Genomic DNA, 71,475 nt, shown 5'->3' with positions numbered 1-71,475 from the left:
GAAAGCCCACAGTGGCCTGTCAGTGGTAACAACATTCATAGTGTGTTGTTTCAGGACAGTCCTCTAAGGCTCTCTGTACAAACCAAAATTGTCACATTTAGACATGAAAAATACTTTACAATATGTGTCCTCTTTTTCTTTTGTTTTACTGTTGTTTTGTCACTAGCAGTAACCAATCTAGAGAGACTATGTCTCGGTTGAACTTTTGTTTCTTTTAAGACAACCTTGATGACTTTACATCAGCAGCCAAAGAGCTTCCTTCTACTGAAAATGCTCTTCATTACCACCATTGCACAGTGGTGTTACACAACAACAAGCATGTACGAACACTGCCAGACAATTGTGAAACTGTTTCCTTGAGTCTTTCTCTGGGGAACTTGATCCAAGTAAGTGACGTAAGGCAGCTTTGCTTTATTAATTTTTAGTGCCGTCTGTCCCAGAGAAGACCTGTTCTCAGAGAAGGCGGCCAGTTTGGTGGTTTAACCACTATGAAGAAATCGATGAAATTAGATGCTTGTTTTGGGGTTTTCCTGTAATTTTGTAGGGAAATGCAGACGCAGCTGACAGGAATCATTCCCAGTTAATGGAAATTTGAATACACAATCCCATACTCCCCAGGATGAAGAGTCACCTCCAATGACCAGTCGCAGTGCAGTGGAAGACTAGGAGCAGAGTGAAAAGGTTCTGAGAGAAGCTGCCCTCCAAACATGACTCCTTCAAACAGCGTGTGCTCATGCTCAGAGGGTATGAGAGGCAGAACCAGCTCACAGCCCGCAAGTGCAATGGTTAGTGCTTGAGAAAAGCTGGTGTTACTGACTGCACTTGTCCTTTTGATGCTGAGGATCTAGAGTTCAGGGGGAGTTTAAGCTTTTTTTAAGATCCCTTTATTGGCCAAATACAATTTCTTGTATTAGGAATTTGTCTTTTTGCATACCCCAACTTGCTCTCCATGAAACACACGGATGCTGGAGAACCTGGTGTTAAGGGCCTTGCTTAGGGTCCTAACAGAAAAGGATTCCTCTGCCGGCCGCTAGATATGAACTGGCAACCTTCCAGCCACAGGTGCAGATCCTTAACCACAGAGCCATCGCACTGCCCATGGGGACCTAACTAAACTGTGAGTGTTAAATACACTGTGGTTGCCAAGCCCTCTGCAGCCAGAGGGCGCTCCTTCTCTGTCCTGTCTCTCATTTCCGGTTCTTGGCTGTCCTTCCGGTGTTTCTCTCTCTCTGGGGCTATATATTTCCGGGTCTTTCATTCTGCCTTCGCTCAGCATTGACGTTCGGTTGTCCTGAAACCCACCTAGCACCAGGTAGCCCTACGTCTGCTACCTGAGGGCATAGGTTTCTATATAGCATTTTCTGAACAGCTGAGCCCGGACTAACCCCCATCTCGCCGCTACGCATAGGGTCTTTTTTGCTCTCCTGTCACTCCACGGTTCGTCCTTTCCGACATCCGTGACAGTGGTGCTCTTAGAAGAAGCAAAGGGAAGGGGAACAAAGCTGTTCTGCTCAGATTTCTCCTCAGTCTGTCCTCCACACACATTCTGGGTTTTATCATTGTTCCATTGGTGCCTCTTTGGCTTACCTTAAACAAGAGGATGCCCTAACTGCACGGACCTCTGGTCACATTCCACAGGTCACACGGCATACATCCCGTGAGAATTACCCTGTCCATGCCAACTGACAGAACTGATCTCAGACAATGATTAACAATAATTTACATTTTAAGTATCTCTTTTAGCCTTTTTATACTGTATGTGTTTCTACCACTGTGGGATTCCCTGGGCACAAGCATACCTGTCTTGAACATGCACAAGGCACGAGCATGCCTCTCCATGAGCTCATTGTGAGCTCCTGCACAGCAGTACAGGTCTTCTGCAATCAGAAATAGGATAAAGAGTCTCAGGCCTGCTAGGATGAGCAGCAGATTAATGGGTTAATAGAAGACAAGATCACTAAACATACTGTATATGAGATGCTATAGTCAGACAGAAGTCATTCCAGGAAATAAACTATATCTTTGCCTGAGTGTGGACATTGGCTAACCATACTGAATGGCGAGGAGGCAGACAAGCCTGAGATGGTCTAAATGGCATCTGTGTACCCTTCACCATGACACACATTTATCAATCTAGTTATCACGTATACTGCAGGCAGAAAATGGCACTATGCTATCCAGTAAGATATACAGTAAGTGCTCCGACCTTGCTCAGACCCAGATGAATTAAGGTCTTTAGATCCTCCTAACCTGAAAATCTATGAACTGTATAAGCATGGCAGACACATGGCCCTTTTGGTTTTCAGTGGGATTCAACCAGCCCTCAAATGTCAAAGTCCTGCTAGTGTTTGCCATGACTGCAGCAGCAGGTCCTGGGACCTGGTACCATGGTTAAGGCTCTGGAGACAAGACTGGGGTTTTATCTGTGAGTTTAATTAATCCTGGGGTCACTTGGATGTGCTGCATACAGCTTTGTTTTTAATTAACCTTACACCTGCAAAAATAACAACACGGATAATAAGTGCATTTTAAAGCAATTATTTCAAAGTGCTTTGTTGTACATAGATACCACAAACACCTAGAAAACTAAGCATAAACAACTTGTTAAACAATCTGAAAATAAAGTTTAAAGAAAAACACTAAAGCCTAGAAAACTAAGCATATGCAACATAATCACTGCAATCACTTAAGGTCTTTCTGAAAAAAATAATAAATCCAAATCACCTAGTAAACAGATAAAATACTGACTAGATAAAGAAGAGCTAAACCATGCAGAGCCTTGAACACAAATACAAGGATTGTAAAATTGACTCATATCCTGGACAGGAAGCCATTGTAGGGACTCTAGGACAGGATTGATGTGATCCCTTGCATGTTACCTATGAAGCTGCTGAACTATAGTCAATCATTCATTCAATTAAACATTACAGTACCCTGTCAGCTCTTACAGTCTCCAGAAACTCTCATGTGGCAAGTGAAGAAGTAAAAGACAGAGCTGTTTCCATCACTATCATCATTCTCTCTCTGTATGTTTGTCATTAGATGAGATTCTGCCCACAAGCACTGTGACTTTACTTTGCAGTTTATTCGGGGTTGAGTTTTTCCTATGCTGGCTCTCTCCTGAAGAATGGGTTAATGAAATCCATTTCATCGCACCAAAGTCCTCGTCACACGCTCCGGTCCTTCTCCCTGTGTCTCCTCTGGCCCGCACAGTTTCCATTGTGAGTGGGTTGCAGGTGTGGGACATGCTTTGCTGATCATAATCCCTTTCCAGGCGGAGACTTTGAATGTGTTTGACATAACCAGCCTGCAGCCCCTGCCCGGCCCTTCCCTGCATTGGCTGTCTTCACGGCCCTTTCATGAGATCCGACAGGCGGAAAAATAATTAATAATACCTCAACCTAGCGGTGACCTGGCTCCGATTCACAAGCGCTGCATGGAGCATAAACTGACCACTTAATTGAGCCCCACAAGGGAAAATAATGTATCGGTTCCCCCCCGTGAGGAAAAGATTGCCAAGTGCCTGCTCTTTTTTCCTCCTCTTCTTCATTCTGTCTTTCTTTCCTGTTTCAATTTGACATTCTCAATACACACATGATTGCTACAAAAATATGAACTCAATCACGATGGGCAAAGACGGCATTATTCCCACCCCAGTGCTTGTTTCTGTTCTTCTGTTCATTCAGATTTGATTTCAAGGTCTCAAAAGTCCAAATCATGTATTTCTAAATGCCTAAAGGCCAATTATAACCCGTGTGGAGTTTCAGACAGCACTGAGGCTTTAGTTATAAGGCGAAAAGAAGAAATAACAAGAATTGTGGAACATTGGAAAATGTTACAAATCCCAAAAGGTTCAGGAGCCCCAGCCTGAATGTTGTTCCTCCTTCTCCTGTTGGGACAGCAGCACACGGGGACAGCATGAGCAGAAGGACAGAGGACAGGGAGAGGAGGCCGATCACCCTGGCTGGTTCACTGGGCTGTGGATAGATGGATTGCTAGTCTGAGAGATTTATTAGAACCTCTTCCTTAAAATCTCTCACCTGAATTAATTCAGCTGCCATTTCATAGAGCAAGAGCTGAGAATTAGACATTCAGATTTTCCTGTGCAAGACAGTTACACTTCGGCATGTATTACCCACTGAACTGCCGCCTGTGCAGTGGTGCTCCAGATAACTTTTGCTCTCTGAACCCCCAGTGGGCTTGATTCTTGTGATTTCCATTCTGGATTTTAACACACGTCCCCACCATGCCACACAAGCATTATGGTCTCTCCCTCCACACCCAGCCTGAATGGTAGAGGAATGTTTCGGGGGATCGGGCAGAGCAGGGGTCACGGCTGGGACGTGGGATCTGATGGGGGTATTTTTACCCTGGGAGCACTGCCTGTGGCCTGTGGGCCGGGGGCCAGCTCAGCCCAGCAGACAGTCCTAGATGTTGTGCTGGGGCGCTCTGTAATGTGCTCCTCTAAATAGCAAAGGCCCGGACTGCCACCTCTCTCAGCTGCAGCCCATTGAGGCACAACAAAGACGCTTTTTCAGTCACAATGTTTTCTACGGCACAAAATTAGAACGGGATGTTCCATGTTCCAGGGGCAAATGAAGCATGCCGAACTCATCTAACACTGAGGGTCTGGCCTGGCAGGGTTGGGGCTCTTAATTGAAATGCTAGCTCTTGGCAGGGGAGGCACACTGATAAATTATTGAGCTCAGGGCTGCAGGGAGAAGATTCTCCAGGTCCAAGTCAGAGGACTGCATCAGAAACACCAGCACTTTCCGCAAAGTCGATAACAGTGACTGTGATTTGTACTTTTTACCCATGTCTGTGTTTCTGCCATAAATTTGTTTCATTTTGCTTTGTTTCTTACTAAATAACTGATCTAAGGATCTCACTCAGCTACTTCTTGAAAAAGTCAGAATATAGGCTTCAACAACATGGCTCAGTAGCCTGTTCCAGACTCCCACAACCTCCAGGGTAAATAAGTGATTCTTGTTATCCATTTTAAAGGCACTTGTAAGTTTCCACTTGTATCTTCTTGTCCATGTTTCATTGTTGAGTCTGAAGAAGGTCACTGGGTTGACTGACTTTGTCAGTGCCTTTGAGGATTTTGAGAACTCAGATCAGATCCCCCTGTAGTCTCTATGTGCTCTATTACAGTTTTATTACACTTTATTCTGCTCTTTCCATTTTTAGCAGGCAAGACTGCGGGCACAGCACTCCTGTCATAAAGTTAATTTAATGAAGCCATTTAAAAACTGTTAGAATAGAAGGAGATGCTGGCAAACCCAATGAAGAGCTTAAAATCCTGTTTACATTATTTTGCTTCTGTCTTCCCTTTCTGATTTAATTTTTAGGTTCACTTGAAACTAACAAAAAGGGTGACGGTTGGCTAATTGGAGATTGTCCCTGCATGGGGAGCATCCCATGGTCAGAAAGGGGACCCGTCTTGGATGGGCGCTAACAAATAATTCCAGCCGCTTCTGTCTCATTATCTGTTTGTATACTGTCCCTAAGAATAACTGTCGCTGTTAGCTGCCTCTTGATCACTGATGCTGAATTGCTTTGTGTTTTTTAAGGCCCAAGCAGTGAAGTGTGAGTCTGTGAAGCCTGTGTCTCTCACCTAACTTCTGAATCTGTGTTTTCTTGCTCTGAGGAGCTCACCTGAACAGAGATGTTTATGTGCTCTCCCACATAATGACCAGGAATTCGGGTCTTACCAGTGAAGAGGGTTGAAGGGTGTACTGTAAATAAACCAAAATTGCTTTATTTGTTTTATAGAGATTCTCTGACTTAAAGTCAACTATCATACTTGGCCTGGACCCTTAGTGCCAGAGCCTTTACTGGTCAGTAAAGTCAAGAGTTTGTATTTTGGAAACACAGTACTGTGGAAAAAAAATAAAGCCCTGTAAAACCTGTGTATCACCACTGAAAGTTTTTATATTTATTGCAGAAGAACTCCAGTTTTTGTTTTTTGGTGAATTCAAAGCTTTGATGATGATGCTGTCCAGATACCAGTCTGGAGCAAGTTGAAAAAGTTATCTCCAGCTCAGTGCCCAGAGGTGGGAACTACTAGTCAACATACCATCATGTTTAATTATTTTTCTTGTTGAAACAAAAGGTTGGTCTATTTCTGTTCTTCTTCTCTATCTGGTAGTCTGATTCCACACTTACTTAAAGGTAAAGATGATTATATACAGATAATTTGAAAATAAAAGGCTGACAGCAGGGTCATTCAGTGGCTGTCTCTCACAGCTGAGATGGCTGTCTTCCGTGAACACAAAGGTGACTGAAAAGGTCAAATTCTCTGGCAGGTTGAATAGATGTTGTCTCAGGAAATATATGTGGTCATGCATTGTGCAGTCTGGTACTACTGAGCTTTCTCTTTACTGCTCTTTTTGCTTCCTCTTTCTGTCTTTAGGTCTAAAGGCTGGGCTCCTACCCAGATATTCTTCCTCCATATGGTTTGATCAAGATGCATGACTTGGCATGGGGTACGTTTTTCATTTCTTTTTTTATGTTTGTTTTCTATCACATCTTTGAAAAGCATTTGCGTTAGCTATGTACGCTGGGAGAAGAGAACCTTCTTTGAGAGCCAGGTGTCTGGTATCCAGATGAAATGACCAACCCATCTCCAGTCCATTTATGTATCTCCTACTGTATGTCCATGTTTCTGTGGCATTATATTACATGGCAGATTGTCAGTTTGGTGTCAGTTTTTGGTGTCAAACACACTCTTCCTCAGATGGGCAAAAACTACACCTATAGGTTTCAGGTGATGCTGGATGTTATGTTAATATTAGCCTTCTATGAAAGATAACTCCTATTGTAAGGAAAGTGTTGTGCATTCTTCAGACATTCACCAATGATCCAAATTGATGTTGATTGTAATTTAACAGCTAACAGTTACAGTTACATACTACACATATTGCCTCCTCCAGTGATGTGCTTTCTTTAGATGTAGATAAAATACAGAATGAATTTGAATGGGAATACTGATTGCTGATTCTGTTACTGGATTATATGGGCCTGAGATCAAGGTTTATTAATATTTTATAGAAATTTAGTGCACTAGCCCTTCAACAACACCACCAGGGATGTCCAGTTTCATCATTTTATCAAGACCTGGCATGTGATAAAAAAGAATCTCAAACTCATGGAGGATATAACATGCCCATTCTTCTATTTTTCACAATCAGAAACTACTTACAGGTAATTCTATTTTTTGTATTGCAGTGACAAAGGAATTTGTGTTCTAGAAGATATTTGGGAATATATGGGAATATTCGTGCTTGCTCCAGCTCTACCAGCGTCCAGGCTCTTCTTTCTTTTCATACTTACTGTACATATTATGTGTGTCTGCAGTTGCACCTAGGGTTTAAGTAGTCTATAGACCCAATACATAATCTGTTTGGCTGCAAGGACAAAACAAAAGGATTGGCCTCCTGAATGTCTTTATTTTGCTGGCTTCTTTAGGAACAGAGACTAAAGTCTATCAGAGACTAAAGGGACCAGATTTTTACAGATGAACATGGATCCTCCCTGTTTGCAGCTGGAGGTTCTGTCACTGTGACAGAAATGCCCCTGACTGGCAGGTGTGACTGCAGAGTGATCATGTTGGTTTCACTGTGCTGCGTGTTTTGATTGCTGCTGTCTTGGATTGCTGCTGCTGGCAAAGCCTTGATGCCTGGGCATTGTAGCTGTTTGACCATATTTCAGGTTCTCAAATTCCTCCAACTTTGTAAGTTAAAGAACTTCAACAAGGTCATCCTTAAGGTTGTGAGCTCTGACTTCCAGGTACTCAGATCCTTCCAGGGTGTCTTTATCTAAAAATTTATGCCAGACTTATTTGTACATTTGAGTACAATATTGTGATAACAACTGTTTTTAGATCTGTAAGTTTGAAAATGAGAGAAAAACATCATTCCAACATTGACAATAAGGCCTTTGATGATAAAAATGCAGCTCTGGTTCATCTAAAGCAGACCAGCTCTAATTCTCAATGTTCACCAGCCTTGAGACAAAAGGCAATAATGACCACACAACCCCAAGCCAGTTTACTCTCTGCTTTGCCACCTTTCTGACTGCATGAGATCAGCTGCAGTGTTCCCTGTGGCTCCATCTGTGTGCTTCTGCGTTTCACATTTTGCCATACTGTTGTTTGAATAAAAGCCAAGTAAATTTAGAAGATCCCCACACGTCTCTGTTCAGTTGAAACATATGTATATCTTTAATTAGCATGAAAAGAGAGTACCTTATTTGCACATGTTTTTGGCCTGTATATATATATATGTGATGGAGTGCTTATACAGTGTATATACATATGTACCATTTTCAGACATACAGTACACAGATTTCTATGTGTCATTACTTTTCTGTTCAGGATGGATCTGGCATGCGATTTTTTGCAGCGCCTTTCCCCCAAGCCAACAAGAAATAATGGTACATGATGGCAGGGAAGAAATACAGTATCTCCATTGCACACTAGTGTTGTGCAGCACTTACACAGCCAGTTCTTCAATTTCTTAAGGCAAGAATATATGTGCTGAAATTTAGCATTTTGCTCTGTAAAAAATGGTATTACCAGTGAATATTGCTGAGAATAACAGTAATGATTTTACTTATTAAAGGAATATTGGTTGAATTTACGCTTAATTAAGGAGATGAAAAAACAAAACCTGAAACAGCTCGAGCTGTTAAAACACAAGAGTCCTGCTGTGCATTGATGCCAGTCAGTGTGAACACCCTTGGTCTGGAGAGAGGGTGCACCCAGTTGCTCATGGTGGATACAGAGGTGATGAGTGACAAATTGATCCCAGCTCAGACCTCCAAGCACTCCCCAGCTTATAGTAGGTCTCTGTCACACACACCCCTCTCTGCCTGAACAGAATGTCAGCCTGACATCTGACTGCTTCTTTCTGCCTTCTTACCCCTGACTGGACAGCCATGTGGTAGAACTGGAATTTGTCTTTTATTCTTTGTGTAGTGCATAGTTCTAGCACTCAAAACAAGTGATTCACTCACATAAGAATGAAAGTGATTTCTGACCCCTCTTGTCTAACTGGTTTCTGGGTCCTGGGGGCAAGTGTTCCTGGCCATCTACTTGCTGTGCCTTGACCTGTCCACTAACACTGACTGAGTCAGGGCAGCTGCAGCTCTGATGGGTGAGATCAGTTGATCGGTTATCCTGCCCTCTGATAAGAGAGTGACAGAGAGAAGTGATGAGAGAAAAGGAGCTGAGTGATCTTTCCTATAAATTCTCTGGAAATTGTTTTTTTTTTACTATTTGCTGATTAATCTTCATGCAAAAAGCTAAATATTATAAATAAGATTTTTAAATGTTGCTTATAAGGGCCATGATTTAAACTTATAGGGAATCCAGACAGTGTTTAACTTAATTTGGGATTGTTAGTGATGTCTGTGCAGCATCATTCCTTACAAGAGATCTCAGATGAGGTCTCAGGTTTCATACGAGGTACCGGGGATCTTCACACATCACTCCTGTCGTATCCATCAGAACTTGTTGGGACTTGTGGCCGATATTTGAAAGTGTAATTTCCTTTTGTTTGCGTAGAGCCAGATGGCGCAACATGGCCGATGAGGCCCCGAATGAACGTTCTCGTGATGCTTAGGATTGGATTTTGCACATAAAGCACCTTTGAGTTTGAACTTGAGAAAGACAGACACAGGGAGAGATCATGAAAGGGAGGGACAGAGAGGCTGCCCAGACTTGAAACAGACTCTCTCAGGGAAATTTCCAGAGGACAATTGAGTTTTTGTGCAAAACAATAGAGAGAATAAAGTCTGATGAAGGGAAAGCATGCCTTTGTCCTCCTGGCACAGAGCTGTGGCAATGATTATCCAATAAAAGATAGCACACCTAAACTCTGCTAATCTACATCTTGGGTGGCTATGTGATTTGTCATGGGCATTTTTCTTTGGATGAACAGTGTCGTCAAACAATCGCAGTGCTTTAAAATCAACATTTGCCAGGACATCTGCTGTACTTATAGGTTTTGGGCAAACAATCACAAAAGAATAAGGGGAAAAATGTTTAATCCTTTCAAAATAACAGAGTATCCATCCTCACATTAACAGAATGATCTGTTATGATATACGATGCGTGGCTTTCGGAGAAGAGCACAACAGTGCTATTGTTACCTTCTTGTGTACTGGGAAGATGGGAGGATGTGATGTCACTATAAAATAAATTAGAAATCCTATTTTGAGATGTAAAAGAAGCATCATACTTCTCTCAAATCTCGATTTATGTTTTTTGGCTGCAAGAACACTGTTGTGCCAGCCTGGGAATAATGATGATTTACAAGTCTTCTCCAGAGAATTAGCTATCTTTAATGTGAAGCACTCTGAGATAATAAAAAAACACAAGTCTGAGCATTGGTTAGGTTTTCTAAGACTGGTTGCACAAGAGTCAAGGACCTTTTAACAGTCTAATCCTGGAGTGCGTCATTATCCAGGTGGAAATTGAGTAGCTCAGGTAACACCTTTGCCCCACCGTGCAGTCCAGTTAATCTTTCTCTGACCGATCTCAGGTGCAGCTGCTCTCTACAGAATGCTGCCTTCATTCCACTGTGACCTCTCAGGTGTCACTTGTGCCCGCCGTCTTTGAATCACTGAAGAGGTCTAGACCATGCTGGTGCTGTACCCTAACCAAGATCGGACAGGACAAGCTGTCTGATTCACTCTATACACATTGTGAGCCACTTAACCCCCCAGAATGTGCAAGAGGAATTACACAGAAAGATGCACACTGTGTGGACCAGCCTGAGTCCTGACAGTGACCACACTGTACTACCCCTGTAAACCTGTACTGTTGTCTCCTGTGGTGAAAGCCCAGGGAAGGCATGCAAAAGCATGATCGACACTGCCAGAAACCAGGGAATAGCAAGTCAGAGCATGGTAGACTTAAAGCAATGCAATATTGTGAAAATCCATTGTGATTAACTTTCATAAGAAAGTATCCTAGTCCACATTGCTCACTGTCATTGCTGCTCTGTCATTGCAGATGTCAGATGAGTGGATGTGGGTGGGTGGCTTCAGTGAAAGGAAACTGTTTACTACCTCCCCGGTAGCTTTCTGCAATTAAACACTGTGCATACTCATTAAGGAGCACTCAGACTGAGCCTCTTCACACAGACCCTCTCATTGTCAATAGCTGCCTTTATCCTCTTTTCCTCGAAGAGGCTGTCATTATATATAACTGCAAATTAGAAGTGTTGCGAGAGGAAACCAGGCTGGCACAGGAACAAGTGCTTGTCTGCAGCAAAGAAAGCACAATTAAAACAGCGTAAGTGCTGCAAATTAATTAATTTGTTAAATGCAAACCCAGTTAATCTGGGTAGGTGCTGAGAGCACATCTGAGGTGCCAGGACTGATACAAGTCTTTGCTCTTGTGAGAAGTAGGCTGTACTCAGACCTGGGAGAAGGTTAGGAGTTCCTGTCCAGCACACAGTTTGTTGTGTAAACAGTGAGCACCAGCTGCGTGTATTTACTCTTGACATTGACTTTTATTGGTTAATTAGATTAGTCAGGTTCACTTGCCTCTGCAGAGTTTTTTAAAGAAAGGATCTGTTTCAACAAGCAGCTACAGTCCTACTCAAAGTTAAAGAGCCCATATTGCATATGTATACTGTACATGCATTCATCCATCAATCCATTTTTTAACTGCTTCCTCCAATACAGGGTTACAGGGGACTATCCCAGCAAGTAACAGGCACCCTCTTCCTGGATGGGACACCAGTCCATTGCAGGGCACACAAAAACACAGCTACTAGGACCACATTTCCCAGAAACCAACTTAACTACCTAGCATTACTTCTTTGGACTGTGGGGGAAATCAGAGATATTGGAGGAAAACCACACAAACTTACAAACTCTACAGACAGCATGCCAGGTCCAGAACTGAACTCTGGTCTCCTGCACTGAAAGGCAGTAATGCTAACAACTGCACCACTGTGCTGCTCATACTGTATGTGAATGTGTAATTTCTAATTAATTGATTGTTGTGTTCAGTGTGTTTGTACAGTGCATGTAGAAAGTACAGCAGAATAAAACTTAAAAGGCTGTTGCAAGTATACTTTGGTAAAAACAAATTCTTTATTTTGCAGATTTCCTCTGGGTTCAATAGGTCTGTGTTGTTTTCTGCCTTTATTTTTTTTTTAAACATGCAGCTTCCAGGCCTGTGGTTCATCATTTCAGAAAGTCTATTAGATACAGAAATGTGAATCAGTGGTCATGGGTGTCTCCAGCAGACACCCCGCTCCTGGTCAGACAGACCTACAAGCATCACAGCTCTCTCCTGATCCCTGCACTATCTGCAACTGCAATTGACACATTTAGACACACCAGTCTAACCTACCTGGTCTATGAATTTTATACAGTAGGTGACGCATGCGTTGAAATTATTAGAACAGGGTATCTCAGATTTTGTTTCTTTACTATTATTGTATAACGCAGATGGATTTATGTCTTGAAAGAAGGCACAGATGGTTGTATTTTCTGGGTGAGATGGGGTGTTTCAAAGCGTGTGCCTGATGTTTAATAACACCCTATTAAAACAACAGCTGTCAGAAGAACCTCCACTAACCAGCAGTTTGTACACAGGGAGTGATTACAGGGAGGTGCAGGGAGGTGTAAGGCCCATCGCAGTTTGTATACTGGCTGTGATTACAGCTGTGAGCTCTATTCCTGGGTGCCAGTGCTTAGATACTCCTGTTTGTCAGCTCAATCCACCAATCAGGTGATCAAACCTGGCTGGAAAATGGAAGATCACGTGAGCACGCTCACTGACAGTGGACAAACGATTACAAAACATCTACCGTACATTACAATACAAACACATACTGCAATTGCCTTGGATAGAGATCTAGTTGAGACAGAAGATATTCTGAAACAGAATTGAATGAATATGTATGTTGCTCCAGTAGCCCACTCTGTGATAAAGGTCACAGAAGGCTATTTTCACAACACATTCACTTTATCAATCTGCCAAAGAGTCAAACCTCTCTGGGTGAAGATGTGCTTTCTCAGAGGATTATTTTCTTGTGTGATGTTTGGCCCTTGTCTCCCTGTAGAATTTGAAATGAGTGCTTGGAATGACCTTCTCCATAGCATTTAAGACATTCCTCTATGTTCCTGCTGCAGGACAGTCAGTTATTTTCTTTTCTAAGAAATGAGATGGCGTGCTGTAGGATGACTCAAGCCAATAAAGCATTTTGAATTTGCACGTAGCAATGCCTTCAGCTCTCCTTCGGCATTCCACCCTCCAGCTCCCGCCCTTGAACTCCCGCCTTTACACTATATATTCCCACACGCCCGGCCACGTATTTAAAACGGAATAATCACTGTTGTTAAAGGCATGATCGCTATCGTCAATCGGCCTCGGGTAGTCCTAACGGCCTGGGAGACAAGGACATCTCTCTTTAATCACTGAAGCAGCCCATGGCACCGGAGGAGAGTCGGGTTCCTCCTGCGGGCCCGCTTCCTGGGGATTTAAAACGCTTCTGCGAACGCGTGACGGAGGAGAAACTACTGTTTTGCGCTTTCTACTCCACTTTCCAATTAATGTCTTTGCCCCTCTGCTGCTCGCTCGTTACGTTTTGGACATGGAGACCTATCAATGCTAGATTCTCTCAGTCGAGTGTGTAGTCATCGAGGGGAAGTGATGAAGATGCTGTATTGTGTGAGTCCAAACACACCCTACTCTCACGTACACCTCGCTACTCTTTATTTTCAGTATGTTTTTTTCTTTTTTTTTTCAATGAAATACAAGTCTTCTAATTGCGCATATTTTATTCTTCTTTAGATGAAAAAGGTTACATTCTGAAAAAAAACATTATAATTCATTTCAATCAAAAATTACAATTTTAACAAGAATGGAATAATGGTTTTAATTAACGAAATTATTTTAGACCGAAATACTACGTGTGGTGAACAATCTATAGAAAATTCTTAATAGTTTGTAAAAAAATATCCCCTGTCAAACTCTGTGATAATGATTTGGACAGTGAAGACTTTAACGCATATGTCGGAAAAAACTGTATTATTTATTCATTTGCTTTTTGGATTATTAGTCTGGAAATCGAAATTAATTAGTCTAAAACAGGAATTCATAAAACAATAAAATTGATTAATTTTATGAGCACTCAACTTTTAAACAGCAGTATAGATTTGTATTTTTTAATGCAGAACAAATTAAATATACACGTCTTTTTTAATTTATATATATATTCTTATAAATTATGTATTTCTTAACTTTATTTGTTCATACAAAAAGGGAGGGTCGTAACTGTGGATTAAAAACGGATCAATTCTCAAATTAGAGAAGAAACTTTCTATTCTTTACTCTCATTGCGGGTTCAGCGGGGAATGTTTTGAGATTAATTTAGCAATCAATCATTGATTTAGCAATCTATGATTTAGGGTCTCAGATAGTCTAGCATTAATCTTGCGATCAAAATCTCCTTCAACGGGTCCTTTACAATCAACTGCAAACCAGCACAGACGTGTTCAGATATAGACTGGTCAATCAATAAACATTTTTAATCGTTTTCAGAATATTAACTTAGGATAACTTCCTCGTTGTGGGTTATTATTTTGTGGAAAAAAAACTGCTTAAAACGGTGAAAATCATAACCCCATATGAGACTGGATGAGATCCTAAAATCAATTAGCTGGATCATTTGTTGTCCTCGCGTTTGTAACTTCGTCGGCTCGTAGGATTTGTGATCTACGACTTCGACGACGTTCGCCGTTGTCTACACAAGCCTGGCTGAAGACACATTAGTGTCTAACAGACCCTAGCTCTTACAGTCCACACGCTCCCGGTGGCCTGTGTCCTGCTCCAGGCCCAGGTGTGCACCGCACTGCCCGAGTGAGACGAAAGCGCTCTCTCGCTCCCCTTATCACATGCTCTTGGAAGACGTCATTGGAACAGCAGAATGAAGCGTATTTTGTTTTCTGTATCAGGGTCTACATATTGAAATAAAAACTAAATCAGAATTTAGGCGTAAATAAATACATTGCTGTAATCTGCGTATTGATGAGTCTTATCCCAGCTGTTCCAAATCTCATTGAATGTCTGCCATTATAGTTTGGCACGGCGACTGTCTTTAGTTTATTGACCAATGTGAATTGTTTTATGTATAAGGGCCTCATTTTTTTCCTCTGGGTTTGTATTTATTTTATGTTTCTGCAGATTAAACCCCACAGCCCACAGGAGCTGCTCGGTGTTCGGCAGACAGGCCCAGCTGTCTCCCACGTATACTGTAGTCCTGTATTGTACTGTATGTCTAAATAGTCCTGACATGTACTGTATGTCTGGTCAGAAATGGATTTCCACACTTCATATGTACTGTACTAGACCACGACTCTGCAATCACCGTTGTACTTTACCCAATAAGCTTTTTCGAATTCTACTCAAATACTTCATGAGAAACCAAGCAAATAATTGGAAAGCGCTTCGTAACCGCTTTATAAATATAAGAGATTAGAACAACTATCATAACATTCCCATTATTTTATCTCTTTTAACATTTAGATTAACTTTCTTTTAGCCGTGTTCTTTATAACCGCTTATTTTTCTACAAATTGTCTTTGAACAGCCTTTGATCCACGTTCCTTAGAGGCGTTTCAGTGACGCCTCCTCCCCACCTTGGAGGTGGCGGATTTCTTCCATTATTGTGACGGATTTGTTTCCCGTTGAAACGTGCTCTGCCTTCACGCGTGTGCGGCGTTTTAGTGCAGCAAGTGCACCTCGCTTGAGGGCACAGCAGCAGCGCTCCACTGGGCTCCGAACCTGCAAACCCACAGCCGCCCAGGTTTGCCGCCTTTGCAAAACGTGCATGTAAGTGGAATATGGAACAAACTACGATATCATATTAAAACGATTAAATTCTCTCTTTTATAGAACATGTTGTCATTTTATGTAATGCTTCTCATGTCTTCACTTGACTGGCATTGTTCTCAACACCGGGTAGAGTGCCTGTTGCGTGAAATTATAGCGATCGTGCTTGTTATCTCTTCTTTTCTCCGTTATGTTATCCAGAGCCCACTGAAATGAACAGCACAGCCGTAAGAATCCCCTATTGTCTCTGTAAGGTTGTTCACTGTAAATTATTTTTAATTAAAAAAATACAACATGCACAGACATCCTTTGACTTGGCTTTTCTCATTCTGTTTACTAACCTCTTCAATTAGTCTGAGCAACCATAGATGACATTTATTTGGCTGAGACAATAAAAGATTTTATAATGAAGAGGTTTCAAGCAAACAGGCGTGCGCCGCTAGTTCAGGCTTCCTAAAGCTGTCAAAACGTCACCGCCGGTAAATCTCCGCCAGTTCTGGCGCCAGATCTGATCAGCAGCTCGGCTTTCACTCTGCAACGCGTTGGGTCTAGTTCAGCAACACTTCTCGGATACACTTTGTCACACAATTTGAGATGCTTGGCTACACAACTGAAAAAACAGTGCAATCGAGTTTCACGCTCTGTTCTTCCTTTATTACTACATCTTTAGATACGGAACTTTTTAAAACCATTTTGCCTATAAAACTACTTAGGAAAACCTTACATTTGTACACCGCTATACATTTTATATAAATAATACAAATTTAGAAGCATAATTTACAAAAATAAAAAATACAAAATATATATTTATATTTACACGAGTATCAAACTAGAAACAGGTGTAAAACGTGATATAAAACCCGTTTGCTGTACTACAAATACTTTAAAAAATACGTTGCAGGAAGACGGTGACGGGCTACTGTGTGTTTTGCTTTGGCAGACTGGAATTCAAGACTTGTCCACAGAAGTCAGAATTTAAAAGACCAGGCTTGAAAGGCACATCTCCCCCAGAACAGCCGTCCTGTCCGGGTCCCGCTAAGGGCACAGATCCCTCGGCCGACTGGAACACCGAAGTCCACCAAGCAGGCAGGACAGTTCACGTCTATGTGCATCAAGGTTTAATATTCCTTTACAATGTAAGGGTACGGACGCTACAAGTGCACCGTTTCCGACTGTTTTGCCTTGGTTCATCCATGTTGTAGGTCACAACACGACGGCTGAAGTAAAGGAGGTGCGGGGAAGTGGGGGAGGTGTGTGTGTGTGGGGGGGGGAATCGCTGCTTCACGGAATCGCGTCGAGTTCCTTGGAAGAGCTAACGCAAAAGAGCGGTTCTGGTGCACAGTTAGTACAGTCACGGTTCCACTCGTGCATGTTCTCTTTAAAGAAGGTAAAAGGGCGCTTAGGTCTCGCCTGTCAGTGCCTGATGATAGAGGAACCCGAACCCAGTCCCCGGCCCTGGTCCACCAGCGAACATCCCTGTCCAGGGGAGAACGACATTTTTGTAAGACACTCCACTCCGGCTTCAGCTGCCCTTACACCTCAGTGCCCTCCCTGGGGTATATGAGACTGTTCACGCTGAAACTGTTGTAGAAGTGGCCATTGAACTGGTTGCCCTGGCCGCTGCTGAATGAGTTGTAGTAGACGCTGCGGCCAAGCTGCAGGCTGTCTGTCAGCTCAGCGCTGCCGCTTTCTTGCTGGGAGTTGGCAGGGTACGGACTCAGAGCCGAGATGTTCCTGGCGGACAACTCGTTCACCAGTCCAAGGGACCCCTGCCTGTTCACAGAACCGGAGCCGAGGCCCGTCATGCTACTGAAGAAGCTGTTGAAGCAGGGGGCAGAGGGCAGGCCGGGAGGAGAGGAGCTCTTGTGATCCTCTGTGGCGGTGTCTAGCTCCGGGGAGGAAGGCTCCAGGAGCGTCGGGCTGTCGGCTGGCTTGACGGTTGGGTTCGATCGGCTCTCGTCAGGTTTGGCGTTAGCAGGAGCCCCACTACTCGAGTCCGACCTGCGCTTCCTCTTCCTGCGGAAGTTCCCGTTATCAAACATCTTTTCACAGTTGGGATCCAAGGTCCAGTAGTTACCTTTTCCTGTAAAGACACAGAAACGTCGTAATTCGACGTTTACATTTACATCTACAGTATACCAATTTCCATACGCAATTTCATTGTAATACACTGCTAAGCTCCATCTGACAGTTCCTAACAACTCACTTTCTACAGGACACATTAAAATAACACTAAGATGTACACTAGTTACAGTCATCATGTACATAAACATCACATTCCAAAATGCACCGTTTTCCAAACCAAGGTAACATAAAAGAGTAACCATTTAAATCATCATCCCAAATGTTAAACCACCAAAAACATTCAGATTTAAACTAGAGAATAATTGCCCCATTTTCGCCTCTTCAGCAAATCTCACAAAAGTATGTATTAAGTAAATGTTTAGTCAAGGGAGTGACAATGTGGAAGCCTTAATGACAAAATCTCCAGCGCTAAATAAAAAGTGCTGCTTCAGCACGGGTGGAGTGATTTAGTTCCGACGCTCAAAGAAGTTCGGCAACAACGGCAATTACGTTTTAAGTTTTAGATACGCACTATTAGATATGTTATCAATTAATCTACAAAATAGATTGTTACTGAAATCACAAAAACTCCCAAAATAAGACCCCTTCTGATTGTGCGGTGCGGTGTAAGACTGTCAAAGAAGCCCACATCAGAAGTCTGACATCAGGAAGAATTTGATCGCGAAACGCGATTTGAAATCACAAAACCTGTAAATACTATATAGAGTGCGCGTGATTAGGCCCGAACTGCTTCTGATCGGGCCAGGAACAGAACTGAACGCAGAATGGGTCTCTTCATGAATTTCTCTCCATGAGTTTTCCAGAGCCCGCAGTGCTTAGGCTATTTATCACACCTCTTGAAGGTCGGTGCTCTGACCCCTCGCGCTTTTCATTCTCACGCGTCAAGTGCGCAAATGGGGCGAGGAATCCAACTGTCTAAGACAGCAGTTCTATCTCACCGCCGCTTCCCCGCCTGCTCGCAGAAAACTGGTTTTCTTCGTTTCTGTGCAGGTCTGAAGTCACCGTTTGTCTTTTAGAAGGCTGATCAAAGGGTTGGGTTAGCACTTCAGTGAAGCTGTGTTTGGCTTTGGTTTAAGATATTGTAAAGAAGTAAAGGAAAGCAGTACTCTTTTTAGTTGAGCAAAATCAGCTCGTCGTCCTTGGAAAAGCCAATCCAAGCATTTTAAAGACAATGAAGTGAAGTAAAGTGAATGGAGCTTTCTCAGCTGATATGGCGTGTGAATAATATTGAGCCACACGAGGTGAATTGACATAGTATTTGTAAGAAACATACTAGGGATGCAATACGTAAGTATTGGGATCAATAACATTTATTCGGTTGTTAGTTTTGTCTCACTCTGTGTATTTTAATGGTGATTAAGTGTGTATTAATATTTAGAAGAATAATACATAAGTGGAGCCTGTAGTTGAAGTACCTTCGCATCTTTATATACTGCATATCTCTTCTTTATTTAAACACATGCCGACTTTTTCTTGTTATGCTTAACACCTGATGTTTACAAAAAGTGTTGCTAATATTGTTTAATGTTGTACATAGTTTTATTTTTAGAAAGGAAGTTTAAGACCTATTATGTAAAGTACACGGCATGTTTATTTGTATTGTATCAGATTGGGTTTTCTGGTTTGAATCTGTAGTCCTGAATATTCCACGGCGTGTCTTATGCGTTTATCAGTTGCGGCTTGTGGCTGGACAAAAATGTTATTTTGCTCTGATAAAATTAATTGTGATTAGTTGATATCGCTGATTAATAAACGTTATGCATCATGTAGCTGTCTATTGAAGGCCACTGTAAGGCGTGAGATTCTGTCTGAGATGACTCTTTTTTCACCTGTTGGATTGATATTTAATGTTAGGCTATGTTTGAAAAAAGGTGTTAACTGAAGAGTGTTGACTCTGACTGACAATAATATGGCCTATAATAATATGATATACATAACATGGACATATAATAATATGACACGACTGACAATAATATGGGCCATTCTCAGAACCGAACGTGTATAAGTGGACCGGACTTTGACCCACCTGGATCGTCCTCGTCGCGGGGGACCTTCTTGAAGCAGTCGTTCAGCGAGAGGTTGTGGCGGATGGAGTTCTGCCAGCCCGCTTTACTCTTCTTGTAGAAGGGGAAGTTGTCCGCCACGTACTGGTAGATCTGGCTAAGAGTCAACTTCTTCTCCGGAGCGTTCTGTATGGCCATCGCGATCAGGGCCGAGTAGGAGTAAGGGGGTCTCACCAGCTTCAGCAGCTCCTCCTGGCTGGCTATGGACAGCCAACCCAGATCGGCTCCCCCGAATCCCGACGAGTTCGGCAGGAACTGTCGCTGGGAGCCGTACGAAGGCGGCATGAAGGAAGCTGAGTTGTTCCCATGGAGGTATGAAGTGGACGAGTTCACCCCAGGCCCGTTGAGCCACAGGTAGGGGTTGGAAGACGGCGCGTAGTCCCCCAGTCCGTAGCCACCGGGTCTCTGCGTGCTGTGCAAGCTCTGCTGGTGGTACATGCTGAAATTGTCGCAGTACACAGCCATTTCAGGGGCTTCCTGGGTGCTCTTGAGGTGAGGATTGTGCGGGCTTGGTGCTGGTGAACTGTGGTGGGCTTGCGAGTCAATGGAGTTCATAATCCCCACAGGCAGCCCTGCTATGGCACAAAATGAACGTTTCCTCTCGGGCTGTGTTTACTCTTCAAGTTAGCAACAGCAACAATAAGTTCCAAGCGGACCGCGCAGGAATCCGGTTTTTATATCCCCTGCGAGCGCAGGAGGCTGACGGCCGGGTGCAAATAGTACGAAGCTGAGAGTCAACCAATCCGAAATTCGCATCCCCAGGACTGGGCGTGCTCAAAGATGCCTCACCACCAATGACAGACAAGGCAGGGGCGCTTCATTTCATTCATGATTCGGCACAGGGAGAGCGCAGGGGAGACGGAGGGCGGGACGCAGTAACAGAGAAGTCGCCAGGCAAAGAGCAACACCTTGCGCGTTCTCACTCAGGGATCCCTCTGATGAGTAACTTTAGCCGCACAGCTTTAGCTTTTCTGTCAGTGTGTCGAGTCGAGCGTATCAAGCGCTCCACAGGTATCCTCTTTCTATTTTTAAAGACATATTTTCGAAAAGGTGAATTGAAACGAGAATAACAACGAGATCCTATCACCCTGAGATTAAAATTCAAATGGTCATTTTTTTTCAAATATTCGGTTCTAAAATCCCCAAGATTGACATTAGAACGGATTTAATGTTACAATATCAAACGCAACGAACACACATTTAAAGTATAATGGGAGCTTTTTATTCATCAGAGTGTTCCTCAGAGTTTCCATCAGATCCATAATTGTGAGCGTATGAATTTAAATACGCTCAGGTATTTTTCAATTCGAAAAACTGTCATTTGAAGTTAGAGACCTCGACGGCGATGATGATGATGATGATGATGATGATGATTATTGCTGGAGGTTTTGTTCGGAGTAAGCAGCGCGTACTTGTATTTTGAGAGGAATCGTCGTCTCTGGTTGTCCCAGTTGTGCCGAACCTTCATGCTCAGAAATTCAGATTCAAAGAGTTTTAATACTACGACCGACAAATTATAGTAAAAACACAGTGGACACCCGGCGTCTCGCGCCTGTTGCTTGCCGGGATAGGCCCCGGCTCCCTGTGACCCCGAATTGGACGATGAATGGACATACTGGAAATTTACAGTACGGACATCGCATACAACATTGGCTACAGTATAACGAACTTCAGGTTGTCGGCGCTGTGGGCTACCGCATCTGCCCCCGAACGAGTGAAGGAGATCGCACTGAGCAGTTTTTCTTTTCCATCACAATCCCAAAAAATCTAAAAATACAAAACTATTACTTCGTTAACCACAATTATCCTGTGCGCAGTTAAAAAGCGCAGCTAAAACAAAAAATATTATAGAGAAAAATGATCTGCAAACCCTTGCCGAGAGCAATAATAAAATATTAATGTTTTTATTAGTGAATAGTTAATAGTTAAATGTATATGCTGCTTTTTAGACACACCTGTTACACATAATGAGAAAAAAAACGTTAACATTTAAACGCGAGTGTAAATTGCTACACAAAATTTTATATTTAACTTCATTCTGCAATTTCATTTTTAAAATACATTGTAAGACGGTTTTAAAATTAATGTTTAACACGAAAATGAAATAGTTTATTTTAATTAAGGTGTATAAGTTTGATTGTGCTTAAGGTCGCTATTTTGCTGTCATTATTTTCATTATTAATAGTGATAGATTTGTCTAAACAGCGAAAGCGAGTAACTATAAAGGTTGTCTGAAAGAGCATTTTAAAAAATATCTTAAAGATTAAAGATTTTAAAACCGATTAAATGTTTCGATTTCTTGTGTGATTTTATTAAATGTACATTATTCAGATATTTTAAACTATCAAAACGAATCTTCATTAATCTCAGCAACAATTCTTTCACATTGACAAAGATATGCAAAATGAGTGGTTTCTAGTTAATTTGTTTTCTTTTCCTTCTTGTCCTGTGATTAATTAAATGTATGTAACGTTAGAAAATAATGAAGCAAAGAATGTTTTCTTTAGTAACTAACACTAAACTACCAAGCGATTTTTGTCACACAGTCTTAAAAACATTTATTATTGTTTTTCAGCTAGCTGCGTCACTGTACACCAGTCATGTGTGGCTTTTTTACAGATAAAAATATTATTTACGGAAAACCTTTACTCTTCTAATTCTGCACCACCCTTGGTGCAATTCGCAACAGGAAATGAATTCTCTTTCGCTTAGCAAAGAGCGGGCAAAAGTCTGCACCTTAAATTACTTGATGGATAGATTTATATTAAAAAGAATGTTTATTAAAAAGTTTAACCACTCTGAAAAAAAAAAACAGTAATGAAGAAAATACATTACATGTAACAATACTTCAAAGGAAATCAAGATAAAAATATCAGAAATTAATTTCAATTCTACCAGCAAGAAATACATTATTTTAAATAAAAATATCCTCAGTTAAAGATTAACACCAGCGGCATCAGCTGCACAGAGAACATTTAAAAATAAATATCACATTGATAAACGTAATTTTCTAAAAATTAAAATCCACTTTATATATACAGTACAGTATAAAAAGCATTTTAAGAATAGGAAATAAACATTTAGAATCAGCATAATGATAGACTAGTCATTAATCATTTTAACACTTAACATAATTTAAACATTTTTACAAATTAGTCTTGGTCATTAGGTTGTAGATGTCAAAGTATGAATTATAATTGTAAATAAAACGTGATTAATGCCACGCAATGTCAGGTGTGATGAGTTATTATAATGTTAACCTTGATAAATATTTCCTTCTTTTCATACAGAAGCAACAAAAAAATTTCATTTCAGTACCACCTCCCCAGTAAGGACATCAATCTGAGTGTGTGTCTGAGCAGGTATGATGAAGATATTTTGTCTTTAGATCGGCATATGTTTGTTTGGGAGAAAGGACTGGTCTCTGTTGGAGAAGAGAGATGGGGCTGGTGTCCTGGAAGGGCTCTGCTGGGGGCAATTTTACCCTCTTACCCTGGGGGAGGACCAGTGTCCTTAAAGGGTACTTCTGGGGCACTTTTACACTCTTACCCCAGGGGAGGACCAGTGTCCTGGAAGGGCACTGCTGGGGCACTTTTACCCTCTTACCCCAGGGCCAGAGCAGCAGTGTGTTCACAGGAAATCTTGTCCATTCAGGAGTTCTTGTCCTTGTTCTTGCCCTGTTGTCTTTTTCTTACTGCCCACTGTATCATTTGTTTTAGAATGTTTTCATTCAGTTTCACCATGTTTTCTAAACGTAAAGAAAAAAAAACTCAGAGCGAGCGACTTACTTCTGCACACTGCTGTGAGATCCACAGTGGTAAACTGTGCAGCACTGGGTTCTGTCCCTACTTGTGTCGAGCCTCTGTCTTTCAGAAACACGTCTGGCTTGACAGGTTTCCTGTGAATCTGTACGATAAACCTGAAATTAATGCCTTTCTGCGAACTGTAAAAACTTAAGAGTTTCACTAAAATGCAAGCCAGTGGACACAAGGGTGAAACATCCAGCTCAGAGGAGGAGTGCACTGTGAGCTGCAGAGATAGAGGAATAGAGAGATGGAGGGATGGAGAGATAGAGTGGCCTGGTGCTGGAGTGAGGAAGTACACTGAAAGCTGGAGAGCTGGAGGGATGGAGAGATAGAGAGATGGTCTGTTGCTGGAGTGAGGCGGTGCACTGTGAGATGCAGAGATGAGAGATAGAGAGATGGCCTGGTGCTGGAAAGAGGGTGTGCTAGTGTTTCTGCAGAGTGAGTGACAAGCCTTTGATGTGAAGCTCTCATCTCCCAGGCAGATCCAGCAGGTGCACTCACCCAGACATCCAGACACCCAGCCTCAGCCGCCACCCACCCCTGTCTCGGACTCGTCTCAGACCCCCCTCCTCTGCCTGCTCCCTCCCAGGACCCAGGTCCTCTGAAACCTCAGAACGTCAATACCTGGCCATGTACAGATGTGAAACAGATGTATATTTTAATTGAAAATGAAATTCAAATACAAATTCTCATTTTAATTAAACATTGCAAGAGGTAGAGAAATCTGAAGTGGAGCTCCATGGTCTGTAACAGCCAATCTGGTGGGTTCAGTGCTATTCCTGGACCTCTGCAAGGACATCTGAGCCGAGACAAACAAACTGGGCAGCCTTGGTGTTTTAAATCACTGCAGATCTAAAGAGCTTCTTGAAGTTTCCAGAGTATCAATTTCATCTGTGGGGATGGAGAGGGTCTTTCAGACACCCACAAGCCATTGTATGAAGAAGTCCTTCCTATTGTCAGTTTGAAATGTGCATCCCTGTAGTGTTTTCTGGCTCTTATTTCACTGATGATCCTTATCTGATCCTTATCCACAGAATGTAGAGAAGCAGACAGGATATGAGTATATACACTTAAAGGAGAAGCATGCATCTCATGAGATATGTTAAAAGTTAAATGTTAAAACGATATTAAGAATATAGTGCTGAGAATTTCAGTCACCATGTTACAAAAAAGGCACTGTTGTTCTGGAATCAGTCCAGAGAAGAGCAGAGGGACTTGAGGAAATTACATTTTTCAGTCTTGAACAGAGAAGACTACGAGGGACCTGATACAAGAATTTACAATCCTCAAAGGCACCGACAAAGTAAGCCCAGCAGTCTTCAGAAGGAAAAGTGTTTCATGAACTAAAGGACACAAGTGGGGATGATGGATGATGGAAAGTGGATTCAGTGCTGAGTACGGGAGGCACTTCTTTACACAAAGATTTGTAGGGGTATATAACAACTTGACCAGCCATTTAGTTGAATGTTGTTGATGTTCTTTTTCAAAACACAGCAGGGTGAGATCCTGAGATCAACTAGCTACTAAGAACCAAAGGAGCTAAATGTGTCAAATTACCTTCTTTTGTTTATAATCTGATTTATTTTGTGAAGAATACCTCCGGATGATTTTGTAGCAGATTTTTAAAATCAATTTATTCCTGTTTTATATCCACACAATTTCCTGTTTTCAGCGGGAAATTGTGTGGATATAAATGACTGCAATCTAAATGGATCTGGGTGCACTTTAATTACAGTTAGTGATACGGTTAGTATGTGGGGTGTTAATGTATTCAGAAGAGTGTTACAAGGGATTCATCAGTTTTCTTCTTATATATTTTGTTATTCTGTGCATGTGAACAGATTTACTAGAAACGTCTAGGATTGTAGAAGAACTTCTTTACTGGGTACTGGTGTGACTGTCTCCTTGTGCTTGGCCTCCTCACAAAGTGCTGGTGCTCTGGTTTCCTCCCCCAGTCCAGAGAGTGGGTTTGTGTCTGTGTGTGCCCTGCCATAGACTGGCATCATGGGTGCATCCTGCCTTGCCAGCTCCCTCATGAATCCTCAAATGGACAAAGTGGTAAACAATGACTAAGAAGGAAAGGAAAAACGAGCATCATCATCTTCCAATTAGAGTTTATAAAAAGTACTTGTCAAGAAGAGGGGACCCTCTTCATTCTACAGTCAGGTGTAGTCCTCATCGGGGAAATACACAGTTGCCACTCTGCAGCAGCAATCCCCTGCACACAGATCTGGGGGAGGAGAGAGAAACTGCTTCCCCTACTGAGTTCAGGGGGAATTTTTTGGGGGGTCCAGCCAGGACGAGGATCATGCCAGTGCCTTTTACAAACCATGTCAGGGGGTTTTTACCTACCAGGCAGACAGCATCTGTGTTTTACAGCTCATCTGACTGATTAAAAAAAACAACTGAAAATGAAATTTGATGCTATGTTTATCCCTTGAAAATTTGCATTATAAAGCAGTTAGAAAATTCATGCTGGCCTGTGAAGTGTACTAGCAACCCAGAAGAGTCTCTGCGTGAGTCTCTGACTCTTGCCTAGGTTGCAGATGACCTCCTGATGTCCGTCAACCGTAAGTTCCACCAACAAAATGAGACATTAAGTTTTCGTCTGAGCAATACATTTGAAATAATATGCTTTAAAGATAATAAATGTTAGTCAGTTAGTTGCCTGAATTATGTTGGGGGACTGGAGGCTTCTGACAAAGAGAGGTATTCAGGTGTTAAAATGCTGATGATCTCAGGGTGGTTGTGAAACAGCTCTTCACTGACCTCAGCTCCAACCGTCTCTCAAGTTACTGTTGCAGCACTTCTGCCACCCTGTGGTTATGCTTTATAGTTGCATGCAAGCCTTAAAGGAAGATGTGCTATACACTAGTTTCCTATTTCCTTTTTTAGTCTTTATTGACCAGGAAAGAAGGCAGCATAGTGGTGCAATGGCTAGCCTTGCTACCCTGCAGAGCTGGGGTCCTGGGTTAAATTCTGGACCTTGCACCCATTGCTTGCTGGGATAGATGTCTGCTGCCTTTTGACCCCTTGAATTGGATAAAGTGGTTAGAAAATGAATAGATGACTAGAAAAGTAAATGTCCATTACCATTGCTACGGCTTTATATTAGGTGTTGTGCAAAACATATTAATTTAATGGCTGATCTCAAAAACTGTCATAATCCTTTATTGAACCAGAAGAATGACTTAATGACGAGCTGGTTAAGATCAGTCCTGCAATGGACAGGCGTCCCATCCAGCATGCACCCTGCCTCTGGCTCCCTGACACCCAGAACTGGAAGAAGGTTTTTAGATTTAAGGTTAGAAGATGGATGGATGGACCTGGCCAAGAGGCTTCGTACCGCAGTAGCACAGTGAGACGAGCAGTGAGATAAAGAAAAGATCAATCAATACAAGGTTAATAACAGACAAGGAGAAAATACAGCAGGACAGGGCTGGGTTAACAAGCGCAGGGGTCAGGTGGAAAATATTTAACCACACAACTGAAACTCCCTCAAATACACAAGTGGTCCTGGCTTGTTCTCGAGGTTGCTCTAGTCATAAGTGGACTGAAATTACTTGCACCCAGAGTTTGTGGTTGCACATAGAACTGGGAATTATTCTTAATTATTATAATCAACACCTCTACTATTCTAGAGAAACCTCCTGGTCTTTGTCAATTCTTGTCCAAAGGATGGTATCTTTTTTTACAACATAGTGTCCCCATCACTATACTGGGGCATTAGGACCCACACAGATCCTAGCTGTGCACCCCCTGCTGGTCCCACCTACTAACACCAACCTTAGCTTTCCCCGGAGGTCTCGCATTCCAATACTGCCCAGCCTCACACCTCCTTATCTTCAGGGTGTTGCCAGTTGTCAGTTGCAAGTTGCAGGATGATATAACTGTTGGCACCATGTACTACGTGGACATTGTCACATTGGCTGAAATCGAACCCTAATGCATGGCAGGTGAGAATTATGTGTGGTGAGCTTTCTGGTGCATTATACCTGCCATCGCATCATCCAGGTGGATGCTGCACATTGGTGGTGGTGGAGGGGAGTCCCCATTACCTGTAAAGCACTTTGAGTGGAGTGTCCAGAAAAGCGCTAAATAAGTGTAAGCAATTATTATTATTATATTTATTCTACCACTGAACCACTAATACTTATAATTCTTAATATTACCAAGGCATTTTTGCAGTTAAAGATGCACATAAAACCAGTTTTTAGTCTGTAGAGAGGATCATATCAGTGATCAGTAACAGCCTTGTGCCGGTTGCTTACCTAGATAACCTCTGGCTTTCCACTGATGGGTGGATCAGTGATGTGGAGGGTGGCTGTGCTCCAACTCACAGCAGAGCTATTTAATACATTATGTTTTTTGTAAACATCACTACACTCCAAGATGGGGAATACAGACATTTGAAATGATACGACCTAAAGGAACAGGTAAAACACAATTTGGGTTGATAAAGGACACTCAGACATGACTTTAGCTTTAGCTTTCCTCCTAGGAATGGCAAATATTAAAACACTGTTCAAGCAGATCCTTAGATATTTCTAAAGCATTTCTTGTTCCAAGTTTAGCTTAAAGTAAAAAAAAAACAGTGATAGTTACTAAATGAGCTCAATTTAGTTTTCATTGAAAAGCAAACATTTAGTTTTATAAGTGTTTAGTAGAAAACACAGTTCACAAGCCAGCAGAATGGTATTGGAACTGAAGGTACCGATGATATAGTCAGTGCAGTGGAGTATAAAATGTTATTGGAGTTGTTGGTGTGGAGGTGGATGTGCGAGTTGCCTGTAGTTGGAACAGTAGAGAAAAAGGAGGATTTGGTTTTGCTGCTAAATTTGGAATCATGCTAGCTTTAATTCAGAGTTGCCATCTTAAATTATATTTAAATAATCAATCTTCGTGAACTGCTTAGGGTCCTTAAGGAAGGAATAAAAACATCTGAACCTCACAATGTGTGTACTCTTGAAGGAAATATCATTAAGCAATCTTTAAAACGGGTATTCGAGAGGTTACAAATATTTTGCAGCACTTCATTAGGTTATTTTGACAAAAAACATAAACTTTAAAAACATTTATAATAAGAATTTAAGGAAGATTAAAGCAGCTTCTAATATATGCTATGAAATAGTGATCGCTATGATCCTTACTGAATACAGCTGGATAATATGGTTGATATTTTTTGGAGTGCTGTAACTATACTGTCAAGAGAGGCTGACTTAAAATATTTTATGACTTTGGGTTAATAATAATTGGGTTGATTATAATCTCAAAAGCTCTGCTTAGTAGGAGATTGCACATCTTTTTGCTTTATTTTAAAATTAATAATTGAACCTCCTTTGATCACCCATGTACTTGCACTCCGAACTCTTCATGTATTATATGGGCCTATTTAGCTCCTCTAATGAGGCAAAGCCGACGTCCATTCCTTGACTGTGACTTTAAGACCAAGAACGGCAGGAAATTAAAAACCGCCCCTTTGCTTCCTTCAACCAATCAAACAGTTCAGCAGACAGGAAACAGGGACTCAATCCAGGAATGATGAAACAATAGCAGAACATTAGGATCTATCTGTATATCCACGACACTGGATGGGCTCGGCAATGATTATGTTTGTCTTCGAGTGATTGTTATTTTTCCTTTTTTGTTTTCAGAAGTGATAATTACAACATGGCTGTAGGGACGCAGAGCGTTTCCTCTGAATAGGATTGCCACGAAGAAGCGGGGGTTTGTAGAGCACACAAACAGTACCGCACGCTAAAAGAGAGACGGTCCAGAAGGACCGACTGTTGCGGTAGTTTCGGTGCTAACAAACCGCTGCTTTAGTAAATACATCGGGTGCTGGGTGCTTTACGAGAAACTGAAGATCCAGCCATGTCGGAAACTGACAAATTTAACTACGTGTACAGCTGCGATCTTGACATCAACGTGCAGCTAAAAATGTAAGTGTTTTTACTGTTATTACGGGACAAAGTTTATCTTTCGTATTGCAGTTCGTATTAATTAATGACGAGGATATTATTAATTCCGGCAGACTCGCTTGTAATATTAATGAAGATGTTGTCTTTCACAAACAATAATAACCTCGCAGGGCTGGCGGTCACGCTCTCTCCTGTATAGAACTTCTATTAGAAGGAAAACAAATCCCTTGCACAAGGCATTTATCGGCCCTTTAAAGATGCAAGAAAAGTAAGGTAGATGTAACTTGCACAACACTGTGAGTTCTCCAAAGGTTTTTTTTACACAAGACGCAACTGCTTGACTTCCATACTCAATGAGAAATTCAATGAGCTTTTCCCATAATATTGTTTAAGGTCAAAAAAGTTATAAACATGATACTGCAAAGTGATTGTATTTCTTTTCTTTTCTGTGGCTGTGTGTGTGAGAGGAGTATTGCAGTATTAACCCCACAGTCCCCGTCTCGATGCAGTGTGTCAGTATTGACCCCACAGTCCCTGTCTCGGTGCACTGTGTCAGTATTGACCCCACAGTCCCCGTCTCGGTGCACTGTGTCTGTATACAGTGTTAATGAGGTTTTATTTCTGTACAGTAAATATACCTTGGTTATCTCTCCGTCAGAGGCAGTCTTGAGGGGAAGAGGGAGCAAAAGAGCTACAAGGCTCTGCTGCAGGACCCCATGCTGCGTTTCTCGGGGCTGTACCAGGAGAGCTGCTCTGATCTGTATGTCACCTGCCAGGTGTTTGCTGAGGGCAAGCCCTTGGCCCTGCCTGTCCGCACGGCTTACAAGGCCTTCAGCACGCGGTGGAAGTGAGTATGCACTGGTAGGAAGGGGTGTGCGTTGGGCTTTCAGATCCTGACTTGCCCCGGTGGGCACAGGAATCCCATGAGACTGAAGAGCAGAGGTTTTCAGCAGCTCTGAGCGTGCTGCGTGCGGTATCCAGCCCAGGCTGGGCCGTGGGTGAGCGCGAGTGAGCCCCTGTGTGTCTCTGCAGCTGGAACGAGTGGCTGCGCCTGCCGGTGAAGTACCCCGACCTCCCCCAGAGCGCGCAGGTGGCCCTGACCGTGTGGGACGTCTACGGGCCGGGTCGAGCCGTGCCTGTTGGGGGCACCACCGTCGCCCTGTTCGGGAAGTACGGGTGAGTGCTCCGGAACCCCTGGGCCCGCTGTACGACGCCCTGCACGGCGAGGAATAAAACACGCCTCCTCACGTCGCAGACAAGGCCGTTTTTATCCTGTGTCTTTCACTGTCTGGAAAGGCAGGTGCCATTTTTCTGCTGAAGCTGTAGTAATTTACAGCCAAAGCTAGAGCTGGTCAGTGAAGAGCTATCTGAAAAGATAGGTTGCATTAAATGCTGTGATTAAATGTAATAATAATCATCATCATAATTTAATAATAATAAAATAATATTTTCCATTAATAATAATTCAAAAATAATAATATTGAAAATACTAATAATACTTGCTGTTTAATGGCATTGTGAGAATAATTTGGTAGATTTTAACCAAAGTTGAAAACCTCCCATTCTATATGGTTTATTTTATTTTTAATTAACAAAATAAACGTGATTCCACAATGTATATCAATCTTACAGTGAGTACACTCTCTAACATTGCATAGGATTATTACGTAAAGTTGTAAAAAGTTCTTAAATAGTTATAAAATATTCACAATTCACCGTACATGTGGGCTGGATTTGCACAATAAACAGCTACCAATTGCTGTCGTCCATGCCTTTTCCCTGTCCCGGCTCTGAAACTGTGGTCGTCCAGTCCTCTGCAGGAGCTCAAAAGAACAGGTTTTCCCTCCCTGGTCCCTGTACAGGGCCCACAGTCCTTTCCAGTGCTCCCTCATTGTGGACAAGCCCCATTTGGCGACGTCGCCCTGAGGTTTGCAGGAATCCTCTCCTCCAGGTCCTTCGCTCCCTGCTCTGTACTGCAGTTTATGTGCAAATAAGGGTTTTGTGTGTTTGGTTGCTGCTACACTTGTGACGTAGATGCTCAATGCTTTTTCACAGGATGGGCAATCATGGTTTCGAGGATAGTTTTGTGTGGCTATCAGAGCACAAAAGTTTAAACTGTTTAGCAGTAGCGGTATGAAGGAAACATGTTTGGTGCATGTTTAGTGAAATTAGAAGCACTGATTTTAATCTTTTATCAATCGGATGTTTTTCTTCCCTCTCCCTTTCCCTTAGGATGTTTCGTCAGGGGATGCACGATCTGAAAGTGTGGCCAGGAGTCGAGGGGGATGGCTCTGACCCCACAACGACCCCGGGGCGCACTAGTAGCAGTCTCTCGGAGGACCAGATGGGACGATTGGCCAAGGTGGGGCCCATACATAGTGATTGATGGCATGGGAGGAAGTTATTCATAACATCAGAGTGAGTTGTGCCTGACTGAAGCAAATTGATGGGTTTAAAAGAGTTGAGGGGCAGGACTGTGTGGTGGGTGGGGCCAGTTCATCTTCAGGCAGTGTGGTGGGTGGGGCTGGTTCATCTACAGGCTGCGTGGTGGGTGGGGCCGGTTCATCTTCAGGCAGTGTGGTGGGTGGGGCTGGTTCATCTACAGGCTGCGTGGTGGGTGGGGCCGGTTCATCTACAGGCAGCGTGGTGGGTGGGGCCAGTTCATCTTCAGGCAGTGTGGTGGGTGGGGCCGGTTCATCTACAGGCAGCGTGGTGGGTGGGGCCGGTTCATCTACAGGCAGCGTGGTGGGTGGGGCCAGTTCATCTTCAGGCAGTGTGGTGGGTGGGGCCGGTTCATCTACAGGCAGCGTGGTGGGTGGGGCCGGTTCATTTTAAAAGGCTAAGATGTGAGTGGGGCTATTTCATTGACGAAGGATGTGTGGTGCGTATGGTAGTTCCAAAAGGTGTGTGGATGAATAAAACTAAAACCCGTGTGTTTTAAATGTGATGTATAAACTTTAAACCTTTTGTCTTTAGGATTATTTTTTTGGAAAGGGCATGTAGACTTTATTTCAGCAATGTACTTGTAAAGTAATTGGAACTGTTTTTGGTTTCTGAATTTATGAACCATTCAAGCGTTTCAGTCCTGCAGTAGCATTCAGCAAGTCCTCCTCTCCCTGGCCCGTGTGTAGTGGGGCAGGTGCCTCTCAGTGGGGGGTGTTTGTGTTTAGCCCCCATCAGGCTAAAGTGAGGGTGTTCTGGAGACTGACTAGCTTCTCTTCTCACAGCTCCCTGATCTGGAGGTGCTCAGTGATGTGAGTAAGAGCAGGGGAGGTCTCTAGGCTAAGCCCTTTCCTTGCTGTGCATGGGCTCTTTGTGACGGGGTGTGGATGGATAGTGTGTGTATAACAGCAATCTTCACGTAGCTTCTTTGAAAACACTGCACAGAAACGCAAAAAGATTTATAGAAAAAATGTATGTAAACTAAAGCAGGAAACAGTAACAATAAGAAAAGAGGGACCAGAAATTACATTTGACCTGGCATGTCTGTGCATTGCAACCTGAATGTCCTAACACCCACAGAGCATGGGCGTACAGAGCTAACCAGAGCCCATAGCAGAGCAGACGTGTCAAGTTCCTCTGTCAGAGAAGCTGGAACATTTTGATGGATGCTCGACATTTATGCTATCAGAACATAACAGAGGTTTCGCAAACAGGAAAGTCTGAAAGTCACGAAAGAAAGGTAGTTGACTTGACTGGCAACACATCTTTTGCAGGAGTACACAGGTCTCTTGCAAATGCATGAACATAGTCCTGAGGGACAGTCAAACAAATCTGTCATATAACAGATGTTAAGTTACCCTCATGACCTTAACAGGTTTTGATATAAGCTGGGACTGTTCTTGAGGTGCCTGTACAACACTCCAGGCACTTCACCCTTGCCTGGCTGAGGCAGAAGGAGAAATGTGCTCACATAGGTAATCTCCCACATGCTGCTCTGAGGTACAGGAAAGAGATGGGTGAGGAACACCTACCAGTGTTTACCTCACTTTCCACTTCTTGTTAAATTTTAAAAGGTTGTTAGCGTTCGTCTGAAAGCTAAAACTGGGTTAGTTTCTAACAAGAAAAAATGTCAATAATTTAACCAAAAACAAAAAAGAGATTATACCCATAAGTGTATTGGATCTTGAAAATTATGGGTCTGTAAACAAAATTGACACTGTAACAGCTGACCGTTTGTGTCTTAAATTTGCATCCAATGTTAATTTTGATTTACTACTACTGTAGCAGAAATGACCTAATCAGAATTAATGCAAATGACCGCCCTTACTGGGAGAAAGGGGGAATGTTGCCAAGGTAGGAAAAGAGATAAAGAATCTACACTGTGTTAGAGATGAAGGGGATAATTTACTTTGAGCTGTTAAATTCTAGTCCATTTCACTCCTTTTAATTCAGATATATCATTGTTGATCTAGCCTGGGTAATTTTGCCTCTGGTTGCTGAATTCAAACCTGACCAGTTCAGTCTAATCTAATCACATCTGATCAGTCCCATTCCAGTAGGTGAGCCAGGATATGAAATACCTCCATCTGAGTGACACAATCAGATCGGTTTGTACATCCTCAGCTAATAGTCTGTTAGAAACCCAGCAAGCCAGTTCAGCTGAGTGGCTGCTTTTAATCTGTGACTTTCTCAGAGTTATTGTAATCCAGCACAGGGGTTCAATGCTTTAGATGAGTCATTACTTGGGGATGTGTGTATTAACACTGTGGCGTTTAAAGATATGTTTGTCCTTCCTGGTAGAGCAGATCTGGGGGTAGGGCTTTGCTCATCAGTGCTGTGCAGGGGGAACCTAACACACCCATCGAACAGCAGTTTGATCAATTTCAGGTTTTACCAACCACAAGCTCTTTCCAAGTCAAAACCGGGTACTGGCTATGCAGACTTATTTTATTTTGACAACATTTTTGAATATTGATGTTGATTTAGAAAGTTTGAAATAAACTGATATGTGGGTGTACTATATAAGTATATTATGTTAAAGGGTGCACAGCTGGTAAAGCTGAGATGGATCAGACTGCTGTGTTTATAGGAGTCTTGTGTCAGGCCCTGCGGTGCTGGTTTGCTGCTGTGGCATGCTCAGAGTAAGTACTGGGACAGCTGTGCTGCACAATCTGCTCTTGCACACGTCAACCACCACTCACGCTCTCTTTCCTGCCGTCCTGCCCTTGCCCGAGCCTCCTCTGCCTCTACCCTTTATAACCTCCGTCCTGCTCTGCCCCTCTCCAGCTGACGAAGGCTCACCGGCAGGGTCACATGGTGAAGGTGGACTGGCTGGACCGCTTGACCTTCCGGGAGATTGAGATGATCAATGAGGTGAGCTGCCCATTGGTGCTGTCTGTCCATATGTCCCTCTGTGGGAATGGGAATCCTCCTCAATGCCCCCCAGTAACTCCCCGTTGGAAGTATTTCGGTTAGTATTGGCGTATCGCATGTTACTACAGCTTAGTTACTAAATTGTTAAACGGAACTTCTTCAAGAGATGATCCATTCCTCAAGGTGCTGGAGTGCAGGTGTGATTTCGGACACATGTCCTTCCCTTTGCAGCAGTGTCATTCACTGGTTGAAGAGTAAAATATGTTGTAGAAGTCTAAACTGGGATTATCACTTTGAACTTAACAATAATCATGATAAAAATATATTTTATTTCTGTAAAAACAGTATTTTATTTTTAGTCAATACAGTTTTCCCCCCTTGGGACAATTGAACAAACCAAAAGAGAGTAGAACCTCTATTTTGAAAGAGCAAAAGCATTGGGACAGGTGTCTCTTGTTAGTTCAGGTGTTTGTTGTTGGACAACACACTTTGACTTCAGTGTCACAATGGAAACCAAAGAACTTTCTGTTTAAGAAATTACCAGCATTTAAGTGAGAATATCTGAAAAACTCGTTACAACTACAGAATAGAAACCAGGCAGAAGAAACATCGGCAATATACTGAAGAAGAAAGACACCACAGGTATAATTCCCGGAACAGTTTACAGAAGACAGAGGCAGCAGGATTACAAACACAGCACCACAAGATCAGCACCAAGAACACAAGATATTAATTTTATTCTAATAAAACGTATGATTATTCTAATTTTATTCAGCAATACAAAGATGGGGCAGTGCAGTTTTGGTAGAAAGTTTATGGGCCAATGACACCAAGATAAACCTTTTCCAAAGTGATGGGAAGGTAAAGTGTGGAGAAAGAAAGGGACTGCAGAATGATGGTGACCCAAAACATACAGCCGCAACCAAGGAGTTAATGAGGAGAAAAAAGTGGAAAATCGTAGACTGACCATGTTAGTTTCCAGATTTAAATAAAATTGATAATGCCTTTTACAATCTGAGGAAAACACTGAAGTCCCAGCAGCCCTGTTATTGTCTCAAAGGGAAAAGCAGCTATATATTACATTTTACAAATCAGCTTGAAGTGAATGTGCCCCAGTACTTATGGTCACTTGGAATTACTGGGTAGAACACAAAGTTTTTTTGTTTTAATGTGATCAAATGTATACAACAGATTACCCAAAACCAATTATGTATTGTGTTTTTTATTTTTTGTTTTAATTTCATGATAACAAATAGAAATTGCTTGACTGGGAAGCAGAAATAAGTTTTGATTTTGGTCTCCCAATACCTTTAACACTTATAGCTCTTCTAAATTCTGTAGTTTTGTGCCCTTTACAAACAAGACGCACTTAACTTGAGCAACTTCAGAGCCCTGCTGAAGCAAACAGAATGACATGTTCATAGAAATAGGGTGCTGTTGGTGGTCATGTGTTACCAGAATTATATCCTCATAAAACAGTGATGATTGCAAAATAACGCAATGTTATCTTGTAACAGCACAATAATAATTGTGAAATAATCAGGCACACCAATTGCATGAACACTGACGAAAAGTACACAAGAATCCATGTTGAAATACTGTTTAATATAGTGTACCTCAAGATCAGTTGCCAGCCAGCAGCCATGATGCTACACAATCACATAGCATGTATTGGGACCACATGTCGCAGTCTCACTGTTTGGTCTGGAAATCTCACCTATTTGCAGTCTAGGTTGATTTTCAAAAACTTAAAAGTAATGAACATAAAAATTGAAATTGTTGTATAAACTTGCAATTCCATTAATTAACCAACGTACATGAATAAGAGTAACCATCAATACAGATAGTATGCAATCACAGTTCTTGACGGAAAATCTCTTGCATTAGGACTATAAACCCTTGAGAGCTGTTATACAGGGTTTCCTAACAGCTGAATGTCGTCTCCTTACATCACTTGCCACTTAAATTTCAAAGTGGAAAAAAGACTTATTGCCTCAATGAGCACAAAATAATAAACGGCACGTCAATAGCAAAAGGAACACTCTGATGGCTTGATACTGACAGAAAAGAGTAAATAGCAACGTGTTTCAAGCACAAAGTTCTTCTTACATATTCTTCTTCTTTGTTGGTTGGCATCATGTGTAGCCTACATCTTTGATGAATCTTATGTAATCAAACTAGTTCTTGTGGTCAGATAAGGTCCTGCTCAGGATAATATTGTGTAGTTACAATAATAAGATTGCTTGTTAGTTCGTAAACTAGTACATTAATCTTGCCTTTGTAGTTAGATAGTAGCTAGCTACTGTAGATGGGGGGTGGAATTCACCACATGGCCTTAGTTTTTTCCCCATGACATTGAAAAACTTCTGTAGTAATGAATAGAGGAAGTGTGAATAATTATCAAGTCAAAATCAGGTCATGACACCCACTTGCTAACAAGCTAATTATAAGGATGAATAATTCCACCCTCTACTGACGGGGAAAATAACACACAGTTTGTGCTTGTCATAGTTTACGATTTCTTAATTCTCTGGGACAGCTTGGAAAAAGGCCCTTTCTTAAATGTTCATTACTCTTCCAGTGCTCAGATTACTGGGGCAGTTTCTGGCTCTCTCTGCCACATGAGGGAGGTGTCTTATGGTCCAATCAAAGCTGCTCATCTGAGATCTCTTCTCCTTTTCATTGTGTCCTGTTTATTATGACCTGAGGCCACCTTTATCCTACTTGTCTCTGTCTGCAGAGCGAGAAGAGGAGTTCCAACTTCATGTACCTGATGGTGGAGTTTCCCCGTGTGAAGAACGGAGAGAGAGAGTACAGCATCGTCTACTACGAGAAGGTCAGGGGTCTACAGCATTGCCTACTGCTCTGCTTGTCTGTGTCACATGAGCTTGTTGAGTGGTTTATGCCTTCTGACGTGCTGCTTACCACTTATTACACTGTTACTCCATCAGGCCTCACTGTTACTTATCTCGCTGTTATTTATTTTATTACTGCCGTGTGTTTAGGATGTCTTTATGGCTTTACGTTGTATATTTTTATTGTATATCTTTAATTGAAAGAGCTAACCAAAGCAAATTCCATGCAACTAGTTGTTATGGTTATAATGTATTGAATTGAATTATGTGCTGTAAAGTTTCTAGATTGTTTCATTCTGTTAGCCATTTTGAGCAATCTGCCCAAACACTCTGTATAGAGCAACATGTAGGCATTTGGAAGGGTCCTTCAACTGAAAAAAAATATATATTATGGATAACACCGGCTTCAGTGATGCTAATAATGCTTTCAGTGCTCTGTTGTGGAAAAGATAACTCTCAGGACACAGGGTTAACAGAACTCATCTCCTGTTTTGAAACTTCTGTTTTCTTGTCATGTTGTTTTTATTTGGTGGTGGTTTAAGAATATTACACAGTGAAAGCGCTGCTCAGTATGCAGTATGGCTTTGACTAGAGCTAACAGATTGTGATTGAGACGGCTGAGACTCTGTGTGTAGGATGATAATGAGGCCCTGTGACCTACTGTGTTAAAAAGCAGTTTTATTTGGATGACCCGTGTGTGCTCTTGTGTGTTTTTTTTTGCAGTTTTGGACAAGTAGTTTGTTTTGATGTGATTCTTCTATCTGTGTGTGTCTGCTCACAATGATACGGTTATACAGTTGAATGCAGAAGTTTGGGGACCCCTGGTCAAGTGTCATGTTTCACTGACTCTCTAAGTGAAAAGAAGTTAACACAACCTCTGCCGGGTACAAACTTAAACATTACGTATTTTTTTGCATTTTGATGCACAATTACTGTTTATTTACTTAATTTTAACAGATTTTAAAAAATAAAACAGTGAATGTGGCATGTGCAAAAATTTGATTTATTAATACTTTTTTTTAAGGCCTCAAAACTTGATTGAGTCCTTAGGCCTTAAGTTAAGCTTGGTGAAGACAACTCTAGAGTTGAATAAATACTCTGACCCTTCTAACTTCTCAGGATGTTGAGATATCATTAAGAAATGGAAATTAACTGTAGAAGTCCAGGCAAGATCTGGAAGACCCAGAGAAATCTCTGATAGAACTGCTTGTAGACTGGTCAGGAATGCAAAGAAGAACCCCAATATCACAGCAAAGGACCTGCAGAAAGGATTAGCTGACAACACAATAGTGGTCCACAGCCTGTTGCACAAAAATTATCTGCATTATAGAGTCATCAGAAGGAAACCTTTCCTGCGACTTCATCACAAAAGGCAATGTCTTAAGCCAGAAACATTTTGGAACAAAGTGCTGTGGACTGATGAAACAAAAAATGAACTTTTTGGCCACAAGTACAAAAGATACATTTGGAGAAAAACAGGTGAACCTTTTGAAGAAAACAACACCTTGCAAACGGTTTAAGCATTTTTTTTAGATTATTACATTTTGGTGTTGTGTGGCAGCCATTGGCACAGGAAATATTGTGCAGGTGGAAGAAAGAATTGATTCAACCAAATATAAAAAAAAATCCTAGACGATAATGTCCCAGAACCAGTGAGAAATTGCAGCTGAAAAGAGTTTGGATATTTCAGCAAGACAATGATCCAAAACTTACCTCAAAATCAATCATGAAGTACAAACAGGAGGGAAAGATTACGGTTTTGGAATGGCCGTGACAGTCCCCAGACTTTAATATTATTGAAAGTCTGTGGGGAAATGTCCAATATGCAGTGTGTGCAAGAAGACCTAAGAATATTTCTGAGGTAGAGGAGTTCTGCAGGGAAGAGTGCGGAAACAAATCCTAAATCAAGAGTAGAGACTCTTAACTGGCTACAAGAAATATTTAGAAGCTATGATTTCTACCAAAGGATGTGTTCTTCAGTACTGAGTGGCAGGGCACCTGAACTTTTGCACATACCATATTCACTGTTTTATTTTTTCAATCTGTTTAATTCAGTAAATAGGAGTTGTGCATTAAAATGTGCAGAAATATGTCATGTTTAGGTTTGTGCCCTGCAGAGCTTGTGTTAGCGTCTTTTTATTTAGATAGTCAATGAAACTTGCAGTTTGACCAGGATTGCCCGAGCTTTTACTTACAATTTTAAGCGCTGAATGGTCAGTTATGGTACCAACTTGATGGCTCTCTTCCAACAGGACGGCGATGAGTCTGCTCCTCTCCTCACCAGTTCTGAAATTGTTAAGGTGCCTGACCCTCAGATGTCCATGGTAAGTGTTTGTGCATCTCATGTGACATTTTATGTCACTCTGTGTCACTCTTTTAGTTCATTTTCCACTTCCTTTTATATTTTGCTCTTTTCAGGAGTGGAAGCAGTTTGAAAGGTCTTGTAAAGTTTGGTCATCATTTTCGAACAGCAATGCACAGGGTCTTGCTGTGTGTGAATTTCTTTAGTGGGAGCTAATATAGATGCCCACTGTTTCTGTCATCAGTCTGTGGCTGTGGTGCTCAGTCTAGGCCCTGCTGTTGCTCTTCTCTGTTCGCAAGCAGCACACTACAAAGTACAAATGACAAAAATTGCTGATGGTTGTACCAAGTTGTATTTACAGTGTATGTCTGGCCCTGTGGCAGAATACTTCAAAATCTGTAGCTACTCCCTTCCTACTGTCTTTCTGCAAACCTGCAGTTTCTCCATCAGGAGCCAAAAGCTTTTCTCAAGTGTTGAGTATAGAGTAAAAAGTGTGGGATTTAAAACCAGGGCAGTTATGCTCAAGCTTTGAAATCGACTAGTCAGATCTTAAAATACCATGTTCAGTTTTGGTCACTGCACCACAGAAAGTATATTATAGCCTTGGAATAAAAAAAACAACAAGAATGATTCCTGATCTCAGGGGACTGTCATATGCAAACAGTTTAATGGAGGTAAAACTCTTCTGTGTAGAGTAAAGGAGATTGAGAGGAGATTTGATCCAAGTATATAAGATCCTAAGGGGTATAGATAAAGTTAACTCAAGTAATGATTTCTCATCCAATAGTGAAACATAGACCTGGGCTCACAAATGCAAATTCATTTAGGAGAGAGTGAGATACGGCAGGTGGCGGAGGACCAGCCGTTGAGCTCTTTTTAGAACTTGCTGGATAAAGTATTACTTCCACTTGTCTGTGAAACAGTCAAACAGCCAGTGACGGGTTGAATATCCTCCTTTTGTTTGCATACTCTCTTACATTCTTATGCATCAGAGTGCCAGATTTGTGTTTTTAGTAGAAAGAAACCAGGTGTGAGTTATCAAAGCACCCTGAGGTAAATGTAACTCCTTGTTCATTCATTTATACTGTATGTCTGTTTCCAGCCTGTAAAAATCAGTAACTCATTGATGCTGGAATGAAAAAGTAACACAATGCTAGAAGGTTCGTGTATTCATGTTGTTCTCATGATTCTGCCACTATGAGATCTGTCGTGGTTGGGTGTTTCTCTGACATGCTGTCACTTTCTTTCACCTTGTCTCTCTAATTTTGCTTTCTTCCAATCGCCAACTTGCTGTCGCTCTCTTCCTGCTCCTCCCTGCTCACTCCCTCTCCCTGGCTGTCTGCAGGAGAACCTGGTGGAGAGTAAGCACCACAAGCTGGCTCGCAGTCTGCGCAGTGGCCCGTCTGACCATGACCTGAAGCCCAACGCTGCCACCCGCGACCAGCTCAATGTGAGTCTGTGCAGCGTATCTGAGGGAGAGGTCCCTCTGGGTGTGGACCTTCGGAGACAGTGTGTGCCTGTGACGCTGCAGAGTGAGTTGTGTGTTTGTGTCTATGGTGTCTCCCATCATCAATGTGTCTCTGGTTTTAGATCATCGTCAGCTACCCCCCCACCAAGCAGCTGAGCTCAGAGGAGCAGGACCTGGTCTGGAAGTTCCGATACTACCTCACCACTCAGGAGAAGGTCAGGACCTGGAGACAGACTTGACTATCCCTGTCTGTCTCGCAGTGGACATACTCGCACCTGTCCTCTCCTTGTCTCTCAGTGGACATACTCACGCTTGTCCTCTCCTTGTCTCTCAGTGGACATACTCACGCTTGTCCTCTCCTTGTCTCTCAGTGGACATACTCTCGCTTGTCCTCTCCTTGTCTCCCAGTGAACACACTTGCTCTTGTCTTCTCTCTGTCTTTCAGTGGATATACTCACTCTTGTCCTCTCTCTGTCTCTCTCTTAGTGGACATAATCTCTGGACTCTGGCGCTCTTTGTTAATATCCCGTCTCGGCTCTCTTCCCCCAGGCTCTGACGAAGTTCCTGAAATGTGTGAATTGGGCACTGCCTCAGGAAGCCAAGCAGGCTCTGGAGCTGCTGGGCAAGTGGAAGCCCATGGATGTGGAGGACTCCCTGGAGCTGCTGTCCTCGCAGTTCACCAATCCGACTGTCCGCAGATACGCTGTGGCCCGGCTGCAGCAGGCTGACGACGAGGTCAGGGGTGGGCCCGGGCTGTCGAGGTTCATGTCTCAGCCAACAAGCATGCAAGCGAATGAGTGTGTCTCTATATATATCTACAACCTTTGCAAGTGGCAGTAAGCAGAAAGTCTCCTGAGCTCTCCTGGGATCATCAGAAATAAACCAGTTGTGTGGCAGGGGTGATGCTTTCTGGTGTCCAGATTTAATTGCCCGATATTTTTCGAAATATTTACAAACTAGTATATTTCAGAGTTTTGAATCGGATCCCAGCAGCAATAGGGAGCCAGGTGGGAGGAAGAAAAATGTTGGTGAACTACTGAATTTTATATTTGGAGTTGGAAATGACATCTCTTGGTCTTCTTCTCCCAGGATCTGCTGATGTACCTGCTGCAGCTTGTCCAGGCCCTGAAGTACGAGAACTTCAATGACATCCTCAGCGGGCTGGAGCCTGGGAGCAGGAAAGACAGCCAAGGGGGCCTGGAGGAGAGTGGGACACTAGGAAACATCGACAGGTAAGCCTGGCAACAGGAGAATCAACCATGGGGGCTCAGGAGAGCGGGACACTGGGAGATATGAACAGGTGATAATATTTACCCAGCAGTGAGGGCATTGAAGAAGGTACACAGGGATTTCTACACCATGAGCGGAATGCTCTGCATTATCAACCCCACTGATATTGTAACTCCATCGAAAACGATCACTTTTGTCACTTTTGAGAAGGAATTAGACAGCAGGCAAGCTGCTGTCAGGAATGCCAAACAATGTGTATAGGGCTGTGCCCATTAGACCCTTACCATTGCTAATTAATATAGAGAAGAGAATAATATAATATTGGGTACAACTGAAAAGCAGAACTCCTACTACCACAAGGATCTGCTGAAAAAAGAGCTGAAGACAGAGGAGAGCCCCCTCAGCCATTTGGGTTTGAAGCTCTCTGGCCTGAGCCAGGTGGAGACCTGCACATAGAAACTGAACGACACAGGCAGATTTGGCTGCTCGGAGAGGCAAGCTGTGTTCCCACTCCCAGGAGGGAGAAGCAGAGACACAGATGCACTGCAGGAAGTGCAGAAGAGAACTCATGGATTTGAGAACCCTTTTTCCTTATAGCAAGTCAAATTCCTGAGTTCACACACTTGCCAAAATCAGAAAGCTATAAATGACTGGGGAAGGGAGAAGGAAACACAGCTGGCAGCCCACTATGTGATCTCCTGTCACAGCCTGAGGAACAGTGAGCGATCCTCTGTGATAAACACATGTCACTGTTCTAAATGTTTACTAATTGCTACTGCTGTAATTCACCAGTTATGCCAGTAAAGCTCTTTAAATTTGAGAGTGGAGCAGAGGGGTAGAGTCCCCAGTGAAAGGTGAGCCTGGAGAGAAGGAGAGAGAGGAAGGAGTGTTGATGGAATAGACGAGGATCCTAGGGGAGTATAGGACATGGGGCATTTATCTGCCAGGCAGAACAAGACGTTAAGCAAGAACACGGTAATGCAGTTCTACATGTGCTACTTGTCAGTATCTTCCAGCTGTATGGCAGGATCACCATACACCTTTCCCTTACTTGCCACCTCAAGAAGTATTTTTGAGTATTTTATTTCTGCTATTCGAGATGTAGCAGGCACAGGGCTGCATACTGTACGTCCTGAGTTCTTGGCTCATGTGTTTTTCTATGTTGGAGATCCTTTATCCACGGCTTCTGTTTCTCAGCTCTCAGATCCTGTCTGGTCCTGCCCCCATTGGCACTAGCGCTCCCACCCAGAAAGGAAAGGAGGCTCAGGACAGTGAGAGTCTGGAGGTGAGGAGGGTGAGGGTGACTTCCAACAACAGCTTCTGTGTCTCTGTTTGACAGGGACTGTTTAAACAGCCATATGTACTGTATCTCATAGATATTAAGCGTCCAGTATTGGCCTAATGTAGGGATCTCTAACCCTGGTCCTAGAGAGCCCCAGTCCAGTGAGTCTTACAGGTCACCCTAAATCTGGGATCTCCAACCCTGATACAAGAGAGGCCCATTCTGTGGAGTTTTATAGCTCACCCTAAATCGGGGTTCTCCAATCCTGGTTATGGAAAGCCCCAATCTAGCGAGTCTTGCAGGTCACCCTAAATCTGGGATCTCCAACCGTGGAGAGCCTCTGTAGGTCACCTATAAGCTATTGATCAGTCAGTCGAGACATTCAAGAGAATGCTGGTCCTTGAGGGTTGAAGAGTACTTAGATTTTAGTTCTAAATAATCTTGACTTAATAGAGTTGTTCCATATCTTTAGAAATTGGATATCTGATGGTATTCAGACCCTGCTATATTGGGGCTGTCTGGGAACAGGGCTGGAAATCCATGTTCTGGCAGGTTTTAAAATGCAGATATGGGATCTCAGGTCTGAACTCCTCAGCACTGAAAGCAAGCTGGATTTTTGATTTTTCTCAGATTTAGACAATACAGTATCAAAGTTGTATATTAGGTATGAAAGACTTGATATAAGCATTAACAAATGAAGTACATGTACGAAATGAATGAGAATAATATTTTCACATCCCTTCCTGTATAATGATACTGAATTTTCTTGTCAATCTGTTCCTTGATGTTGCATTTGGTTGCACTGCAGACCTTATACAGTGGTGTGAAAAAGTGTTTGCCCCCTTACTGATTTCTTATTTTTTTGCATGTCTGTCACACTGAAATGTTTCAGATCATCATACAAATTGAAATATTAGACAAAGATAACACAAGTAAACACAAAATGCAGTTTTTAAATGAAGGTTTTTATTATTAAGGAAAAAAAAAATCCAAACCTACATGGCCCTGTGTGAAAAAGTGATTGCCCCCTAAACCTAATAACTGGTTGGGCCACTCTTAGCAGCAACAACTGCAATCAAGCGTTTGCGATAACTGGCAATGAGTCTTTTACAGCGCTGTGGAGGAATTTTGGCCCACTCATCTTTGCAGAATTGTTGTAATTCAGCCACATTGGAGGGTTTTCGAGCCTTAACCGTTTTTTTAAGGTCATGCCACAACATCTCAATCGGATTCAGGTCAGGACTTTGACTAGGCCACTCCAAAGTCTTCATTTTGTTTTTCTTAAGCCATTCAGAGGTGGACTTGCTGGTTTGTTTTGGATCATTGTCCTGCTGCAGAACCCAAATGCGCTTCAGCTTGAGGTCATGAACAGATGGCCGGACATTCTCCTTCAGGATTTTTTGGTAGACGGCAGAATTCATGGTTCCATTTACCACAGCAAGTCTTCCAGGTCCTGAAGCAGCAAAACAGCCCCAGACCATCACACTACCACCACCATATTTTAGTGTTGGTATGATGTTCCTTTTCTGAAATGCTGTGTTACTTTACGCCAGATGTAATAGGACACACACCTTCCAAAACGTTCAACTTTTGTCTCGGCAGTCCACAGAGTATTTTCCGAAAAGTCTTGGGGATCATCAAGATGTTTTCTGGCAAAACTGAGACGAGCCTTTATGTTCTTTTTGCTCCGCAGTGGTTTTCGTCTTGGAACTCTGCCATGCAGGCCATTTTTGCCCAGTCTCTTTCTTATGGTGGAGTCATGAACACTGACCTTAACTGAGGCAAGTGAAGCCTGCAGTTCTTTGGATGTTGTTGTGGGGTTTTTTGTGACCTCTTGGATGAGTCGTCGCTGCGCACTTGGGTAATTTTGGTTGGCCGGCCACTTCTGGGAAGGTTCACCACTGTTCCATGTTTTCACCATTTGTGGATAATAGCTCTCACTGTGGTTTGCTGGAGTCCCAAAGCTTAAGAAATGGCTTTATAACCTTTTCCAGACTGATAAATCTCAATTACTCTGTTTCTCATTTGTTCCTGAATTTGTTTGGATCGCAGCATGATGTCTAGCTTTTGAGGATCTTTTGGTCTACTTCACTTTGTCAGGCAGGTCCTATTTTAGTGATTTCTTGATTGAGAACAGGTGTGGCAGTAATCAGGCCTGGGTGTGGCTAGAGCAATTGAACTCGCTTTCCAAAGATGTGATCAACCACAGATGATTTATGTTTTAACAGGGGGGGCAATCTCTTTTTCACACAGGGCCATGTAGGTTTGGATTTTTTTTTTCCTAATAATAAAAACCTGAAACATTTCAGTGTGACAAACATGCAAAAAAATAAGAAATCAGGAAGGGGGCAAACACTTTTTCACACCACTGTATGTATCACAGAGTTAAAGGACTCAAGCGTTACTTCTGTTTCTTATTGTCTAAGATCTGATTATATCATTTAGCAGCTGATTGTAGAAGAGATAGAGTAACTGGTGCAGTTTCTGTTTTTAGGTGGAACAATGATGTAATTAATACTCTGCGAGTGTTTAATTGATGCATAGTGTCTAACAAACATTACGTTGTGTGTTACAGCAGGATCTGTGTACTTTCCTCATCTCCCGTGCCTGCAAGAATTCCACATTGGCCAACTACCTGTACTGGTGAGAGCAGAGCACTGTGCTGTGTGGTGTTGCTGTGTGTTTTACAGTGACAGCAGCGCACTGTGCTATGTGATGTTACAGTGACAGAAGAGCACTGTGCTGTGTGATGTTGTAGTGTGTGTGTATTATAGTGATAGCAGTGCACTGTGCTGTGTGATTCCAGTGCAGGGAAGTGTGTGTGTGTGTGTGTGTTGGTGAGAGCAGCAGTATCAGGTGGCATCAGGAGAGCAGTGTGAACCAGTTTGCATGAAATTGCATTTTGGGTAGGCTGCAGTGTGCTAACTGTCTGTGTCCACAGGTATGTAATTGTGGAGTGTGAGGACCAGGACACTCAGCAGAGGGACCCCAAGACCCACGAAATGTACATCAACGTCATGAGGCGCTTCAGCCAGGCACTTCTCAAGGTCTGTCTCTCCTTGGTCCCTGTCTCTCTGTGCAGACGTGTCTGCAGCTCAGACTGAACCCCAGACATTACAGTAATACCATCACAGCACGCTCATGCTTTTCTTTCTCTGTCCCTCTCTGGTGCTCTTGCCTTCCTCTTCTCCGTCTGCCTGACCCACTTGCCTCTTCTCTCTCAGGGTGATAAGAGTGTCAGAGTGATGCGGTCACTCCTGGCAGCCCAGCAGACATTTGTGGACCGGCTCGTTCAGCTGATGAAAGCCGTGCAGAGGGAGAGTGGCAACAGGAAGAAGAAGGTGAGCGTGGTGGTGCCCTCTGGTGCCCATGTGGATGGTTGGTGTTGCACACTGGGAATGGTTGGGCAAGGAATGATCTTGACAACTTGGAACAAGTTCATAGTTGAAGAGTGAGGACACATGGTAAAAATCACAGTCATTGTGATGTACTTTCCCAGTGGCACAATGATAATTACTTTTACACCCGAGCTTGTGTATTGAATCTGTGTCTAAGCGAGAGTCGTGTATTCCAGACGGAGCGTCTGCAGGCCCTGCTGGCAGATAATGAGAAGGTCAACTTGTCTGAAATTGAACCCATCCCTCTCCCTTTGGAGCCGGGGGTGCGCATCCGGGGCATCATCCCTGACACCGCCACGCTCTTCAAGGTACGAACAGTGAGCCCGTTTCCCGTGGCCCGCCTGTCTCGGGCAGTGTCGTGCTCGTGAGAATCATTCGCTTCCTCTCTGGTGTTGTCGCGGTGGCAGTCCCAGGCTGTCCTGACTCTCTTTCTGCTTGTCCACGCTCAGAGCGCCTTGATGCCAGCCAAGCTGATTTTCAAAACGGAAGACGGGGGTCGCTATCCCGTCATCTTCAAACATGGCGACGACCTGCGTCAGGACCAGCTCATCCTGCAGATCATCTCGCTCATGGACAAGGTCAGGACAGGACAGAGCCTGCTGCTGGAGCGGAGAGTATAGTTAAGGGGGGCATTCTCCAGCTGCGATGATGTAATTAGTGAAATACAACAGGGATAGTATTAGGACCACGACTCTTCTAATTTCTAGAAATGATCTAGGTTCTGCATTTTCCCCCCCACAATAAAGTGCATATTAATATCCAACTGCTGAATTTGCAATCTGCAGTTATAAAAACCTAACCTTATCCAGCTCTCATGTGTTTGAGCTATTTTTGTACTGCTGCTGATGCTGCCTTTGTGAGTTGGTAGCTAAAATGAAATCTATTGCTTGTATCTTGTACCCCATCCCTTCATCCGTGCTCAAAGCTCATAGCTTCCCAATTGTTGTTCTGTTAATAAATCTCATCACTGAGTTGCTGAACTTTACCCTTGTTCCTGTAGGTTTAAAACTTGATGTTATCATCTCATTTTTTAAAAAGCACACATAAACCACACCAAGCCTCAAATACTTAACTACTGTCTCAATTACAGTTTATAGTTTCTTTTATTGAACAAATTCTGGAACAAAAAATTGGCAGCTCAATTACGTCAATGGCTTTTTTGAGCCTTTGCAGTCAGGGTTTAGCCAGAGAGACAGCACTAAAACAGACCTTGTTAGCTGTTGACTTCTGACTCCAGGACACCAAATATCCTTCATGCAGCTTTCTAAACAGTCAGTCATGGCATCTTACTGGAGCTCATGGAAGAAATCACTGAGATTTCTCTTCACTGGGTGTGTATTGTTTAACTGCCAAGAACCAATTTATTAGTCTTGGGTGTTATAAATCTGATGTTGCACCAGGGGCTCTCTGCATAGATCTTTAATAAAAATATTTACATTTAGCTTTTTGGCCAGATTATTCTTCCTTATGGGCTTGGGTTCTTGAGTTTCACTTGGGGAAAAGCGTAGAAACTGCATTTTTTCTGCAAATAAATCTCTCTGAAGTTAAGATCAGCAGCACTTTCCTAACTAAAACTTCTGACACCTGAAGAAGGCTCCATGGCCGAAACCTTGTTTTCTTTCTTCTCTTTTCAGCATGGAATAAACCTATTACCTGTTCCTTTGCTAACTAAAACTACTCTGCATAGCACGTTCCTCCTGTCCTGGGTAGTTTTCACTGATTCCCTTTGCTCCTTAAGGTTTTCATGTTCACATCTATGGCACTGAACAGTATAGCTTGCAATAAAGGTGCAATAATATAATCAAAGCAAATCAAATTGTAGTCCTCAACCTCACCCTTCTCTCTTCTAGCTGCTGAGGAAGGAGAATCTGGACTTGAAGCTGACACCATACAAGGTCCTAGCCACCAGCACCAAACATGGTGAGACCTGTGACACATTTACACCACGTGGTTCAAAGTGTTATCAGACTTGCAGTCCAGGACCACCCTTTGATTTAGCTCCCAGTCTACAGCTGAAGCCATATTGTTGAAGTCTATACCCTGTCTTCTCTGAAGGAACCATAGATACTAAGTGTATCAAATGGGCTAGATGGGCCAAATGGTTGCTACTCATTTGTAACCTTTCATATGTGCTCCTTTAAATTGGTATTCCAAGCCTGTGACCCTTCAGAGACGTTTATGAATTTCTGGAACATTAAACTTAATCCTCTTACAGCATGCATGCTTTTAGGAACAGTGCTGCAAACATAGTTTAACATGAGAAGAGTACTTCCCTTTGGTCAGTGTGGGTTTTTATTGGGAATTACCTTTAGAACTAAAGGCTCCTGAGATAAACGGAGACTCTAAGTAGCCAGTGCTACCAATGTCTGTTTCAAGAGAAGAGCATCAGGATGTAGGGTTGTTTTGGGCTTGACTGATCTAAGTTCAGTTTCTCATCCAGAGAATTGCACAGTATTCGATTGGTGCTGTTTCCTCTTTGTGAGTTGATGTTTTTGCTCCTGTTCCCAGGGTTCATGCAGTTTATTCAGTCAGTCCCTGTTGCTGAGGTCCTGGCTACTGAAGGAAGCATACAGGTACAGTTTCAAACTATCTGTATGGCTCTTTGTCTGTCAGTTCCTGCTTTTCCTCACTGCTTGCTGACCCCTGTTGTTACCTACAGTCTTCCACTCTCTGCTCCTGCCTAACCTGCCAGCCCTCATGTTAATACATCTTCTTCCAGTTTAATCATTTTCTAATGCCTCCAGTCTAACCAGTCACAGCCTGTCTCTCGTCCCACTCTGATCACCCCCCTCTGTCTCTGCAGAATTTCTTCCGGAAGCATGCTCCTAGTGACAAGGGGCCATATGGAATCAGCGCAGAGGTCATGGACACGTACGTCAAGAGCTGCGGTGAGTCTCCCTAGTGAGCCTGCACTCACACATCCCTCCTCTTTATCCCTCTTGAGACCAGCCTGCCACAGCCTGGGCCCAGAGGCATGTTATTTATCACCTCTGTTCTCAACGACACATTTGTGCACATGCAGAGAGACCAGTATTCACATTGTCCCCACCTGTACAGCTGAGCCACTGTTTCCCCTGTTAATGTGTCTCTGGTGTTTTATCTGTGCCTCAGTATAGCATGACTGTGCTTGTCAACATCTATTCTTGAAGTCAGAAGTGTCTCTTGTCCCATCTCTGTTGTAAGCCTTGCTGGTGCCCAAGCACAGTGTTGCCACCCTGTAACCTGGTCTCATCTGAACACTGGGCCTGGATAGGGATCCGCTAAGGAAAAATTGGTTGCTCCTGTAAATTATGTTTTTGGACTCACAGGTGGTGCTCTGTCCAGAATCTGGACTAAACTTTCTAAAACAAAGCCCCCAATATGATGACCAGTGTGCTGTAGGAGGTACAGTTGCTTTGATGAGCCTTTAAGCCAAGGTCCAGACTACTTGGTCATTAAAGATCCCATCACACTTTTTGAAAGAGTGGAGTGGTAACAGTGGTGTCCTGGTGGAATTCTGCTCTGGGTTTATTCAATCTGGCCTTTGTAAAGTTCCCCTTTAATTGAACAGTTTATCACTCCTCCCCATAATCTTCTGTGCGGTGAGGCTACTGGTGAAGAATGACTTTTGTCTGTTGCTCAGGTAGGACTGCTGGTGCAGAATTGCTGCTGTGGTTTGTCCAGGTGGAGCTGCTGTATTTTGCCCAAGTGGGTCTGCACTTCAGTACTGGATAGTGGGTCCCCTGGTATAAGTAATGCTTTTTGAGATCCTTTGGGTTTAAAACAGCTATATAAATACAAGGCATCAGTATTATTAATGAGGACATACATAATATATTATGTATGTATTCAATATTTGAACTGTTCTGTCTCTAACTCTCCTGCTAATGCACTTTGTCCTACAGCTGGATATTGTGTAATCACCTACATCCTAGGAGTGGGAGACAGGCATCTTGACAACCTACTGCTCACCAAGACAGGTTTGTCCATGATCGTCTTCACACAGCATCACACTAGTATATTCGTAGACAACCTCCTCACGCTAACAGACCTATGTAATCACTGACACACCTATCCCCACACAGACAGACCTGTGATAGTTACTGATAGTTGATCAATGATAGTTACTGAAAGACCTGCACACATGTTCATACCTGTCCTCACACTGACAGACCTGTACATCATCACACTTGTGTACTCACTGACAGTCCTCTATACAAACTGTCAAACCTGAATGCACATTGATGCTATATTGAGTGTAGAGGGACAGACTTGAGTTTGTTTATTGCTTAGGAATTATGTTTGACAGATGCTGTCTCACTGTTCAGAGGAACAAAGTCAGTAATTAGAGTAGTACAGAACCAATTTGTGAGGAAGAGTTTATCAGTTCTGGAGAACAAAGATCATGACCCACCTAATCTCTCTCTCTTTCTGTGTTTTTGTTTTGTTTTCTTAATATGCAGGCAAGCTGTTCCACATTGATTTCGGATACATCCTGGGACGGGACCCCAAGCCGCTACCGCCCCCCATGAAGCTGAGTAAGGAGATGGTGGAAGGGATGGGTGGCATGCAGAGTGAGCAGTACCAGGAGTTCAGGAAACAGTGCTACACTGCCTTCCTGCACCTGCGCAGGTACACACACAGCCGTCTGCTGACAAGGAAGGAGCTGTCTTACAGCAAACTCTACCGTACCTCTACAGTAGATGCACACAGAAGGTCACAGACACTGCTTCACACACACCGCCCTGACAATACTGGCCTTATAGTCAGACTCCGTATGCGTCAGAGGTGGTGTCCAGGTGTGATTGAGCTCGATTCCCTCCCCTGTGTCTCTCAGGTACTCCAATCTCATCCTCAATCTCTTCTCTCTCATGGTGGATGCCAACATCCCTGACATCGCCCTTGAGCCCGACAAGACTGTTAAAAAGGTGAGCTGGCAAGAAACTCTCCTGTTTTAAGATCATAAGAACGGTTCCGAAAGTGAGGAGGCCAATAAGCCCTTATACTCATTTTTGTCATTAGTTGCTGATTGATCCAAGGATCTCATCATGCTGTTTCTTGAAAGAAGCCAAGATATTAACGTCATGGCTGGGTAGCATGTTTCCAACTCCCACAATCCCACCCACATTCATGGATGGGTTTTATAATACAAATTTGCAACTGTTTGAATTGGAATGAGCGAGGGATGGTTTTATTAGCAGATGCCAATGGTGAGTGATCTATGTTATTGGAGGATATGAATGAGAAATGAGCTAATCTAACTGATTTGTGCTTTTGGCCTTACACAGGTGCAGGACAAGTTCCGACTGGACCTGTCCGATGAGGAGGCGGTGCACTACATGCAGAGCCTAATAGACGAGAGTGTGGGGGCGCTGTTTGCTGCCGTGGTGGAACAGATCCACAAATTCGCCCAGGTCAGCACTCTGCGTCTCTCTCCTGCAGTTGTGTTCCACTGTCTGCATCTCTGTGTGGGCCTGCATGTACCTGAGGGTCTGCGTGGGTACTGCTGTGTATTTCTGCGTTAATAACTTTGATCTAGGCAAAACGAAAGCTTCCGCCCAGCCGCCAGTCTTGAAATCCAGAAGCATCATTGGATGGTCCTGCCAGTGTCTGTTATTAGGGGTGCTATTGGTTATCCATTAGCATCTGTTAATTAACACAGGTACATAATTAAAATGTAAGGCTTTTCCAGAAGATAGAAATGTATCAAATTTAAAGTTGCTTGTTCTTGAGTAGCGTGAACACACTAATTGCTAGTACAGTGCTTATCAGGGAATCATCTTCTCACCATTTGTCTGTCTGTTGCGTTTTCTTTTCATAGTGTCACCTTTCCACACATGTTGTTCAAAATGCCATTAGAGGTGCCCAGCGTCTTTCACTATAGCATATTAATTAATAATAATAATAATAATTGCTTACACTTATATAGCGCTTTTCTGGACACTCCACTCAAAGCGCTTTACAGGTAATGGGGACTCCCCTCCACCACCACCAATGTGCAGCATCCACCTGGATGATGCGACGGCAGCCATAGTGCGCCAGAACGCTCACCACACATCAGCTATCAGTGGGGAGGAGAGCAGAGTAATGTAGCCAATTCATAGAGGGGGATTATTAGGAGGCCATGATTAGTAAGGGCCAATTGGAAATTTTGGCCAGGACACCGGGGTACACCCCTACTCTTTTCGAGAAGCGCCCTGGGATTTTTAATGACCACAGAGAGTCAGGACCTCGGTTTTACGTCTCATCCGAAGGACGGCGCCTGTTTACAGTATAGTGTCCCCATCACTATACTGGGGCATTAGGACCCACATGGACCACAGGGTGAGCACCCCCTGCTGGCCCCACTAACACCTCTTCCAGCAGCAACCTTAGTCTTTCCCAGGAGGTCTCCCATCCAGGTACTGACCAGGCTCACACCTGCTTAGCTTCAGTGGGTTGCCAGTTGTGAGTTGCAGGGTGATATGGCTGCTGGCTTTGAAGCATTCAGACAGGTACAAAGGAACTGGGAATGTGAAAATGTGCTATTCAATACTCTGCCTCAAGCTGATAACAGATGCTTTTCCCTGCTGCTACTCTTCTCCCCTTGGCCTGACCTGCTCACAGACTGCAGATGTCCACCCAGCTTATGTGCTGCAGAGCTCAACCAAACCCCAGTGGCCAGTTTTCAGATGAGTAGCTGCTAAGTAGAAATTTCAAGCTGAAAAGTAAACAGAAAATAAACCATTTTAGCTGCAGAAGCCCTTGTGGTGACAGGTGTGTTAACTGTAATAATACTTGTGAGCAGGTCATCCTGGGTTTACATCCCTGGGTTAAACGCACGTCATTTTCACCATTTCTGTGAAAAGCCAAAAAGACGCCTTCACAAACATTTATTCCTGTTGTGAAACTGCAGAAACATGTAGGTAGGCTGTTTCCTTGTCTTTAACTGTTGAAGAGAATACATTTATGATGACTTAGCAGTAAGTCTTATACATATTGTTGGTTTGCTTTTACTGTTGGTTGATCTCTGAATATTTAAACATTAAAACCCCAAATGCTTTCAGCCTGTGCTTACATTTGAATTTGAATTTACACAGTAATTACTCAGTTATGTGTTTCTTGTTCCTATTTCTTATGTGATATTAATTCATTTTGACCTGACAGTGTTTACTGAGCGACATCCAAATACAATCCATTGGACCCAATGCCATTTATTGTATTTTTAATGCCTCTCAGTATAGTGTAGCTAGACTTCTGGCCCTTTAAAAGCAATCCGTATTCTGCCGATTACTATTAGATTGTAATCTTGCTTTGTTTCAATGCAATAATTCGCAGTTTGGAAAATAGAAAATTATAGTCAGTTTTAACTGATTTTTCATTATTAAGCATTTGTTCTGGCCAAACTCCAAAAAACAATTATAATTTAAAATACTGCATTTTTCAATAAGTGTTCCCCACATCTTTGATATAAGAATATTTGTTTTCTTGTGGGTGGGATTTCCACTTTCCTCTAGAATAGCAGGCCATGTATGAAGTACACATGAAATATCAAATGACATCAACAGTGTCAGAAATCATGGCAATATTTATGTGTGTATATTTCTGATCTGGACAGCATTGTACAGTATTAAAAAAAAAACTGAGACTCAATGGTTTTAAGCAGCAAGAGCAAAGGCAAATGTCCAGAATCCAGAATTATCAAGATCCTTACTCATTGAAACCCCAATACCTTACCTGTTCCCAAATGTGTGGGGGAAGGCTGTCTCATCCTCCCCCTGGAGGTGGCTGATGGCACTGCATTACTTTTTTGTTGCAGTACTGGCGCAGGTGATGAGTTGCTTCAAGAAACAGACTACACTGAGGGACAGAAAGCTTTGCTGGACTGGCTGAGACTGCCCAAGATGACCAAGATTCTCACCTGGTTGTCTGGGATGATCAGAGAGGAGCACAGAGGCATCCCCTTAAACTCTTAAAGGGAGGACAGATGAGCACAGCATCCTCTCCAGACATTCGCTGTCCTGCTCTGAAGAGTTCTAGTGCTATCGTGTGCAAAATACTGCACTGTTATTATAGGCATGATTGTATCATTATGTACCTATTTTTTAACAGGAGGGTTCGAGTGTTTACTTCGCCACATTGCCAAATAAATCAAAGGTGATTCACTAGCCTATTTACTAGCAGGTGGGTCTTTTGTTTAAATGTCAGTGTGTTTTGTCAGAGATGTTAATCGACGGAGCTGTGAAGCTGATGTCCTGGTTTCTTTCAAGAAATGGCTGGATCGTGCGATCATCCAATGCTAACTACCCAATGGGCTAGATCGGGCAAATGGCCTCCTCTTGTTTGTAACTGTTATTATGTTCTGCATCAGCAACCACACTACAGAGCAGGTCAAGTGGAGAAGTGAGAATGAAAGGAGAACTTTTGATAGGCCAGACTGGATGAATCCAGAACAAGAGTTTTGCCAGGACACCAGGCTTCACACCCATATTCTTACGCTATGTCCCTGGTCATCATAGCAATACAGAACAGTGCCCTTACTGGTCTGACAATGCCACTTACAATATCATCCTGATTATTATTTGGAGATCCCCATCCAAGTATTGACCAGTCTCAGCCTAGCTCAGCTTCTGAGATCTGAGGAGATCAGGCTCCAGGGTAGTAAATGATTCATGATTAGGGGTCGTGCAGTGAGCCTTGCACACTAAAGAAACGGGTCATGAAATATGCACAGTTCTACTCACAGGAGATGAAACACTAAAAAAGCTGCAAATAAATATTATGAATATGAAGAAAATTGCCTTTGTATTTTGGGTTCTTAGCGACTCTGTCAGACTGAACTAAGTCTGATATACACTTCAGTAATAGTGACAGTGTTCATCATTCACACTGGTGCTCAGTCTTCAAATGCCAATATTTGCTTTAGCAAAGGTTTAATAATTCATGTGTTAATTACTTTCAGTTACATGGAAAATTAAAAATGTGGAACCATTCCATCTCAAGCTGTGCTGGGAGTCATGGGACCATCACTCAGTGGCATTTTAGAGTTTTAAGACTGGCAGGTGAGGCACGTGTTTGATTTCATTTGGGGCTTAATCTGCAGGCTTTTCTCATTTTAAGGTACTGGCATGTTAAGGGCCTTCATTTGCGCTTTACAGATGGACACAGTCTGGTTCTTTTTAACATTCATTCACAGACTTAAAACCCAGTTAAACCAGTTCTTACAGTACATTGCAGCTCACTCTCGGCTCTTACTCCAGCACTCTGGACAGGGCTGCTCAGTCGGCAGTATACGACTCACATGCATCTTCAATGCTGGACAGGAAGGGCACTGGTGACCAGAGTACTGATTCAGGTGGGCTGAGTTTATCATTTATCTGGGTCCTGGTCAGTAACGTCCCTACACAAGCAATTCACCCCAAACCAACACTCAGAAATCGAGGCTTTACACCCACTTTCTATGTTCATTATTTGATTGTCTTATCCAGGATGGCAGATATTTAATTTTATTAGCATCAGAATATGCATTTAAAAAATATATGTATGTGTGTCTTTGTTTTCCGATTGACATGAATGTATCTTATTTAACCTTGTTATTGTGATGTATTGTATGGTTCAAAGTCAGCTCAATGTCATGGATGGTACTCCCAGGGGATTAGACAAGTTGTACGGTATGTGCGCTGCAGTGTCTTCAGACACACTGAGGAGCCTCTGACCCACACTTCCACTTTCACAGGGCACTTTCCTGAGAAAGACCTTGGTTGTTTCAGAGCTGGAGTTCCACAGGTCCTCAGTTCTGTAGGCTTTTCAAACCATCGCCAATTTCCAAAGACTCGGCAAGCCTTTTGAGACCAATTCTGCAGACTTATTTTCATTAAAATATGTAATTTAGACAATGATGTCTGTCAGCCCTTCAGTCTTCAATCAGATCAATAGTTTATAGGTTTTTCCAATATTTAGAAGCAGGTGACCCCAAAGAATAACTGATTTGGGGTCCTACAGGAACCATGTTGGGGATTCCTGCTCCCCCTTCATATCTTATCTCAGTGCCTTTAGCGTCTTTGTTGCTTCAGTTACCAGACTGATCATTGATCTGTCTGTTGCAAGAGAGGTTCATCTTATTGGGATGGATTCTGAACAACTGCATACTTGTTCTTACATAAATTATGTAAATTATACAGAATTGAAGAAGACAGGCACAGATAGACAGAGAAACACACACAGAGTCACGGAGAACCTCATAGAGATAAAAACAAGGACGCGTCTTTGAAGAAAAAATAGGTGAAGAGAAATTGTGGTAATTTAACAAATCAAGATCAATTTTAAAGAAGAAGAACAAATTGAAAAGGTGTCGTGTTTATATGAATTCTAATTAAAATAAAACCATTCAATCTTACCATTGGTTCATGACGATAATTGCTTAATTCTTTTTTCTTTTCAGTTATAATATGCTATCTTCTAATAATTGATGTTCTTTGCTGAGCTGGTATTTGCTTTTTTAGATTGCTGGATCTAAGAATAGAAGAAGTCATTGTTATAGACAGTTCCTGATGAATACAAGCAAGGATAGGGCCATTTGATGGTCTAGCCCATTTCATATTTAGCTTATTGATCTAGAGATCTAATCCAGCCATTCCTTGGAAGAAACCAGGATATCAGTTTTAACAACACTGCTGTATAGCTTTTTCCAGACTCTCACAACCCAGTTGAATTATTCATGGAAATATTCTTCTATGTAAATGGTGTAATAGCTGAGACAGGCTTTACTAATTGTTGAGTTTAGAGCATTAAATAATTATAATATCCGTTCCTTTCCTGATTTTGAGTGCCCGTGTTTCCTTTCTCAATAGAACATGTGACAAACATGGCAAGTTTGTGTCAGTTCCGGCCTAATTGTTAATTCCAACAGCGTGAACTCATAAAGAAGAAACACGTTTGAAGAGTCATCTAGTCATCTTTTTGCTTAAAATTCAGCCGAAGTGCTAAAGAAAGTGAGTAATAAAGTTTCCAAATAAATGATTGTATTCCATTTAATCATGAGGCAAACACTTTAATCCAGCGTGACACCAACGCTGGCTCAGCAGCTGCAGTACACAAGCTTCTGAGCAGGCATTGTACTGAAACCCCCCAGGAGCTCTTGGCTGAGTGCCTCAATGTACTGTTCTGGGTCTAAGTCTCTACACTTCAGTGCTGTTGGTGTCACTGGTGGTCCAGTGGCTAGGTGTGCGCAGGGTCTGCTCTGGGGATGAGACATGAACAAGAGGGAGGTGGTAGGAGCATCAGTGTCGTTGTCAGGGTGGCACCCCAACTGCAGGCACTGAAACCCAGCACACCATGGGCAGACTCTGTTACAGAGGGCAGCCTCGTGCACAGGCACAGAGTCACAACACAGGGCACAGAGACACACTGAACCAGAAGAGGATACAGGGACGCAGAAACACAGGGACACAGAGATACAGAGACACACAGGCTCATAACAGGACAAAGGGAAACAGAGACACATTCTCAGAACAGGACACGGGGACACACACAGAGAGACACAGGCCCATAAAAGGACACAGTGATACACAGACACAAATAGGATGAGTGATTGGACAGTGTGGCGTATACTCACTTTTCCCAGAAGGTTGCTCAGGGTGATGTCGCTGTAGGCTGAGAGGAAAACTGTCAAGCAGAAGACGATAAGAATGCTGCTGAGGCTTTGGACAAAGGACAAGTCCAAGTAAGCTGATATAGTCTATGTCTCCAGCGCCCTGAACTAAACAGCATAGTCCTTTCAGCATAGGGCACCTGTTGAAATTGGTCCAGAACCCCTCTGAAGTGACATTTTACACATCACACAGAGCTGACTAAGTGAGAGGACATGCCTGTGTGTGAGCTGCTGATTTATTCATTCATGTTCAAATGGAAGACTGTCACTTCATGTACAGTAACGTTTTGTCAGAGACACGCAGATCTTAGGGTGCTCTTATGAACAACACTAAACGAACTTTATTAGCCTGCAACAAGTTCAAGAGCAGCCTCCTCTTGTGTTATTCCAACAGCGTTTAACAAGACCGGGGCTCCGTGGAGGATGTTTCAACACGAAATAAAGATTTACAAGGCTGACGGAACGCGCTCAGCATAATCTATTTTAAACTGGTGTAAATCACAGCAGAGCCTCCCAGAAGCTCTGTTAGCAGCAGCCCAGAAGCTCAGGGGAGGCTGCCGGTTCAGGGAGGTCTCTTCTGCTCTGACAGGCTCTACGTCTCCCTCCACACCCACAGCGAGCATCTCTCTGACTCACAGCCTCCCCCGGGCCGTCGCTGCAGTGACTAATGCCCTTTCAAAAAGTTGCTCTAATGAGTTCTGAAACTTGTACAAGCATGAAAACAAATTAAAGGACGATAAATAATGCATTTTACTGCCATATTAATGGGGCTTGCTCACAAATCACTGGCCCCATCTATCCCAGAGACACACAAGCGCTATGAGTCTCTAGCTGTGGTCCCAGAGCTCCTCAGTCCTCAGATTTAGACTAAAAGTCTTCACTAACCTACCTGTCAACAATAAATGTAATGAATGCACACAGAGTAGTGTATTTTACATTTAGATTTCAGTTTTTCATAAAATATTCTTATATTGCAGGCAGTAGCAATTCCAGGTAATACAATACAGGTACTTGGATTTTGGTTAATGGCTAAAAAACGGAGAGAAATGTGAGGCTTGAAGAGTCTGCTTGCAAGAAATACTTATGTACTTGATGTACACACATCATTTTTACCTTCGAGGAAATGTGGAAAGGCAAACAGAATGTTCGGACATTAATATAGAATAGCTGCCTTCTCAGACTAAGCTGCTGGTAGGACAGTCCAGAGAGAGGTTGAAACTATGTGCGTTCTAACTGCACCTGGTTACAATTTCTAAAAATAGGTAGTGAAAGCATGGAAATGTATCTTTTGGCCATTGATAAGGGGAGAAGAGTTCAGTTCAACAAAGAATGAGAAAATTTACAAAAGATGTCCCATCCTGGTTTGCAAGTTTGGTAGAGACTTGCAGCTAGAATTGTTGCCAAATGTGCTTCCACTGAGTACTGACCCGGAGGTGAATAATTAGCAATCAATCAATGGTAGTTTTTGCTGACATTTCATTTCTTCCCCCCATAAATGTGTTCAGTTTGGACATTCAAGTTATGTTTAAAACTATTCCCTTAAAAATGAGTATTTAATATTTTATCATTCAAGAACATGGGGCATCATTGGAGGGAATTTATATTTTTCCAAGCACTGAATGGAGTTTTGAAGCAGAATGATCTTTTATGCCTTTGGCTGCCCCCCTTAAAATGTGCGGTTTGTGATCAAGACATGGTTAAGTCAAGGTGCTTCTCCAATTTAGCTTGAAGCTGTGTCCAGAACATGTCGTTGTGTGGGTTTGTAATGCTGTGTGAAAAGATCTTACCACTGGCGATGGTGAAGAGGTGTGTGCTCCAGCTGAAGGTGAAGAACAACCCCCCCACTGCCATGCCGCACCCAGAGCCCTGACAAGCTGAATACAGCGAGGTGTGGTGCACTGCCAAGGACAGACACGAAACACATTGACAGTGTCCATGTCAGCCCTTGCGCTTTACTGATCTGTTTCCACCTTATTCTATGCTCCCCTCTGCCTGTCAGTGTCCGGGTCAGCCCAGGGGACTACAGCCCTCATTGTCTACTGATCTGTGCTCTCTGCTTATCAATGTCCAGAGCAGATTAGAGGATTCTACAGCCTTGGTTCTCCAGCACTCTGTCTCCAGCCTGGGCTCTGTGCTCTCTGTCAGTATGCAATGCAGCCCAGGGGACTTTTCAGCCTTGGAGCCCTGTTGATCTTTCTCCAACCCGTGTTCTATGATCTGGCTGTCAGGATCCAACACAGCACAAGGGACTCTCTAGGCCTGGAGACTGATTAGCCTCCAGCCTGTGCTCTACGCCCTGTTCTCTGTGGTCTCTGTTCTCTGCTCATCAATGTCCAGAGCAGCCTAGGGGATTCTACAGCCCTGGTTCTCCAGCAGTCTGTCTCCAGCCTGGGCTCTGTGCTCTCTGCAGTCAGTGGCTGTCAGTGTGCAATGCAGCCCAGGGCACTTTTCAGCCTTGGAGCCCTGTTGATCTTTCTCCAACCCGTGTTCTATGATCTGGCTGTCAGGGTCCAGCACTGCACAAGGGACTCTCTAGGCCTGGAGACTGATTAGCCTGTGTTCTCTGTGGTCTCTGCTCTCTGCTCATCAATGTCCAGAGCAGCCCTCTACAGCTCTCTTGCGTTACTGATCTGTCTCCAGCTAGTGCTCTATCTTTCCTGTCAGTGACCTGCAAGTGGTTTTTCTGCAGCTTTGATTTTAGTCTTAAAACATCAGAGGGTTCCTGGGTAATTCCTAGGATCTAGCCTGCACTTCTGCTTCAAATGACCTGAAAGCTCAAACCCTTTTCTTTGGAGGCAGATTAACTTCAGTGTTTGTAGCATCTGGACAGCAGGGGGCACTATTAGATAGTTTTTTAATTTGAATTTCAGCATAACAGGAGCTGCAGTATAACAGAAATATACAGTTGCAAGATACAAGGGGAGACATTTTTGTCAAAGAGCAAGTGGGTTTCAGGAATTAACCCTATAATGAATTGCTCATTTTCAGTTGTGGCCTCATGTCTTTCTTTTGGTGCTGAGTCGTTTTTTGATCTACCCTATCAACACCTGTTAGGATAGCAGGTCCCCTGATTAAATCTTTTAATCTCCATGTTTAAGACTGAAGAGATGTATCTCTCCTAATTTCCACAATCCATTCTTGTTCAGGAGCTCTTCTTGGAATTCGTTCTAAGGATGTCATCATTTTTCTGTGGTATGGTGAGAAAAGCTGAAGCTGCAATTTTTTAGATGCATAGTTTTCCTGGATTTAATTTCTACACCCTTTGCAATGCACCAAAGAATTTTGTTTGCTTTTTTATTGCTTCCCCACGTTATCTTAATGAGGACAGAGACAAATCTATATAAACCCAGATTCCTTTTTTGTGCAGTTTCCTGCAGCAAAGAATCACCTGTGTCATGTGTACAGTGATGTTCCTACTATCTCTGCACTTATCAACAGTAATTTTCATTTTGCCAGGCGTCTTTCCCTTCCATGGCTATATTAAAGGCATAATTAGTTATTGACACTGTTTCTGTATTTGCCACTGTCCCTATTCTTGTGTGAGCTGCAGGTTTAACTACAGTAGGACCTATGTGCAAACCTTACAGCCCTTCACAAACAAGAACTGAGCCGTGTGTCAGAGCAGGTGACAGAGCAGTGGGCACTGTGCTTCTCAGCATCCTCCGGCAGCATGGCTGGTTGAGTGTGTTCTTGTTTATTCTGTAGAAGGTGGTGCTGTACAGGCTGTAACAATGTTGCGGTTGACCCCTGCAGTGAAGGGCACTCAGCAAGATCAGTGTTACTGTGGCTCTTAGCAATGTCATGTGCTGCAGAGAGAAAACACTTGAGAGAGTTTGAGAGTCAATTTGAATTAACCATTCCTGTTACAAAGGGAAGGTCTCACAAATGCTTTTATCCCATTACTGTAAATGTTGTTGCTGTGTTTCCTACTCATCACAGTTTGGGTATCATCACACTTGAGTATCTTCCTCTAAATGTCCTATTGAAGGCGTGACAACTGTTTTCATAACACCCACATAGATGGGCAGGTGCTTGTGAATTTAAATTAATCAGAATTGAATGGATATACTACTTCCTGAGTGGGCTCAGTTTCTGGGGCTGTGTTGACTACATCAATAACAGAAAGAAAATAATGGCTGTTTTTTTTAAGTTTATTCCCATTTACACGCAAAATAATTGTGAAGTTTTGTGAACTTGTTGTGTTCCCCCAAACCGTAACATTAGCTGTGACCTGAGCGACACATGAACATCCAACATGTCCTACTTACTTTGTGTTATTTCCAGCTACAGTACTTCCCTTTTTTAATTGAAATAAGAGCTCTCTATGAGATATTCAGGAAGCACATCCAGCTAACCTGTAGTATTTTCTTTTTTGAAAATGTTGTAGAAGCCCCAGTTATTTTTTGGAAGTGTTTTTGTCAGGAGTCGTGCCTGAATCATTCCTTCCGTTGTCCACTCAGTTCAATGGGATGGTTTCCTGGAGACAGTGAACTGAGCACTGCTGTCGTTTTACCTAGCCTGCCTACGCATCAGACACCCACACAGAGACAGGCTGCCGTAGAGCAACAGAGTGCACTGATTGGCACTCAGCTCTGTCTGGGCTTTCTCCAGCAGCCACAGCGTGCTCTCTCTCACACTGAGGACTTCTGGGATTGCTGGGCTTTCCATATGCCAGTCTCTTGCTGAGATTGAGGACTTCTGGGGCTGGTGGGCTGCCCCTCCACCAGTCTCCACCTGAGACTGATGATGCCTGGGATTCCTGGGATGTCCTGGCTTTTTGCTGTAGTATGACCCTGACCCAGGTCACATCAAGACAAAGACTATGATTCAAAGGCCTGTATCATACTGCAGACTAATGTCCCAAAGAAACAAATTTTTGGGGGTGTTGAAGTAATGCACAAGAGGTTAGCTTTTACATTTTTCTCAGACCTTCTGTCTTGGTTTTTTAATTTGAGACATTGGCTGCTTCTAGCAATTTGTATGTGGCACATTAATGGTGGAAATCAAATGACCAAATACTATTTTGATAAATAATTGTACAATCCTTTTTTTTGTTTCCTTTTTTAAACTTAGGCCAACGAAAATAAATTAGGTCAATCAAAATCAAAATGCATGATTGTCCAATCTATCCTTCGCAAATTCTGAACCCGAACAAAAAATAAGATAGTGGTTCTTTTAGAACACAAAACAAGCTTTGACAGAAAGATGACACCGGGTAAATTGGTTTGTAATGTGCTCTTGGTGTACAGGGTAAAACTGTAATGAACAACTTTGCCTCCATTTCATTTTCAGATAGAGCCTTGAATGCAGAGATTTTTTACTCTGATCCTGGAGGCCCACCATCCATCAGGATTTCTGAGCATCTTTAATTCACACTTTAGGCACCCAAAGAAAGGAGCAATAATTACCTTAATTAGCTGAAGACCCTGCTGGCCCAAGGGCAGGACCTGGCTCTGTGAAATCCTGCCCTCACATCCCCATGTCTTTCACAATGAAGAATCACTGACTGAGAGGCCAGAGGAATTCAGACAGGTGAGCTGGGTTTCAAAGCTTTTTTCTCCAGGACTACATGTTCAACCATTTCCTAAAAATTAATCTAGACGTCAACAGGTGTGATTTTAAATAACAATTCCTACACTAATATAGCGCTTTTCTGGACAGGGATTTAGAGAAGGTCCTGTTTCACTAACATGTTTAAGTTCTTATCACATATGCTATCAAAGGATATCTATAACAAACACTGAAGAAACTGTTGAGGAAATTCATAAATATTTAAATACATTTCAAGCTAGGGCAAGCACCTGGCAAATGATGTTTAATATGGCCATGTGCAGGGTTTTGCATGCAGGTAGTAAAAACATAAAACTAAAATACAAAATTGGAAATGTTGAAACAGGAGAGCCTACTCATGAGCAAGACTTAGCGTTTCTATTGTCTCATCATTTTCACCTTCTGGGCACCTACAGTTAAAAGAGTAGAGTTTAAAACAAGAGATGTTATGTTAAAAATTCATAACACTTTAGTTTGGCCTTATTTAGAATACTGTGTACAAGTTTGGTCATCAAGTTTTGGTTATGAATCAGTGCAGAGAAAAGCATCCAGATGCATTCCTCAATTTAAAAGAATGTCCTACACTGACAAGCTGAAGGAACTGAACCTTTTTAGTCTTGAACAGAGCAGATTATGAGACCTAATCCAAACATTCATTATTCTCAATGATCCTCACAAAGTCAACACAGCTGATTTCTACAGAATAAAGAGTGAAATTGTCTGCTGTCAATTTAGGAAGTTACCACAAATAATGGAATGCTATAGAGGACTAAGTGTTTTCAGAGCTTTTCCAGCTGTTTTTGCCCAAGTGTCTGTGCTACTATTGTATGCTGTATGCACTGCACTCTAGGTGTCAGACTGCTACATTGTGTGCTCTGTGCACTAGACAGTGGTTCTCAAAATTCTATGGTCCGTGGACCACTTACACCAAGTGTAACTTTTTAAAAGGTTTGGACCCGCTTTGGGTCAGTACTTTTATCATTTTAAATCGGGTCGGGTGGGTGCGGGTAAAAAAAAAAGCCGACCCGTGCATCACTAACGGCAATAGACTGCTGCACGGCAGCAAAGACATCGCCACCAAACTGACTGTCTCGTTTTCAATGTTTGACATCATTTCATTCGTGGTGCATAAAACAGAAAGGCGAGGTGATCCGCCATAACTCAAGCTTCATTAAAACACAAAGGCAACAGAAGGGTACAGCCAAGAAGCACAAATGGAAACTTTGCCCTTTCGGCAGACCCTCAAGCCAGCCAAGCCTACGACTAGGCTGGTGCTCGCCGCATTACTGACACACACACTCCACTTAATGGCTGGTAAAACCCCGAAACTTACAACCAACACAAAAGTCCCTCCTCCCACTATTTACTGCTTGCAGTTCTTAACAGTGCTCCTAGGGGAAGCCCCTTCATAGCGGACGATACAATATTCTTTCCTCTGACTTAAACAGCGTACACTTGCTTTAAGAAAGGTGATTAGGTCAGCCCACGGACCACCTGGCGCACGCTCGTGGACCACATTTTGAGAACCACTACTCTAGATGACAGCTAATTATGCTGTGTGCACTGTACTCTACCTTACCAGCCAGGATGCCCACACTGGTGCCCATAAGGGTGTGGGCACGCAGCAATGGAGAGAACAGGAAGACAGCCACCAAAATCATCAATGATGGCCACAGTCCATCACAGGCATAGATCTGCCCTACACCCACTGGCACCCCCTGCAGGAGCTGTGGGTGAAAACAAGCAGTGAGAGATGTTAGGAGAGAGTCAGTGTCCGATCTCAAAGAAGATTTATTAATGAAGATGGAACTGGAAATCTCAGTTGGAGAAGTGGATGGCCTGCAACAAATAATGACACCAATTGCAACCCAGTGATGACTTCAAATTTAAAAAAATCACAACTGAATTTGTGAAGATATACCACATAACCATGCCCTATAGAGATGCTGTGGAGCAAACCAGCAGCTGCAGTCGACAAACATCATGTGTGCAGTTCAGTCCTTCTGGAGGATGTTGTACATCAGCAGTCAGATGAAACAAGCACCACGCACCCAGAGGCGATCGCCCAACTCACTGATACCGGCAGTGTCAATACTTTTGTCAAGGGACAATTTAACAGCGGTGCAAATAATGTGCTAGTATTGGAATACAGATAATTTTCTTCTATTCAGTGCTGCCTTGTGTTGATTCTGAGAATGATTCTAACTGATATTTTAGAGAATGATTCTCTGAAATGCCTCAGGATACTGTTCCCATCCTTATGTCTGACCCTGTACAGGTTACAGGTTTCTTGGTATTGCCTGAAGACATGTGCTCTTTGCACTGGCTGCTGTTCAATGACCCTTCCCTGTCTCTATTGCCTCTTTCTAGTTTCAAGCTCCAGTGTCCACTTTGCCACTAAGGACTTGCTCTCCACTCCTTTCTCCTTCTCTCCTGCCACCCCTCCCTTGATTGTGTCTCACTCTGATGATGTCCAGCTGTGTGGCATTGGTGTGCTCTGGCGCCCCCAGTGGCAGGGAAAGGTTGTGCGGGAAGTATGCGTTGGAGGGGCCAGTGCAGGCCAAGTACATCAGGATGACCATGTTGAAGGGAAAGACGTTGACAGGCAGGTCCCAGCGGTCCACCACAGGGGCCAGTCCACTGGACAGGAACAAACTGGAAGGATAAATAAAAAAGAGAGAGTATTGTAGAAACCCTGGCTCTGCAATCTGTGGCCTCCTGAGGAAGATGGCAAGTAACTGTGATGTTCAGCACTTAAAGAAAGTTGCCTTAAAGGACAAAGCCTCCACAATCCCACAGTGAGATTCCATCAAGGTGCGTGGATTTGACTTAAGAGCTCCAGAAATGCTCTCACACGATTTTAGTCTCACCCAACACAGCTCTGCATAGCTAACTGAAACCCTTTATGAAATAGTTCAGGTGGGTAGCTGCGTCAGCATACGTAGGCTGCAAAGGAACAAGTAATAGGTTTATTCCATGCTGGAAAGAGAAGAAAAGAAAAGGTGTCCGAAGAAGGCTCCACAGCCGAAACATTCTCCGGGTGGCTGAAGAAGGCTCCACAGCCGAAGTGTTGCGCTTCCTTATTTTCAGCATGGAATAAACCTATTACCTGTCCCTTTATGAAATGCCCACTTGCCCACTTCCCCAGCCTCAGTGGTCCCTCTCTGCCCCTCTCATTCCCTGAGCTCAGTGACGTCCCTGTCCCTCTCTACCTCTCTCCAGGCCCTGTGCAGTAATGCTGTTCTCACTACGTGGCTCCAGCCAGGCAGCAGGGCAGGATGAGCCGCAAGTACCAGTCCTTCCTGGCACTGTACACACAGATCAGCATTGCCACCAGCATGCCATTGAACCCATGGAGCCTCGCAGGCACCTCCTTACTGCAGCACAGAGAGAAGTACTGTCACACCTTCCTGTGTTCCCTTACTTTCTAATGAAGTCCCTTCTTCTGGTTAATAGCAGCAGTAGGAGCACCTGTCCTGGCCGATGATGAGCGCAGTGAACGTGGAGGACAGCTGGCCCACTGTGCCCATCAGGGCCTGCCAGGGGCGGTGCAGGACCAGCGCAGTCAGCCGCTCAGGGGGTTGTTGGCCAGGATCACCTGTGACAACCCTCGCAGGCTCCATTCTGCCAGCTGCAGCACCAGCAGCTTGTCAGCTTGCACCAGCAGAGAGAGAGGCCCTGTACAGCGCCACTGGTAGAGTCAGAGACAAAGGGTATTCTATTAACAACGATGACACCCTAACTAGGCAGGGGCTTCCTTTATTTAGCCTTGACCTGAATAAAATAGCTGTTCATGGCATGACACAAGCTCTGCAGAGGCGCAGTAGAAAATGCCGCTGACGGACAGGTATGAAATATTTCCTGGTGATCGTTTGAACAGGTTATTTATTGGCGACATTCTTGCCACCTACGGGTGAATAAGATTGATTTACATCAAAATACTGTATGCTCAAAGATTTGGGAATTCTTGACAAGACGCAACTTTATTCAGTATCAGAAAATGGAATGAATAGATTCCAGATGCCATTCTCCTGCCCAAAAGCTTGTCTTCCATCCCTTGCTAGTGTCCTTTCCCATGACTCTTGCTCGTGTTGAGCACGTGGCACAGCAGCCTTGCCTGTCTCCTTCTGGGAGAAGTCAAGTCTGGAAAGACGAGCTGTCCCTAGCGAGTATGAGCAGAGAGTTAGAAAGTGCCTGTCTCACACTGTCTGAGAGGCTTGATTTCCAGGGCCTTCCAGTGAAAACACAAGAGAGTCTACAGTTGAGAGGAGGCCATTAGGCCCCGTGCTTCTGATGTACTACAAGCACAAAAGTGCACAAGAATCAAAGTACTGTCAGTCTAAAGCAGAAGGTATTTTAGGAGACTGACATTTTGCTCTGGCCTTCCTCCTTTAGAAACTACAAATCTATCCTAAAATTAGTCACTGTGCAGCTTGTTTAAACCTATTTGTCACCTCAGTCTGTGAACAACGTCAGTTTGAAGAGCTGGGATGTCACAGCTGTAGCTTTAGCAGCTTGTATTTATTTATTTAATACTCATGCTAAGGCATGACACGGTGGTTAGCATTGCTGCCACACAACTCCTGAATCCGGGCTTGACTTTGGTCTGAGGCACCTGTCTGTGTGGAGATTGCAGTTTTCACTGGATTCTCATGCTTTTTACTGCATTGGATTGCTCCTAGCAGTAGTAATAATAGTAGTAACAGTCCCAGCAGCAGTACTATCTGTACAAATAGTAGAAGTATTAATATTACTAGCAGTAGTAGTAATAGTACCAGGCGCAGTATTAGAAACAATACCAGCCGTAGCTGGTACTAGCAGTATCATTAGTACTAGTAATAGGTACTTTTGTAACAATTTGATGGTTTCTGAGCTAGCAGTGCCAGCCTCTACTGGTTTCAGAGCTGGCCGTGCCAGGATCTAGGGTTTCTGAGCTGGCAGTTACTGGAAGCTCTCCAACCGGAAAATAGTGCAAAGAGTGATGTGATATTACTGCTTTCTTGGTGATATTACATTGAAAAACATTACACAGAAGCTTTTGATACAAAATAAATACATAAGAAATTCTTTTGCACTCCTGACCTTCCATGAATTTTCGGAGCTCAGCCATATCCCTTGTGCAGTACAGGAATCTGAAGCAGATGAACTGGGTCAATGGTTTGTCTGGCACGTACATCCTCTCTCTGCTTTGGGGACTCTGGTCCTGCAGGTGTCTGTCTGTCCTTCTCTCTGTCCTGGAGACTCTGGTTCTGCAGGTGTCTGTCTCTCTTGTGTAGCTGCCTATGCATAGCTGTCTGAGGAAAGTTCAGCCTGAGGAGGATTGACTAGTAACCTCTTTCACTGGACGTTTGAGCTTTTCACTGGATGAAATTCTTCATTAACCAGGTGTTTTAGCTGAGATAGGGTCTCACTGTACTGCAATGGGATTATTTATTAAATCCACAGACATTACAACCTCACCTAATTGGGGTAGAAACAACCACAACGGTTTTCCAGTCCAATTACAAATGAAGATAAACTGAAAGAGCCCAACCAATTCTAGTAGGGGAATTGTGGTCTTGGGAGTGAGAGGTCTATGCAGATGGCTAAACAAGAGTCTAGAAGATTTGAGATAATCTGAATTCAGTGCAAACAATGCAGACTGTATAAGTGAAAATCAATTAGATGATGATTCATAATACTAATACTAATATGTAAGAAATTACAGTGCAGTTTGGCAAAGGTTTGATATTTGTTTTAAAATTTAATGAAAAAAGCCATTTTCTGGAGAACACCCAAGAAGAGACACACAAGGTGTTTCTTCTGTGGTCTCTGAGGTCTGGCATTTTTAGAAAAGTTATTATGCATTTCCAGTTGCTCTTGTGCCCAGGGGTCACAGACTCTGCTGTCTATTTTCAAGGGCCACAGTCTCCCCTGTGCACATATACTGTAGTTGCAATAGGAACAAGTAATAGGTTTATTCCATGCTGGAAAGAGAAGAAAGAAAACACAGTGTTTCCGCTGTGGAGCCTTCTTCGGGTGTGAACAACCCTCAGACTCCATTGTACATTTCTAGGAGCACTGTCTCCTCTGTAGTTTTCCAGGGGTCACAGTCTCTCCAATGCACATCCTAGGGCCACAGACTCCCTTGTGCATTTCCAGGGGCTGCAATTTCCCTTGTGCATCCGACAGGGGCCACAGACTGGCCTGTGCACATCCTGGGGCCAAAGAAGCTCAAGTGGCCCTTGGGCCCTGCATGGCTATATGTGTCACAAACTCAGAGCAGCAGTGAGTGCCCTCGATCAGGAGAACATTTGTTCTGCTGCCAGACAATGTGTCCCTTCTGTCCTTCATGTGTGTATTCACTTATATAACACCATGGGGTGTAGCGCTTTCAAGGAATATGGACCATTATAAAAGACTTAATTCAGCAGGTAAAAATATGATCCCTACTGGTGAATAAAATGAAGCAATACCTGTATTTCTAAGACATCTACATTATCTTCCTCCTCTAAGCCTTTTCCCAACCACGTCAGGGGGGGAGAGGTGATCAGATTAGTGGCAATGGGCCCCACTGCAGTCCTCGAGAATCTGGCAATGAAACCTCGCTGCAAGTCTATTTGGTGGGAGGAAATTAGAGTACCTGGAGAAAACCCATGCAAGCTATTGATAGAACATGCACACTCCACACAGGATCCTGAAGCTGTGAGGCAACAGTTATAACATTGTGTCATTGTCAAGTCAGCTCCTTTC

The 71,475-nt window shown here is 43.0% G+C and overlaps 3 protein-coding genes across 7 annotated transcripts; 1 reads left to right on the top strand and 2 right to left on the bottom strand.

The window, feature by feature from the left end:
- Window positions 1–16,114: 16,114 nt before the first annotated feature.
- On the bottom strand, window positions 16,115–20,803 carry foxi2 (forkhead box I2). The gene is made up of 2 exons (XM_088632692.1): window positions 19,971–20,803; window positions 16,115–17,942 (listed from the first exon to the last, which is right to left on the bottom strand). The coding sequence occupies exons 1-2, from the start codon at window positions 20,560–20,562 to the stop codon at window positions 17,392–17,394; spliced, it is 1,143 nt and encodes a 380-aa protein (XP_088488818.1). The 5' UTR covers window positions 20,563–20,803; the 3' UTR covers window positions 16,115–17,391.
- An 8,564-nt stretch (window positions 20,804–29,367) lies between these two features.
- Window positions 29,368–55,711, top strand: pik3c3 (phosphatidylinositol 3-kinase, catalytic subunit type 3). 5 transcript variants are annotated; one of them, XM_088632689.1, is made up of 26 exons: window positions 29,368–29,755; window positions 30,393–30,581; window positions 30,767–30,910; window positions 31,967–32,096; window positions 32,962–32,988; window positions 34,964–35,050; window positions 37,791–37,886; window positions 40,158–40,229; window positions 41,553–41,657; window positions 41,798–41,890; window positions 42,225–42,410; window positions 42,765–42,907; window positions 44,103–44,190; window positions 46,766–46,830; window positions 47,129–47,234; window positions 47,412–47,528; window positions 47,762–47,893; window positions 48,035–48,163; window positions 49,436–49,505; window positions 50,094–50,158; window positions 50,389–50,473; window positions 51,470–51,544; window positions 52,028–52,196; window positions 52,402–52,492; window positions 52,853–52,978; window positions 55,363–55,711. In XM_088632689.1, the coding sequence occupies exons 1-26, from the start codon at window positions 29,688–29,690 to the stop codon at window positions 55,375–55,377; spliced, it is 2,673 nt and encodes an 890-aa protein (XP_088488815.1). In that variant the 5' UTR covers window positions 29,368–29,687; the 3' UTR covers window positions 55,378–55,711. The 5 variants fall into 5 exon arrangements, with proteins under 5 accessions (XP_088488815.1, XP_088488813.1, XP_088488814.1 ...); XM_088632687.1 differs by having other exon boundaries at window positions 44,103–44,199; XM_088632688.1 differs by having other exon boundaries at window positions 29,369–29,755; window positions 46,763–46,830.
- Window positions 55,712–58,720: 3,009 nt separating this feature from the next.
- Window positions 58,721–69,853, bottom strand: LOC148678223 (urea transporter 1). Its single transcript, XM_088639456.1, is given in 10 exon segments — window positions 58,721–58,782; window positions 58,877–58,949; window positions 59,158–59,207; window positions 60,981–61,106; window positions 66,323–66,470; window positions 67,206–67,398; window positions 67,992–68,120; window positions 68,215–68,311; window positions 68,314–68,397; window positions 69,826–69,853. Coding segments are annotated over 10 exon segments (990 nt in total).
- Window positions 69,854–71,475: the final 1,622 nt, after the last annotated feature.

This window comes from Lepisosteus platostomus, chromosome 1 (assembly GCF_059453375.1).
Source record: "Lepisosteus platostomus isolate fLepPlt1 chromosome 1, fLepPlt1.hap1, whole genome shotgun sequence".
In the NCBI taxonomy this organism is placed as follows: domain Eukaryota; kingdom Metazoa; phylum Chordata; class Actinopteri; order Semionotiformes; family Lepisosteidae; genus Lepisosteus; species Lepisosteus platostomus.
This window is presented reverse-complemented; position numbering and strand designations above follow the sequence as displayed.

What these genes read in the sequence shown, in the direction of transcription:
- pik3c3 (XM_088632687.1), top strand. Translation starts at nt 29,688, where the DNA reads ATGTCGGAAACTGACAAATTTAACTACGTGTACAGCTGCGATCTTGAC. An exon ending in GTGGCAACAGGAAGAAGAAG is followed by an intron (nt 47,529 to 47,761) that starts GTGAGCGTGGTG and finishes CGTGTATTCCAG; the next exon opens with ACGGAGCGTCTGCAGGCCCT. An exon ending in GCCTTCCTGCACCTGCGCAG is followed by an intron (nt 52,197 to 52,401) that starts GTACACACACAG and finishes TGTGTCTCTCAG; the next exon opens with GTACTCCAATCTCATCCTCA.
- foxi2 (XM_088632692.1), bottom strand. Translation starts at nt 20,562, where the DNA reads ATGAACTCCATTGACTCGCAAGCCCACCACAGTTCACCAGCACCAAGC. An exon ending in CCGCGACGAGGACGATCCAG is followed by an intron (nt 17,943 to 19,970) that starts GTGGGTCAAAGT and finishes GTGTCTTTACAG; the next exon opens with GAAAAGGTAACTACTGGACC.